The 72,089-nt window shown below is 31.7% G+C and overlaps 5 protein-coding genes across 15 annotated transcripts in view; 4 read left to right on the top strand and 1 right to left on the bottom strand.

Annotated features, from left to right (window-relative positions):
- The window catches only part of LOC121115746 (actinia tenebrosa protease inhibitors), a 3,271-nt gene extending 1,711 nt beyond the window's left edge, over positions 1 to 1,560 (top strand). For all 5 annotated transcript variants that reach the window (XM_071887839.1, XM_040709868.2, XM_040709869.2 and 2 more), the window contains 2 exons: positions 1 to 67; positions 124 to 1,560. The exon at positions 1 to 67 is cut by the window's left edge and continues 313 nt beyond it. In XM_071887839.1, the coding sequence (XP_071743940.1) occupies positions 1 to 67; positions 124 to 1,057 (1,001 nt within the window). In that variant the 3' untranslated portion in view covers positions 1,058 to 1,560. The remainder of the gene's footprint in view (positions 68 to 123) is intronic.
- A 20,041-nt stretch (positions 1,561 to 21,601) lies between these two features.
- On the top strand, positions 21,602 to 43,342 carry LOC121115743 (F-actin-monooxygenase mical1). Of its 4 annotated transcripts, XM_071887835.1 has the most exons (4): positions 21,602 to 21,827; positions 28,480 to 28,713; positions 41,073 to 41,727; positions 41,904 to 43,342. In XM_071887835.1, the coding sequence occupies exons 3-4, from the start codon at positions 41,358 to 41,360 to the stop codon at positions 43,268 to 43,270; spliced, it is 1,737 nt and encodes a 578-aa protein (XP_071743936.1). In that variant the 5' UTR covers positions 21,602 to 21,827; positions 28,480 to 28,713; positions 41,073 to 41,357; the 3' UTR covers positions 43,271 to 43,342. The 4 variants fall into 4 exon arrangements, with proteins under 4 accessions (XP_071743936.1, XP_071743938.1, XP_071743937.1 ...); XM_071887837.1 differs by lacking the exon at positions 28,480 to 28,713 and having other exon boundaries at positions 21,675 to 21,827; XM_071887836.1 differs by lacking the exons at positions 21,602 to 21,827; positions 28,480 to 28,713 and adding an exon at positions 40,795 to 40,978 and having other exon boundaries at positions 41,059 to 41,727.
- ND-13A (NADH dehydrogenase (ubiquinone) 13 kDa A subunit) lies at positions 38,174 to 56,552 on the top strand. Its single transcript, XM_071887838.1, has 3 exons — positions 38,174 to 38,183; positions 47,387 to 47,503; positions 54,967 to 56,552. Exons 2-3 carry the CDS (start codon positions 47,414 to 47,416, stop codon positions 55,255 to 55,257), a joined length of 381 nt encoding a protein of 126 aa, XP_071743939.1. The 5' UTR covers positions 38,174 to 38,183; positions 47,387 to 47,413; the 3' UTR covers positions 55,258 to 56,552.
- Ssrp (structure specific recognition protein) lies at positions 43,426 to 47,059 on the bottom strand. The gene is made up of 4 exons (XM_040709862.2): positions 45,935 to 47,059; positions 45,684 to 45,869; positions 44,049 to 45,614; positions 43,426 to 43,982 (listed from the first exon to the last, which is right to left on the bottom strand). The coding sequence occupies exons 1-4, from the start codon at positions 45,983 to 45,985 to the stop codon at positions 43,665 to 43,667; spliced, it is 2,121 nt and encodes a 706-aa protein (XP_040565796.1). The 5' UTR covers positions 45,986 to 47,059; the 3' UTR covers positions 43,426 to 43,664.
- A 12,762-nt stretch (positions 56,553 to 69,314) lies between the features above and the next one.
- Positions 69,315 to 71,454, top strand: LOC121115740 (uncharacterized). 4 transcript variants are annotated; one of them, XM_040709861.2, is made up of 3 exons: positions 69,315 to 70,972; positions 71,035 to 71,094; positions 71,162 to 71,454. In XM_040709861.2, the coding sequence occupies exon 1, from the start codon at positions 69,623 to 69,625 to the stop codon at positions 70,271 to 70,273; it is 651 nt and encodes a 216-aa protein (XP_040565795.1). In that variant the 5' UTR covers positions 69,315 to 69,622; the 3' UTR covers positions 70,274 to 70,972; positions 71,035 to 71,094; positions 71,162 to 71,454. The 4 variants fall into 4 exon arrangements, with proteins under 4 accessions (XP_040565795.1, XP_071743935.1, XP_071743933.1 ...); XM_071887834.1 differs by having other exon boundaries at positions 71,035 to 71,098; XM_071887832.1 differs by having other exon boundaries at positions 69,315 to 71,094.
- Positions 71,455 to 72,089: the final 635 nt, after the last annotated feature.

Genomic DNA, 72,089 nt, shown 5'->3' with positions numbered 1-72,089 from the left:
CGCCAGGAATTAGTTCACACAACGGAAAATGTAAACTGCCCAAGAACTGCAAAGGAACAAATTCTCAGTAATTATGAAAAAACTCTTTCAGCATAATTAATTAATATTCTAAATCTTTTACAGATGGTATTTTGCCGAGGAAGAGGGCACTTGTGTTATCCGCAATCTTTCCGAATGCGATTCTTCAACTACTCCTTTCGAATCTGTTGAAGATTGTAACTCTCAATGCATATCACCAACATATGCTGTGAATAAGAATCCCTGTACTCTAGCTCCTGACCCAGGACCATGTCGTGGCTCAATGGTCCGCTTTCACTATAATCACGAAAGTCGTTTATGTGACAAATTCATCTATGGAGGTTGTGTAGGGAATGAAAATAATTTTCGCACAGTGGAGAGTTGTCAGAAGAAATGTGATGTGCCACTACCAATTTCACTGGAAGATCCCCCGTGTTCTATTCCACCGTACCGAGGACCATGCCGAGGAAATATTCAGAGATGGTATTTTAACAACGTTAAGAAAATATGTGAAACATTCATCTTTGGAGGCTGCCTCTCCAATAAAAACAATTTTTTAAGCTTAGAGGACTGTAACGATAAATGCGACCAGAGGTCAGGATCACCTTCTACAGCCAACAAGTGCTTCCTCCCCATTGATGCAGGAAACTGCAAGGCTTCCATTCCCAGATATGGCTTTGATGTAGGCAGCAAAAAATGTATCGTCTTTAATTATTCAGGCTGTGATGGGAATAATAATCGATTTGAGAGTTTAGAAGATTGTAAGAGGAATTGCTCAGGAAGTTTTTTAGATACGGAAGGAGACAATCAGGATGATGACGAGGAAGAGAAGAAAGTAGGTGAAGAGATCACTTCTAAGACTTTAGTGGATTGTACATCAGATGCAGACTCAGGAAGTTGCAAAGGGATGTTCATGAGATATTATTTTGATGGCAAGCAATGTAGTACTTTCATATATGGAGGCTGTCTTGGAAATAATAACAACTACAAAAGTGCAGAAAAGTGCAAGGAAGCTTGTAGTGGACGACCTACTAAATAAACTGTAACTCCACGAATTTAAATTATACTGGGTTTAGAAAAAGTATTGATACCTACCTTGTATTAAATATTGAAATGCTTGTAATTGATCAGAATGAAGTTGTATTTAGAAAATTTTATTTTATAATTATTTATACTACGATAAAGAACATAATTTGTAAATTTCGGGTTTTATCAGCCTCAATGACAGCCTCCACTCCCCTTACGGAATCCCTTCAACGAACACATTGATGGCGTAATCCTTCCTCATGATCCTCCACTGCTGGTTGACAGAGTTCTCCAGACCATCAATAATATTTGGGTCACGGACTTTGAAAGCCTTCTTTTCAATTTACCAGCAAATGGAGTAATCCAATGGATTCAAACCCAGCCTCGGGGGGGATGTCCTTGGAAAGAAACTTCATGTTACCGCGCATCCACTCTAGTACAATTTTCGCAGTCTGGGGTGGAGACTGTATATTAGATGATTTATTAATTATAATTTTATAAAATTTTGAGTTCTGATTTACGTCGTTACCTTTATTGTATCTCGCCCCATTTCCATCAAAAAGACATAAATGAAGACCCAAAATCCGTGCGTAGTAAACCAATTCTTCGCAACTACGGAATAATTATAAAAACATTATTGGAGCTTGTTCACACCTTTAGAAGACTAAATTTGAATGGACCCACTTAACGTATATAACATTGATAATAGGGAAAGAAGCAGAAAAATCGACAGTTGACAACAAAATCCAGAGTAAAATTGGGTGTTAATGAGTTAACGCCGTTAATTATACTACGGGCTGCCTAGTGACCTCTTCAATAAAACCCCAGACACACCCAGTTGTGAAATCACGTTCTCTGTTTCATTCTATGATCTACTTGTTATCAAAAATATGTAATAAACAATAGTGATAGAACTGATCAAAGTACGAGCAGCAAATTTTCTGTTGTTGCTTTTCTTAAATTAACTTTTTGTAATCCTTACTTGCATGCCTAAGCATACAATTGTGTTTATGAAGGTATTTTCGTTTTCTTGTAAATTGAAAAAGGATTGGAGAGGAACAAAAATAAGTAACAGCTTATAATAGTATTCCTTCAGAATAAACAAGTTACCAACTAATACTTGTATTATTATTGTACACGCACCTATATATATATATATATGTTTTACAACTTTACTATTATGACTGAATAATTTGAATCCTTAAGAGAAATTAGAATCATACACATTTAGATCCCTCTGCAATCGTTTCCTCATTGTATTTTATCCAAAACAGAGTTTTAATTGTAAATAATGATGATATTCTATTGTAGTGAATGAATAAGCATTTTTGGCAGAAACTCAACTCATGATGCAAATATGTCTGTAGTAAAGATTTATAGAACAGTTCTTTTAATCTGCTAATTAACGTTAATTTAGTATTTATAAATATTAAGAATAAATGAATCATTTTTGCAAATTTGAAGGTTCTTGTTATTGACGTATATTTGTGTATCAAGATATCAACAAAAAATATTTTTGTCGTAATTCATATACGTAGAATAAAAAGCTTTAAAGAAGTTAAGCTTTTGAATTTAATTAGTCATTGTTTTTAATTAAAATTATCTCATAATTAAATTTTTGGAGAAAAACAAAGAGGAATTTTCTCATTGCTTCGGCATAAAACTTATTAGAATATGTAGCCCGTCAACAATATATTATTTATTTTCAAAAATGAGTCTGCATTAAAGTAAAATTCTAATAAATGAACTGACGTAGCTCAATGGATAACGCATTGGGGTGAAATTATTGTCTTGAACTCAATGTACGTAGGTTTGCACACCGGTCGTTCCTAGTGAAGGAAATTTACTTACTTATATGGATTCCAAAGGTCAACTAGAGTACATGTATTACTCAAACGTTTGCTTATACTTAATCGGTACAAATCCATCTTACCAATTAAAGGAATATTTTCGGAAATAACGAAAATTTATGGTCGCAAAAGTTCCCTGTAACAACCAAAGGGTTGCTCGAAAAAATCCAACGAGTTAAAAAAAAAACTATAACCTTTTAAAAACAGAAAAACATCTAAAGGGCAGTTCTTCTAAACATTGGCAATTATCTCTGCCTTCATCCCATTCTCCTCCAAACTGGTTTAATACAAATCACACTAATAGAGAATGAAACGACGTAGCTCAATGCACTCGAGGCGTTCCAGGAGAAGGAAATAGACATTATGTTTATGGACTTCAAAGAAGATTCCTAGATCAGAGGGCAATGATTTCCTGGAAGCGGCCAAAATCGTGCGAAGTCCTACTTTGTTGAAGAAAATAAACAAAAAAATTATGAAAAATCCCTCATAGCATCAACGTAGCGTCCTCTACAACTGTCAATCATCTCATTAATGATGACCTACGGAACTAAAGCTATGCACGTGGCAAGGGACAGCTTCTAAGCCGATGAAACCGGGAGAAAAGGGTTACCCAAACCAAGGTTTTGATAAAGCTAAAACAGAATCCTCCCGTGAAAGATATTGTCTCGTACTTCTCAGATAAGAAATGTTTCTGTCAAACCCAGAAACATAACTCGATGAACATTAGACAGGATAATAAAGCCCAAGTACCGGGGGCAAGTTAGGATTCTTGGTGTTGTTAGCAGTGAACGTCACATTATTCCGTGTTCATATTCAAGCATGGCCTGAACGTCAACACCAAGGTCGGAATCAGTGTTCTGCACACCAAAGTTTTCTCCTAGATCTGCAAAATCATCAAATAACGATTTTGGATCTGGCAGCAAGACGGGACGCACAGTCAGATCAAGAACACTCCATTTTCTTGATTCTGAGAATGTGATGTACGTCCCACCGAGTTTTTGGTCTCCTAACTCCCCAGAATTGAACATTTTAGACTGTTTCATCCTGGGCAATGTTGAAAAGGTTTCCAATTAAGGTCCCCAAAGATCTCTAAGAGCTGAGATAAGGAGGGAATTCCGGACTTTACCCAGATGGACGATCAAGAAGGTAGTTGGACTTTTCCGGGATGTAGTGCTCTTGTGGTCCGAACCAACATAAATTTTATTGATTGAATGTCAAATTTTTGTTCTATTGTTGATTTATGAATTTTTTTATAAAATCAGTTAAGAAATAAGGTTACAGCAGTGTTTTACTTCTTTTTCTTTTTTTCTCGACTTCCGAACGTTTAGATGAACCACTCATTAGAAGAATTATAATCAGCTACATTACAGGGCATATTCCCTTCAAGAAGCATCTTTTATGAACATAAGATTGGTGTAAGAAGTAGTATGCAGACAGTGTGGAGATACAGCAGTGACTCCAATTCATTTATGGGAAAGGTGTGATGTCCTGGAATGTATAAGGAAGGAAATATGAAAAACTCGGCATAACAAAAAAGAAATCTTAGTCTTCATGAATGACGTTAAAAAGGCGGGCGATTATAATGAATGCTGTTCTCTAAATCGATAATATTATTATTTTTTTAAAAACTAGTTTAGGGTCTAGTTTTGGTTTCATAATTTTTTAAATATTTTGTCATTCTATTGATATACTCGTAATGAATGATTCATTTTTAAGACAGAACTTTGAGCCCTCTTCACTTCACAATTTTGATGAAAGAAATTATATATTGGCCTACTTCAAGAATTGAATGTGAATGTAAAGATTTAGTTAAGAATCCATCAATTAATAAACTTGTAACAATATGGTTATTTTTAGTAAATAAATTGTTCGGGCTATTTTTTTAAACTCGGAAGCCTGAAAAGAATGATTATATAAACCATACATTACAGAGCTCATTAATCAAAGGATTTTTTCTATTGTTTATCAGCAGACTAAAAAAACGTATCTTTAGATTCTGCTGATCCATTTTTTTTGCATTCTGTAACCCTATCTCATAGATTTGTTTTTTCCTTGAAGGAATCCATGATTCAAATTCTGGAGGATCTATTACTAGGGCTGTAAATTGTAAGCATTTTAGACATGTAAAAAAAAAGAAACCGAAAATCAATATGGTAACTTTTACAATTTGAAAAATGTTTCGGAAGAGAGAAGTTTAGTTATCCTGACGTTTTATTAGATCAGCTGTGACAAGGGAGGAGGGGGAGAAGGAAATAAACAAGGACATTGGCAAGAATGACTCCATTTTCGATCCTCAATTCGACTTTGAGTCGACCCAGGACATACAATTATAACTTCTCTCCAAATTCTCAGTGTTACTCTCCGTTGTTAATGAGAACACACACTCGTGGATACACTGTGATTAGATGTTCTCTTCTCAAGAATAAAATGAATAATAGTATTAATAACAGCTTTAGAAAGGGAAAAAAAAAGTACAAATCTTGCATGCTAAAAAAGGCTTAAGATTTAGAACCCTAGGTATCAACTGCCTAATATCTACTCCCCAACTAACAACTATACTTCTTGTACTCCAGTCAAGAGTTTCCATGATAAAAGTTATTACTGAAAAATATATCATTATTTAATTGTTGATTTTTACACTCGTCATAAATAATAACTAACTGTCGTGATATTAGACTCCATATAAGGAAAATAAATAAGAATACTCTTAAAATGTCCACAAATCTAACACCCTTATATTTAGAAAAAAAAAAAACTGATGTAGGAGGGGAAATAACGGACAAACATGTAATTTGGACATGATAGCAATTACAATCATCCACTCATGTTATTACTTACTTGGTATTCATTATTTTGCTTTACAACATTACATCATTTTGAGCCTACTACACACATACGAGGGTGGTCTGAAAAGTTTCCGATCTCATTGTGAAGATTCAAACAATAGCAAATATATAAAGGATTGTTATGCTAAAATTTGATGCGTCTAAGTCAATCCAATTCGGAGTAATCCATCCTAAAACAAATAGTGTCTTGTGAATAATTATTTTGCAGAGAAAAACTCCAAGTACTATTTGGATGTGTTACAGAGATGGGAGCATAATATGGAAAGAGCGGATATAGTTGGCGTCCTTTTCACTTTTTAACATATTACTAAGCATGTAAAAAGTAATCTTAAAATCAGAGTTATTTCTCCAAAGTTTAGAACCATATACAATTTCCTTCGCCAACATCATAAATATTGTTAATGGTACTTCAGTTGTAATATCAATTCTAATGTCAACATTTTTTGAGCCCACTTGTTCCCTCGATGGGTTAAGTGCTGTTACCTTAGATCATTACGGATAGATATACAATCCTTATACAAGACATAAACAATTTTAAAAATTGTGATCATAGGCCTTGCAGATGATAATTTTTCAAGGTACAGTTTTAATTATGACCAATTTTTTTAATGACGTTACATTAAAAATGTGTGTCTCACAACGAATAAAAATTTCAAGAATGAGTATGAAAAGGCTACAGATCAAAGACTTGGATTTATACAAATCAATATAAAAATAAAAACTCAAGTGATACTCTTTTCGATTTCATAATTATTAGAAATTTGCTACTTAGAATACAGCTGGATGGAAACAGCTGAAAATATAATACATCATATCTTTTTTTCATTTAAAATAAAAATAAAGATAGCATAGTAAAAAAAATTAAAGCTATCTGAATTCAAATTGATAATTTGTTTTCCTCCACCCCTACTTTTATTTTCTTTTTTCCTGAGAGTCTTCAAGCGCCATAAAAAGACTTGATATTTTTCTCGACTCCTGGAAGTCTCCGAGAATTTGGGGCAAGGCGGATACATTTCCAAAAAATAAGTCATAATTTATTCAACCAATTTTCAACTTTAATTTCTTTAATCTGTTCTTCATCTTGTATAAAGAATGGATACATGCAAAAGGGCAAATCTTTTGAAAATTTGAGCACGATGAGTTTGCCCATCATTGAAAGATATGGGCATTTTTTGTAAAAACCCCGTTCAGAAAGATCTATAAAAGACTTCCACACGAGACTAAGGAAGGAATCATTCCTTCTGGTTTTTTTTAATGTGATTCCACATTTTGTACCACAGATTGTACCCATATTGCCCTGACCCAAAGTTCCCGGGAATGGAACCACTATTTTCAAGTATGATTTTCACGTATCAAGTAGTCTTGTAATAAAAGTACAATTTCCATTATTTGTAAAACTGATATCTTACAGAAGATACAATGAAAATATTAGTATAATATTATTATTAATTAGTTATTAGTATCAATATATTTGATAGTGTGTAGTAATACCTAGCATTGTAGAAAATATGACATCGATTTTTCTAGTTATCAATCTGAACAATGGCATTTATTTTCCATCCTGTTATCATAATTATTTAATTCTTGAAGAGATAACTTTGCAAATATATCTTAATGACCAGTGAGTATTATGCTCAGTACTCAATGACATGAATGACGAAGATTAACACAGATGATTTGTTGGAGAGCTCTAAGTGAAGGTCCCGGATGAACTCAAAGTAGAATGAGGATCAACAACTGAGTAATTTTAAAAATTCAACCGTATTAGCGAGGAACAAGTACTATGGTTTTGATAGTGATCTGTATAAATGAAAAGAGTATAAGCCGCTGGTATGTATAAAAAAAATAGACAAAAACCTAATGATAATAATATGTAAAATGTGAAGGGTAACCCCCACAATTTGACTATTATGTTTGGGAAAAGAGTAGGTGTGAGGAGCTATAAGATGAACAAAATTAAGACAAACACCACTCCGATATCGATCCTCATTTCTACTACGAGTCCAACTCGAACTTACAATTATAACTCTGCAACAAATCTGTCGTTCACGCAATAGGGATTACTTTATACTTAAATGTTATATATTCTCTCTTCAAGAACATACAAATAATGATAACAGCATTCGAAAATAGAAAACATATATATACATACATGAAGTTACTAGAAGAAATCCTGAGCTTCTTCCATTATGATATTGTTTTCATCGACGACGGTGATTCTGTAAGCAAGTATGTCATCTATTAAAGTTGCCAACATATACTTTTATTTTTAATATACACTATGGAGCCTGTAAATCTGAAGTATTTTCGATTTGCTACAAACAACCGTTTATCTAATGAAAAGGCATGATAACTAAGCTACTCTACTCTCAAACATTGTTCAAATACTCGTGGTTACCATGCTCAGTTTACATAAAATACCCCTAATATCTTCCAGGTTACCAACATTCATATTTATTTAAATGTACACTCTTAAAGATTTATGTATCTTCACATCCAAGTAACCCCCACTCAAAGAAGGACAGAAGGCGACTTAAAATAGTATAGGCAGACAATAATGATATTTTGATGAACTCTCACAACAAAAATATCAGCTTCACTAAAGAAAGAAAAAATGACTCCAAGTTTGTTACAGCGTTGCATTCATAGGAATATATGGACATTTTCAAGTAGACGTATGGACCAAAGTACCATACCATAATCAATTATAATTTCCATTCTAGGGATCCCTTGTAGAGGAAGGAAAAGGATCATGAATAAATTAATAAATAAATAACGTCATTTTACGTGAGGAAGAAAAATAATCTTTTGTCTTCAATTTATGTAAATTAAAAAAATATTCGTCTTTTTATAGAAAATAATTTTTAATACATCTTCACATTATGAATATATTTTTTTCTCTTCTTTCTAGCCCACATCCTTCTTCTCTTCCCGTAGATTTCACATTGATTGGAAGTAATTTATAGGTAGGTATATTGACTTATAAAATAAATAACAATATTTATTTTTTTCATCAGAGGGGTGCGCCTCTTTAAAACATCAGAGGATTCGAGGACAGAAAATGAGAGAGTAAATATTTGAGATGATTTCGTGGTTGCGATATTACTAGGGTTCTATAATCTAAAACTTTTTTAGAATGCAAATTGATAAATTAAACTATTGTATAGTCTATTTGTAATATCAAGTTAAAGAAGTATGGATAAAAAAATAAAAAAATACAACTAAAAAACCGATTAACTATTAAAAGAAGTATTAATAAAAAAATTTATTAGAAATTATACACAAAAAGTCATACCAAGTGATAAGTTATAGAAGTTATTGATATTAAATATTACAAACGGATTAAACAAAATATTAGCGACAAATTTAATTTCTATTTTTACAAAATATAATTACTGTTTGAATAATGTTTTGTAGGAAAGCAGCTTAACTGTCATGATGTTTGATTAGATCAGCTGCACTTAGCTATGAGATGATGAAAATGAACACTAGTCCCAATCCGTATCATACAAAGACATAGGTAAGAATTACATATGTATGGTAAATGTTTATATGTAATAAGAAAATTAGTGAAAAATTAAGTTATATAATATGATTTAGGATGTCAATACGTATAATATCTTGCTTGAAGAAATTTTTATTGGTAATTTATATGAGGTAAACTATTATTTATTAAAAACTACCGTGTATTTTCTAAATTTCTTATGGAAAATTCCCACTTAATTAAAGGGATCCCTCATGCTCAGAAACGTTGGCTTTAATCGAAAGATATTGCTCGCTTGGGTGATAATAGGATTATATCTATATTAATAAAGCAAAGTTTGTCTGCATGAATATATGAAAACAAGTCACTGGCTGTACGGTAAATAGTTTTCCATGATGTATATCAACTACATATTTTGATTGAAGAAATATCAATATAGTCGTATGAAATATTGCAGACGTGTACATATAGCATAAACACAGGGGCAATCTATGTTGCACTCCTTGATGTCAATCTTATTAAAGTATTTGATATAAGAAATAATCATGTAGACGTGTTCATGTGTAACAAAAGCATTATTTCTATTTGTTTTTGTCATTGGTCCCTGATATGTATATCTTATATATACAAAAATAAACTTTTGAACCTTCCTCCTCCTCTTTTTTTCACCCTAGCAACAGTTTTTATTCTTCATTCTACTATTAAAAATTAGAAGGGAAGGGGAGATTACATTAGCCAGTTAATTCGTTTTGGATGAACACATATGGGGATTCAATATGTTCAATAATTTTTCAGGTAGAAACATGAAGGGAAGATTGTATGAACTAGTTAAATCCTCCTGGATTGTTGCAATTCAAATAAACTTTTATTTTATAAAAGCCCTGTAATTCACCCAGTAATTCAAAAGAACAGTTATGAAAATTTAATCTATTCAATAAAGCCAAATTGTAACATTGTATAACAAATTGACTTGGGTAATATTTTGAAGTACCTATGGCCCATAAGCAATGTATATTACGTAGGATACTAAATTATTTGGAGGTAAAGTAATTTTAAAGTTGTTATGGAGTTGGTGCACTTTACTTTAGGCAATATAGGAGTAGGTTAGTTTATTGACATGGTGTTAAATAAGGTTTAATTTACAAAGGTTATTATCATAAACTTTTTATTTGTCATAAAAAAAACATCAACAAAAAAATCAAAAAGTAATCATAAATTTGGTTTAGATAAATACTGAGAGGATTGTTACATGGCTTTCTGTTGATTGCTTACTGTTACTGATTATTTGGTATCTTTGCCATTTGTTTGCTTATTTTCTAAGCATATGAAAGTATCGCCGTACACAATACCTGTTTACGATTAATTTTGACGAACATAACCTTTATTTTCAAACTCAGGAGGGTGATGATTAACATTATTAATTTGAATTTTTAAATTATTTGGCCACCAGCATTTTGTGTCCAAATGCGTCCCGCCCCATGACTAGTCATAGGACATAATTTATATACATTTAAGGGATATGTAAACATTTGAATAAAAAATATAAACGCTGTTATGTTGAAAGGAATTTTGTTTATTTTTGTTAGTGAGCCCTCTCAAGATAAAAGTACTCATTAGTCATCCCAACATATTTAATACTTTTTTCTCAAACTCTTATTATTATTCTTTCATTCTTGAGCAATAGAACACATCATATGAATTAATATAAGTATTGAGTAGTTAGATGTGAGTATGCCTCTATAAACGGAGAGTAACAATATGGATTTTTTGGAGAATTATCTTCATACGTGTAAATCCGGTGTGTTTTTTAGCTTGTCCGCGAATTTTTAATTAACAGTATAAAGAAGGAATTTTATTTCCCTTAGCAGTTGCCATTATTATTTAATTCGTGAGTAGTGAATATCGTTTCCTAAATTGATTCAATTATATTCAGAACCTGATTGAACGTTCGTGTGTACTCATAAAAGACGACGGAGCGTAACCCTGAGGATTTGTTGTGGAGTTTTAATTGAAGGTCTTGTTGGACTCAAAGTAGAATTAGGGATCGACATCGGAGTCATTCTAGCAAATGTCCTTGTTTAAATCTTTTTTTCCTTCCTCTCTTGTCACAGCTGATTGTAGCTGATCTAATGAAACGTCATGACCATTATTCTTTCTATCCTCCATAACATTCTTCAAATTGTTAGGGTTATCATGTTGATTTTTGGTTTCTTTTTTAACATGCCCATTGCACACTGGATTTTCCCTTTTGGTTATCTTTTATATTATTGAATCAAAATCTATCCATTAGCCGACACCTGCTTACTCCGTATAATACCGGGTACTACCTCTAGCGTGTTGATAAAACTAAATAATTCCTTAAAAAATAAGATATTTTTAAATTAAATATTGATACCCTGTCAAGTCAAGTTTCACCCTTTATATTTTCAATTTAAAATGACGTCATGACCTCATTTTCAAGCTAAGCACAAAAAATTTGTTTATTGAATTCCAGTGCTTATAAAAATAAACTAATTTCTCATCGTTTTCTATTTGACAATCAATATAAAATTTGCATGCGTCTATGAACTAGTTTCTTAAAGTGTTTATTAGAAATCTTTACGAGGAAATATAATATTTGAAATTATTTTTTTTTTTTTTTTTTTTTTGAACAGCTGGAGATGTTTTAAATCTTATCGAGAAATTTAATTTATTTTTGAATAGCTGTTGATATTTGATGTAATATGTAAAATATAATATTTGAAATTTTTTACTTGAAAAATGTAATACTTGAAATTTTTACTCGAAAAATGTAATACTTAAAATTTAATTGTTGAGTTTTTTTTTGGTTTTCAAATTATTCTTTTAAGGAATTTCACATATTGAACAAAAGTTGTGTCAAGCACTATTTTTAGATAATTTTTTTAAGTAAATGTCCTCACAAAACCTCATATTTTAATTTTACTCTTAAAAAATTAAAAAAGAAAAGTGAACTACTACAAAAGATCAACCCTGTACATGATATATAAATTTATTTTCAATAAATATCCCATTTACTCTCAGGCTTGAGTATTGACAAGCTACAAACTAAGGCTCATATTATTCAATTAAGGCTAAATGATAAGTTAGGAAAGCAATATTATGGGGGATAATTAATTAATTAATATAAAGCCTTGTTATTTTATTAGAGGAAATGTTATTCACTAAAAAGTATATATAGATACAAAAACAAAAAAGTTTACTCACCTACACAGAGTCAAAACATACCTACATTGTATAGGTAGTCTAAGATATTTCCCTTCCTCTTGGAAATGTTTAATTGGCTCCAGGACAAGGACACACTTTATTTAATAATCTAATGCTCATTCATTTTTAGGAAAAAAACTCTTCAATGAATCATTCTCTGCTTATGCGAAAAAACAACATCGACAATCATAAATTTTGCTAAATCCAGAGATGAGATAACTTTTCCTCCCGCCACATGTCGCTGTTATATCACACATGATGACATAACTCTGTCATTTTTCCTTTTTTTCTTCCCTTTGTCGAGTTCACTTTATTAATTAAAGTTAAAAAAAGTTAATCATTGGAGGTTGCGTAGTAAATTATTGAATAATCCGTTGTGCCCTCAGCCCCCCTTAGGAAATTAAAAAATATTATCGTAGATTTAAAAAAAAATGATGTCGCGTTGTTTTTGAAAGTTTGTTACTGAACAAAAATGTTTTCTTATCAATGAAAAGTATATTCATGGAGGTTGCGTAGTTAGTTCATTCACAGCACCATAGAGAAATAAATATGTATGTTGTAAATCTATTTCTCTGTGCAGGGTATTCAGAGCACCCCATCAAATAAAAGTATATTCTCGTAAGCAACTTAATTTGTATAAAAATTGATCAAGTGATCCATTGTTTGACTACTTGGCTTATAGTTTTGAAATGTACAGACTATATAGTGTACTTTTATTTTATTCTTTTTTTATTTTTTTACAAAAAGAGTTAAATGGATTCTTGTGATGCACAAGTTGACATTTATTCGACGGGTCAGATTGTGTATTTCACAATTATGCAACCCCAAGTTCTAACAAAAAGTAGCTCGTTCTTCACTTACTATTTAATTTTTTTTTTGTGGATGGTTGGATTTAAGAAGATTATCACTTATAGTGATAATTAATAATAAAAAGAAATTGAGAATACTGAGTGGTTCACTAAAATCTTAACACTTTGAATTTTAAATTTCAACAAAATATAATTTATTAATGAACAATTGAATTTTAACAGAATATATACTACTAGCTAAGGATTACCCAGCGTTGCTAGGGCTAAGGAGAGAGAGATCAATCACATTGAAAATGATCAAATTAATCAAGAAAATCAAAAAAATATTCAAAAAATACTTCTATATACTAATAATAATGGGCACGTTTACTAAAATCTACCATCACCACTTTCTCTATCTAATTATTCTTCCTTTTTTTTCTCCCTCTCTCTCTTTCTATACCAATGACTTTTTTCCCTGGACTCAACTAGATATTAAATATGCTGTAACATAGAAAAGTATAGATATAGGAAATTAATGAATTAGATACTACAAAAAAAATCTAATTTTAATTTGAATGAGTATGAATTAATGAAGTATCTAAAAATGAATTATACTAATTTATATGTTTTGAATATAAACTCAAGATATTTTTAACGACCCCTTCCACCACCTTGATATAAATAAAATCCAATTTTGGATATATATATATATATTAAAGTTTTATTTATATCATAATATTTAATTTAAATAAGTCAAGTAAGATAGACGTTTAAAATATATATCCATAATAACAAGCAAATTATTTCTATAATACCCTTAAGTCCACTTCCAATAAACATCCAATACACTTCACCTATTTAGATAAGAAAATATATAATCCTGGTAAAGGAATAACATGGTTTATTCTTACCTTTTAATTATCCAGTATAAAACTCCTTATTTTTCTTTTTTTTTTGTCTGATTATCAGAGGTTCAGAGATCTAATCTGTGTTTTCTCTTCAATCACTTTACTCGTACAGACACTTATAATGGATATAGCTCAATAATATGATCCAAAATGTGATCAAAAAATGTATGCTTTGAGAAATGCTGGGGCGTCGTTAAAAAATATCTTGGGTTTATATTCAAAACATATAAATTAGTATCATTCATTCTTAGCTACTCCATTGATTCATACTCATTCAAATTAAAATTATGAAAATAAAAATTTGTAGCATCTAATTCATTAATTTCCTATGTATATACTTTTTTATGTTACAACATATTTAATATCTAATATTTGATAAAAAGGTCTTTGTATAGAAAGAGAGAGAAAAAAAGGGAAGAATGATTTGAAAGAGAAAGTGGTGATGGTAGATTTTAGTAAACGTACCCATGATTATAACATAACATGAATGTTTCGTTGTTGTTGATAAATATCGTGATTATTCTAATTTTCTTGGATTATTTACAATATGTCAAAACAGTTAAGTAAGATAACCTCCAAAGTCTCAACATAATAAAAAAACTCTTATAATGTCGTAGTATCATGGATTTAAAAAAAATAATATTCTATAAACATTAAATAACATACCAACACATACAGGGCGGGTGTCCACGATAAATTGGAACTATCTTAAAATTCAACCTGCTTGATAAAAATGGAATTTGGAGTGTATTTGTTAATATGAAAAAGTTAGACATGATATTCAACAATAAATTTATTCAACATGTCCTCCCTCAGCAGCCACCATCTTCTCCATCCTGCCCCTAAAGGATTTGCATGCCCTGATGACTTCCGCGGAATCGACAGCATTCCACACCCTCGTAATGGAGCCCGGGAACTTTGTGGTGAAGACCGTAGGAACCTCATCTCTCTCCTTGGCATTGACCTGTCATTCTGGACGCTGTAGCTTCTGTCGACAGTCCAGTTCTTCTCGTCGGAGAAGAAGAAGATTCTTCCTCCACAGCTCTTCAGGTCATTGAGGAGACGCTTACCGTTAGTGAGCCTGGTGGCCTTCATGGATGCCGTGAGGATGTCACGGCATCCATGAAGGCCATTTGGTATGACTTGTACCCGAGGGCCTCATTCACAGCCTTGCAGACCAGCTGCTTGCTCACTCCACGGTTCTTGGCCAACCTGGACAAGGAAGTCCCCGGCAAAGCCTTGATGGACTTCTGGAGGCCTTCAAGGAAGCGGGGAGTGCGGATTCGGTCACTTTTCATGTTGTGGGCCTTGCGGCAGACCTTCCCCTCAACCTCCCAGGCATTGAAGATCCGGTACACCGTTGTTTTGGGGTAGTTAAGAAGCTTGTAGATAGCAGAGGGCTTGTGTCCCGCGCGAGCCAATTCGAGGATAGTAGTTCTCCTTGCTTGTTCCATGATGACTATTGTTTGTTGTCAAAACAATTGTGGTGGAAGTTATAGTGTATTGTTCACACAACCTTTTATATTAGTATGACTTAACCCCGAGTATCCACATTATGGATCTGGATGAAGTTTAAAGTAGTTCCAGTTTATCGTGGACACCCTGTATGCATCTAAAAAAAAATTCTAGATGAGAACTTCATTGTTTATTTACTTCCAGAAATTCAAAAATAGAAATTCGCCAAAAAAATTGCAAAAACCTTCCCATTAATTTTGAAAAAAAATAGTTAATAGCGTTTATTGGAATTGTGAAAGAAACACTCACATACCAATATTTTCTTCGTATTTGCAAAAACAAAAAAGTTATGAAGAATACTGGTGTCGAAAAAATAACACTCGATAAACGCTTCATTTTTGCAAATATTGCAAAAATTATGAAATAAAATGTTCTGGAAATTGAAAATACTCCGTTTCAGTTGTTGCGTCGGCACTTATTTGGCCAAAAAGATTAGTCTTGAGTCATTTTTTCATAAAAAACTGAAAATTGACGTTTTGATGAAAAAATGGATTAAAAAAAGAGAGAAAAAATCCAAAAAATTAAAAATTATTCAGAAAATGATAGATATTTCAGTTAAACATCAATTTTTATTTGGCATATTTATATGCAAACGAATGCCCAATAAATTTCTACAAACTTTATTCCATTGGAAGTTCATTTTTTTGCACCTGAATTAAACGAAATTGCAATTTTGAACGATTTTTTTTTAGCCCATAACTTTTTTGATTTTGAATAAATTTAGAAAACGTAGTAATTCGTATAGTTGTTTTCAAAACGCCAATCACTTATTGATAAATGATATTGTCTCCTTGAGCTGCAGAAAACAGTTTTAGGGTATTGAGCATAGCATAAGTCCCCCTTATATTGTCTTAGCCAGTGCCAGTTCAAAAGAGGGACCCATGCAAAATTTCAGCATCCTAGGTTCAATAGTGTGGGAACGTATAAAGGGGGCATTTACACACACACACACAAAAAAAATCTCTCTTTTATATATACCCATACAGATAAATAGATGTGTTTCTGGCTCTCTTAATCATTATTGTAGCCGCCCTTAGCGGCAATGACGGCTTCCAGGTAGTGGCGGAAGGCTTGGTATCTGGTACAGATCTAGTCCTCTCTCATGGCGTCCCACTTCTGGGCAACAGTGGTATTGAGAACCTTGGTATTTGGATAACGGACACCACAGGTCTTCCCTCGACATACACCCAAAAGGTGTAATCGATAGGGCTAGCATCAAGGCTGTATGGGGATTGGGGCAAAAGTGTCAAAAAAGAATTCAAAAGAACTTAAACGACTCATTAGAAAGAGCCTTGCAACGGAGGTGATAGTTTTCTTTCATTGCTGGTGTCAAAAGTGGCTTCTCGACCCTCAAAAATCTCTTTCCACCCACTTTTTTGATAGATCTCTGTACAGTCTGGTGTCAAACCCCGAGATCTCTTGCATAGACCCTCATGAACTTAAGGGATTGGCCTGGGCTGTATTTTTAAACTCTTCCTGGTCCAGTTTGGTCTTTTTAACAGAACCCTTCTTTCTCTCCAATGTTCCAGATTTGCTGACGGCGTAGACTGTGATCCTGAAGACGTTCGAATGGAAATTCGTCAATCACATTCAAGTATCATTTCTCAACTTGCTCAGGTTTTTTTATTTTATAAATAATTCTTTAAGCTTTAACAGTAGAGTCCGCTGCAGGGGGGTCTGGAGGGGCTGTAGAACAATTTTTCTTATAGGGCAATTTTCAAAATGAAATTTTCCTCACATCAGTGAACCCACCTTTAGTTATGTTAAACTATATTCAGAGGTTTATACAACATGTTCTAGAAAGCGGAAGCGGCCCTGTCTATTTGGTAATCTTAATAGGATTTTTTTTTACCCAGGCCTTTATCATTATTATTTAATTCTTGAAGACAGAACATCTAAATATAAAATAACAACTAGTGTGTGGGCTCTTGAAAGACAGAGAGTATCAATAAGGTTTGCTAGGGAGTTTTAAGTGTAAGACCTTGTCAGACTTCTAGTAGAATTAAGGATCGAAATAAGCGTTATTCCAGTCTATATGTAGTTGTTATTTTGGATTTGTGTTTATTCCCTTCCTCTTAATGCTGCTTGCAGCTGATGTAATCAAATGTCATGACAGATAAACTGCTTTCCTCCCAAACGTTCTTCCAATTGTCAGGATTATCATGTTTGTTTTGGCTTTCTTTTATTTCTACAGACTGACGGGAAATGTTTTTTACATTCCTGCCTATACAAATATTATATAAGATTATGTATTCCTGAAGCTGTCTAGCTAGTTGGGTTGTTATCATTTTGCACATATATTAGTCAAACTTTGAAGAGGGGCCTCTTCAATCCTTCATTGATTGTAAGTGATTAAATATTATCTATAATGCATTCACTACACGCGCATAATATGAATATTTATCATATGATTCCGATTAAATGGTGATGAGTTGTTGGATAAGTCATTCTATGCTATTGTTGTACCTACTGTCATGTTTAACAATAATATATACTTTCTTAAAATAAAGAAGACAATCAAATCTTGTAAAGCAATACATTTACAAAACCCAAATAAAATTATGTTTAATGAAAATACAAAACTATTTGTACTATCCACACATAAGCATAGATGTATAAAATAATAGGTGAAGTAAAAAGTTTTTCGCTTTATTTTCACAATAAGATTCACATAATTGGGATTATCCGACTTAAATGGTTCCGAACGGTTTACTGGCTAATTTTCAGTTTCTTGCAGGATGGAATAAGTGATCACTGTCCAGCTCAACGATTTCTATTATTTTATCGACATTTTCGACGTTCATATTATAAAAAACAGAATCGTTGGAACCACCGCTTTGCTGTTGCATTGGGTCCATAAACAGAAAAAAATTGACCGCTCCGCCTTCTCACCTTAGTTGTAGTGATACTCAAGAATGTATCCAATTTTGCCTTTTTTACTTCCATTTTGGAACACTGTAACACACAATTTGCAACACAAAACATTATATGAACTTTTTTTTAAGTGTACACTTAACCTTTAAATATACTTGAGCTTTTTTTATGTAATGTATTAATCGTGAGATATAGCTTACCCAATACATCTAGCAAAGAACGCTCAGAAATTTTAACTTAACCTAACATATCCAAGAAACTGGGCAGACTTTTTCTAGTCCGCAATCGGAAAAGGGGTTTTTATTTTCAAAAGCTGTTGCCTTTGAAATTTAATTCTTGAGAAGGGAAAATAAAAGTTTGTTTGAATAACAAGTACCTGTGCTCATAAAAAAGGTGAGTAACGGTTTGCTGTGGAGTTATAATTGTAAGTACTTGTTGGACTCAGAGTAGAATTGAGGATCGATATTGGAGTATTTCTAGATCTTATGTCCTTGCTATGTAGGGAGTAGGATTGGTATTTATTTTTCTTCTCTCATGGCTATTTACAGCTGATTTAATAAATCGTCATGCCACCTAAGCCGCTCCCTTCTCGTAAAACATCTTTCCAATTGTCAGGATTCTCAGGTTTATTTTCGTTTTCTTTTATTTTCACATACCTTTAGGATTCGTTTTATGTAACACAACACATACATATATTGTTTTGCAAATCGTGTGTATTTTTTATCCGGCTCATTTTTGTTTGTTTTTTATATTTGTTTTGTGGACTTGGTAATCTGAAGAATGAATTTCTTCTCCTTAGCTGTAGGCAATATTATTTAATATCTGAGTAGAAAACTTCGTTTCCTACTACATTCAATTATATATTGAAAACATGATTGAGCATTCGTGTTTACTCATAAAAGACCTTGAGGATTAAATGCAGAGTTATAATTGGAAGTCCTTCTTGGAATTAGAGTAAAATTGAGGATCGACATCACAGTAAATCTTGTCAATGTCCTTGTTTGTAGCTAATTTAATTAAACGTCATGACAGCTAAGCACCTCTCTTCCAAAACATTATTCAAATTGTTAGGGTTACCATGTTGATTTTCAGTTTCTTTCTTTTCTTTTTGATATGCCCAAAATACAAAGGATTTTCATCACTACACATAAATCATTCACTAAAATCTTCATCATACATAAACATAAACTACCGGTATGTAAGAAAAATAATGTGGTAACCTTGATAACTTGAATAATCTTTGAGAAGAGAGGAGCTTAGCTGTCATGACACTCAATTAGATTAATTGCAAGCAGCTATGAAACACCTAGGAAGAAAATGAACACACGTCCTTATCTAGTAAATGCGTCGATATGAATAATGAATATGTCAATCCACAATTCTACTCCGAGACTTACAACTCCCCAACAAATCCTCATTTTAACTTTCAGTTATTTATGAGCGCACGCTAATTATACTTTGATGTTTCCACCTTAAGAATAAAAAGAATAATGATAATACATACCTTTAGAAAATAAAGGCTGTAACAACACAAAAAGTTTAAGGTCTAATTACAATTAGAGTCCTTGAAGTTAATTTGTAATAAGTGTCCAAAAAGTGCTTGCATTGAGTTCGAGTTACATCTATATTGAAGCAGTGAACATATCCCCACTATTAAATAAAGAACTGTGCAACAGAAGGAAATGTAATAGTAAATAGACCAATCGATGGACTCATTTCAGACATAGGGGGGATTCTATAAAGATCTCATTATGATTAATTTCTTCATTGCTAACCATTTTTGAGCTATGAATAGTATATCCTTATTACTAAATAATGAATAGCTTAACAGTTGGGAAGAATTACTCGTAATTGTCTTACTACCAACGATTTACAGACCTTTTATTTTTTTTTAGGAAAGGTTTGGAGATTTGTTATTAATGTTCTAAACTAGGGTCTATTTTTTTCCAATTTACATTCTGTTAAGTAGTGAATTGAGGTCAAAGTTATTTCCTTGGGAGAGAAAGATTTTTCTACCCCTATCGACAACCCTTTTAGATTATTGTATACAAAATATTTAAGAAGGATCGCAAGGTAGTCTAAAACGCATGAAAAGGGTTATTATAACATATTTAATACAATCTGTGGAGATTTTTAACTGCACAGTAAACTTTTTATCATAATTGGTCCCCTCAGAAAGACAACTCAACGGGAGTCCCAAACGTTTACTATGGAGCTCCCAGAGTTTTTTGTCGGCTAAGGGCCCTAAGGTATCGGTGCTGGAATGTATTTGCAAGTAAACGGACCAACATATATAACGACGACGCCACCAGGAGAGATCTGCGAATTTTTCTTTGGGAAGGGGGCTTTTTTACAATGTTGACAAAATATAATATATTTTTATAAATACCAAATTTGAGACAAAAAAAAATTGATTTTTTTAGAGTAATTTGAAAGAATAACCTTTTTTATAAAAGACATATAATAAAATATTGAATATATTTTTGAAAAGGTTGACATTTAAAATTATTTATGCGAAATGGATTTCTGTTTATTGATATAACAATAACAATACATCGAAAGTGTGTGGGGGGGGGGGCAATAGCCCCTTTGGTTTCAGCACCACTACGCTGAGGGTATTATGAATACCCTCAGCTTTAAAAACTACACAACCTCTTTTTTATTTGAATTTACAAGTTGAACACTTTGAAGGGAAGGAAAAGTTGATAACGTTACGAGGGATAATGATTAAGTGACGTCATCTATGGTTCCTTGAAAGGGAGCACAGATGATGCTTGAACGACAAACTTTTAAGAAAAGAACAGATGAACGAAAAAGATGTGAAGGGATCCAAACCTGCTTTAAAGGTAACCAATTGTAGACCTTTTTAATTGTAGGAATTAGAGCCTTGAGCAATCATTTCCTTTTTCTCTGTAAATATAAGAGTACATGTGTACACAGATGTGCCCAAATATAAATTTGTTCAAAGTAACTTTTCTTTGAGAAGAAAATACCTTATTTTTTTATATACATACACATGAAATAATAAGACTGTGTGGGTACAACTAATTAAAATATAGTGGGTTACTACAATACCTCAATGAATACCTGCATTCATTTCTTATGTGTTTATATAAGTACATGCTTAGAATCAATTTAAAATCATCAATCTATCAAGTTCAATCATCAATCTACTCTTGGACTTTTCTTCAGCATCAAAATATACTCTGCAGATCATACTAAACCTTAGATATTGAGATAGAAAAGAAGGGTGAAGGCTTTCAACAATCCTGGAATTCCATGTTTCAATTGTAAGTACATATTGCACAAGTCAAAAACAAGGGGTTTCCGCAGTGTGTAATCTGGAGAGACTGTAGCCCCCAATATAAATTAATGAAATTGAAATTTATTTTTCGAAATTCTTATCCCAAAAATTTAATATTTGATTCTTTTTTTTAAATTCTATATCTCAAATTGAAGTTTTACACTTTTTTTTCCATAAGGTTGAATTTTTTGTGAATAACTTTTGATTTTTTGAATTTTTTACAAAAGTTTTATTTTGTGTGAATAACTGGATTTTTAGAAAAAAATTAACATTTGAAGTTTAACTTTTGAAATTTTTTGAAAAAAACTGTAATTTTCAAATATTTTTCCACAAATGTTATTTTTTGGATCAGGCCTTACAAAACGTCTAAAATATTAAATTCCAAAAGAGTTGGAAATAACTTTTTATGGCTTTCTAAATGAACTAGACTTACTGCCCTGTATTACTAAGAATGATTGAGCGTCAAAAAACAGACAAATTCATTTATAAGAAAGATTTGCTTTATCAATATAGAAATCTTTCTATTTAAGTATTAAGTAACTGGAAGTGAAGTTGCTCATGAATAGTGGAGACTAATACGAATGATTTATTTCAGAGTTATTTTCTACATTGATAAAACAAATCTTTTTTATTAATAATTATTATTGTCTGTTTGTTGAGGCTTAATAATTCTTCGTAATGCAGGGTAGTAAGTCTAGTTCATTTATTAATCCATAAAAAATTATCTCCAACTACTTTTGAAGTTACATTTTTCGAACAAATCTTGTGTCAGAATCTCAGGGTCTAAAGCAGTCGGCTAACAATATAGGTAGTTAAGTCGTTTGAAAGTAATTTATCCAAGCTTGTCTATTAATTATCTTAATGATAAATTAATGAGATCAAAAGTTGTGTTTTTTTAATATTTTAATCCATAATATCCTAGTTGAGGTTGTAGTACTCATTTTGGAATACTTTTTCGTCTATCTTCTCTTCAATTAATCTTTTTGAATTATTGGCTAAACTTTTAAATATTATAAATTTCATTATTGTAATGGAAAAAGGCTCAAATATAACTGTACTTTGTGAACATATGAAGAGAAAATATGAAGACAAAACATCTCATAAAAAACTAAAGTTACTGAAAAATAGTTTAACCAAATAAAAAACCCTAAAAATGTTCTACATGAAAAAATTGTAAGGATTTGGAACATATTTGGCAGTTACATATGTCATTTTTGAAGAAAAAAAATGCAAACCTTTTCTAAGTCATTCTAAAGAGAAGTTTATTTTTTCAAGGATAATGAAAATAGGAACAAAGATGATTGAGACAAAGAGAAAGGCAATGAGTAGTTGAATATTGAGAGCGAAAAAATAATTAAAATCAACGAGATCCCTGAATTTAGAACTTATGTTATGGACGTTCTGAATAAAGTTTGAAAAAGAACCCCTGTAAAAAGGACATAAATTTACAAAAGCAAATAGTTTGTAGTAATGAAAAGGAGCTCAACCTTCTTTTAGATCAAAATACTTGTTAGAGTTTATCTGCGGTAATGATAGGGCCCTTCCTAGTGTTAAGAAAGCCCTTTGAAATTAGAATTTCTAACGAGAGATTCCAATCTCTTCACATATGCGCAGGTGATTACTCACACTATAAATACACTTCTTAAACAGTCACGCATATCAGCCAAATTTTGAGAAAGACTTTTAAAAAAAAAAAAAAAAAACTTGAGAGACGTCAGTTTGAACTAATGTACCTCATTCATTATTTTCATGATTTTGAAAATTTGGCTAAAAAATGATGATTTTCATGTTTTCATTGATAAAACAAATGTTGTCATTCTTGTAATTGAGTTTGTGAGAAGACTTTTTTTAAAGTGAAAACGAGTCTTGTAACCAAGAAGTAATGGAAATTGTAGTTGGTCAAGAACAAATCTCAACTTCAAAAGTTCAAACTTATCGAGTAAAGCTAAAATGATTCTTAAATAAAAAACTGGTCCTAAAGTAAATGATAATTCATTCTTTACTGATAAAGTAGTTAAAAAAGCTACTGCTTTGTACGACCAAACTGTGGATTTGAATTAAACTAATGTCCTTGTACGTTTAAAAGAGGGACTTTTAGCTATTTCACCAATTTTTTTCAACGGAAAACTCAGTTTTTCAATTATTTGAATTTTTGTAACTAATTTTACAATCGACAAGGAGAGGATATTCTTCATACTTGGCTATTATTACGCACAAATGTATATAAAGGATATAAAAACTTAAATATAGCACTTATTTGCGTCAAAAATTTTCCAAATAAGCTCAGATAATTTTTTAAGCATTATTGATATTATCAACTCCAAAGGATTGATAATTTATCATCACTGCACACAGCCCTATATTTCATTAGACATATTTGAGTAAATTATAGGCCTTGACATTAAATTTTTGGGATGAGATAATTTTTAGGTACATATTTTAAAGCCTTTATTTGATTCAAAAGACTTATAAAGGACGCAAAATGTCCCTTATAAAATAATACAGAAATCTACCCTTTTTTCATCATTTTATTGTCACGATGTATTTTGACTGTTTTAAGTCCAATTTGCGAGACACCAAAATGGTTTATAAGAATAATTTGTTCATAGAAATTGAAGGTTATTTAAGAAAAAATGCAAATGTAATCCACTCTCTATTTTAAGACAAATCATTCTAGCTTGTTTTTGTGTTGGCAGTTCATATTTGTCAAATCAAGTATCTCTCCCTCTCAAAAGGAGACAAACTTGACAAATTTTCATTTTTTTTTAATGCTAAAGAAATGACAAATATCCGTTGCTTGCACATACTCGTTTATGCAAATATGTATGAGAAATATATTTTTAGATGTTATTAAGACATATAAACAATTATGTATATTATTTATTGTAATTTAAGTACAATGTGTACATTAAGACTTTCAGTTGTCTTTCAACTTTTTACGAATTTTGATTACGGCTAGTTAGGAAAAGTTGGAATTTGGTAAGTAAATAACCTATACAGAATTTCATTTTCCTACAATGTGATCTTTGCAGTAGCAAATATAGTTCAAACCTTGTAAGGAGACAAAAGTAATTTACTTCGTCAATCAAGATTAAAATACAGCACTAATCCTTATCTTAAATTAAATTATGATGATATTATTCTTACCCCTATAAAATATATTATTACAGTTTTTTTTCAGTTTTTTTTTTTCTAAATTGAAATCTAAATTTTTCTGTATAGAGCATAAAGGGAGAATACCTTCATAAAATTTAGTTCTTTCCTTTAAGAAAAGTGAAAAAAAAAAAAAAAAATGATCACTATACACTGATCATCAAATTTTCGTAACTTTTTATTTTTATAGATTAGAAAATGTTTATATCAAAGTTATTTAATGCAAAATATCTTAAAACGTATTATTAGACTCTATAATTATTATTCTAAGAATTTTGCATTTTTTCATAATTTGATCGAGATGTGCGACCTAAAGCTACCCTCTTAGGACAATAAAATTTTGCATAAGTAATTTCCATATAACTTTTGCACATTACTGTGTAATCAAATTTTTTTTTAAAGTTGAAACCAAACCACTCTAGTGTATATACACACAGTTATAACTATTAGCAATTCCTGGATGCATTTTTAATTAAGCAAAGCCCTTTCCTTGTATATGTTGTTCAAAATACATTTTTAATATATGATTTAGTCAGACACGTGAGTTCAAAAAGTCATACTCCCCAAAGGAATTTGAATTGATTTGTTATTGGCTTAGAAGCATAATTCATTTTGTAAGCTATAAAAGTATTTAGATATGTACAAACTATGACTGAGCCACCACTCCTTACTGTGAATCGTGGACTCAGAGGATTGATGATGGAGAGTTATTTTACCAACTAGATAATACATATTGTCCACCACACGAGGAATGCATAACAACATAGCAAACTATGGGAGTTAAAAGGTCAAGCAGATAACAGATGCATCAAAACATTCTCATTTTCTTTTTCTTCTTCATTATTAGGTATATTATCGTGTACAAGTTGTAACTTGTATAAGCAGATTGTAGAGGAAATAAAATAGTACTTATACTGCAAGTCAAAGTAGAGTTTCAAGTCTTGGCTCACAGATTTATGTCCTTGAAATTTAAATTATAAATGAAATATTAGTGGTAGTACCTAGTATTGCAGTGAGTTATTAGGCGTATATGACAGACAAACTTTGTTTTTTAATGAGATAGAAGATAACTAGTGATGAAAATCAAGTTTATTTTGGTCATGTTAAAAAAAAAAGAAACCGAAAATCAACATAGTAACTCTGAGAATTTTTTTTTTTTGAGGAGAGCAGCTTAGCTGTCATGACATGCTATTAAATAAGCTACAATCAGCTATGACGAGGGAGGAGGGGAAGAAGGAAATAAACAAGGGCATTAGCAAGAAATACTCAAATGCCGAGCCTCTACTCAAGTCCAACAGGGGCTTACAATTATAACTACTCAGGAGTTCAATAGTAATGATAACAGCTTAAAAGAGGGAAATTGATTCTTGAGATTACGAACTATAAAAATCGAATGGAATCGACGTAGCTCATAGACAATGCACTCGGGAGAAATTATTCTCTTAAACTCAAAGTGCATAAGTTCGCTCCCCCGGTCATTTCTAGAGAAAGAAATATACTTGCATATATGGACTTCAAACAATATTTTTAGGTTAGATGGAGTAAATATAATACTATAATGTTTACTTATACTTAACCAGAGCAACTCCATCTAACCAATTAAAGGATTTTTTTAACCGGGGAACTAAAAATTAGTGATGATTTTCATCACTAAAGATAAGACCTAAAGACATTCTTAGTGTTACTCTCTGTTTTTTCATGAGCACACGCACATGAAGTTCTCAATACTTATGATCTACTCCAGAATAAAATAAAGTAACAACAGATTAAGATTTTTTTGTTAATATGACTTAATGAGCCAAGGAGTACTTTAGCCCCTAGAATGATACCTGGTTGAGCTTTAGCTAGACAAAGTTGTTGCTAAACTTCGTTTAAACTCACCTTCATTATTTTATATAATGTACTTAATTTGTCATTCCTTTTTTAATATGAACATAAGCTACACACGCTCATTGTTATTTTTATCTTGAGTCAATTATCTATTCAGTTCTAAGTTACACTCAAAAATTAATATACGCGTATTCATATTGTATTAGTGGGATAACGTCTTAAGATAGAACGGAAATAAATTTTCTCGGATCTGGGTCAGGTCGTATCTTTAAATGTAAATATTCATGTAAATTTAGAGTACCCCAACTTTTGGATTCAGATCTTAAACGTTATTTAGACGGACAATTGTCCCGTCTTTTAAGAGTATTTTATACAAAGTTGGTAACTTAATATGGAAGCCGGATTAAATGTCATTTTACGGATTACTTGAAAGCCGAAACAATGATTAACCCAATTTTATTAGTATTGCAATTCTTTAGTGTAAATTGATTTATTAATTAATAATAAAATGATGAATTTAACTGTAATTATAATTTTTTCCCCATACTAAAGTTATTTTAAATGTAGAAGGTTCTTCTTCTCTGTTTTATATCATTACTGTGTGCTAACAATTATCTGTTGTATTGTTAGTAAGCTCAAACTGTATAAATATTGACAACCAATGGGTTGGAGATATAAATACATATGGTTTCAAAATAAATTTACTTAAAATAAAGACTCCTGTTGATATCCTTGAGATGAAACTCCACCTTAATTTTACGACATATCTTTATTTGCTATATTTTCGTCTTTTTTGAATTTGCTCATGAAAGATAATAATGTATCGACAAAAAAACTATGCATTGTTATAAAATAAAAATATGGAGAACACAGATAACTTATCAGAAGTTATATGTTGCTAGGATTGGAAATGAATTCATTTAAGGCCTTTAAGGGAGGCTTACTTTGTTCTTCCCTTCTATATAATCCTATGTAAAGATAAGCTAATACAATTACTGCTTTAAAAATTAGTTTATTTAATCTACAAATGCTAATTAAACAAAATGTGTCTGTTTGAATGGTTGCTGATTACTCATAAGAAATAACAATGTACGAATGAGTATGTGTAGCTATAGCTTAGCATGTCATGTTAAAAAAGAAAAGGAAAGGAACGAGCGTGTGTAACCAAAACTGTTGATAGAGTTATCTTCTATATTAATAAGGGAAATTCTGCCTGTTCTTCGCGCCTAATAACTACAACAAATCCCAGGTACTACCACTCGTATTATCAAAAATGTAGCTACATTATCAAATAACTGGGGGAAAAAAGTAACATACCAATTCAAATTTTCGATATATTTCGTGAATTTATTAAACATTAATTTATGTAACTATTGTTGGGCTTTGGACTTGGATAGGCCCTAAGACTGCGTTCCGAATCATTTTTTTCTCTCCTCCACCCTTCAGTCTTTTTTTCTAATCGGTCCAATCTTTTTCACCCATTCAACAGTCCTAGTGTTAATTAGTCGGTACTGCGGTGCTAGAACTGAAGAAAATAAAAACGAAAAACAGAATAAATGATAGCAATATCAATGAGTACAAATGCTAACTCATGGCTAGATAGACGCAAAATTAATTTAAGACCTTATTATGAATGATCACATTTATTATTGCAGCCATTGGAGAAACTTAAAATGCTGAAATGACGTAGTGATATAATACCAATAAGGATCGGCCCTGGACGGAGAAAATTAATCGGAATAGGATTGAGAGGACTGTAGTTTTTATAGTCTCTTTTACTGATCCAACACCGTGTTTAACACATCACGTCTCCACGTTGCTTACTTTAATTGACAGCTCATGGGTATTACTCTGGAATTGCAAGCACCCCCAAATGTTTTGATAGGAAAGTAAGAAGTTATCTTTTGTTATTGTGACAACGCTATATTAAAATTACACACTTATTAAGTACAACTTACGAGTAAAATAACGGATGTGGGCATTTGAACAGAAGACTTATCAATTTGTAAGTTACAATAAAAAAGTCAAAAATATTGCAGTATCCTCATCATAAATACTTTAAATTATTCATTTAGAATCATTAACAAAATATAACAAGAGTTAAAACCTTATATATACAGCAAATATCTAAAATAACTTATCTATAACTAATCGACAAATATGTTAGTATAAATTTCAAACTTTGTTATCTATATAAAAATGTTTAAAAATTTCATCATATTTTATTAAAATCCATAAATAAATGGATAAAAATATTGTTATAAGGCAGCAGATTTTTCAAATTTAGATTAGACATTTTTATTCTTAAATTAAATTTCATGAAAAAATTGTATATAACAATAAATTAATCAAATAGCCCTAAAATCTAATAATTCAATTAATAAAATACATCTTATCAGAATGACAAATTATTCATACAATCTACTTTTGTCATAAATCATATAGTCTGACAAGCCTTTCAATAAACAGCAATTATAGGGAGATGATATCAGAGCCGTCTACTGGCAATTATTTATTCTACTCTGGAACTTTTAACAACAGTGTAAACCGTGATACCTCTAGAGTTTCTCTTTATTTTCCTCTTATCAGTATTTTTAACGTTGATGGGTTGAATTCAAATTAGTTCTTACTAAGGTGTGAACAATTCTCTGTAATTATTATTGATTAGTAATTTTATTGTTTGGGAGAATTGGCTAACTACAAGCTGATTTTTGAAGAAAAAAATTCTGTTTGGAAAAGTTGCAAGATACAATCAATGTAGTAACTTGTCCACTATCTTGGAGCACCTGAAAGAATTATTTTATTAAAGGTCAATTTTTTTTACCGCCTCTCCTGACTGAAGGGGAATTATCACATCTATCGAATGTGCACATGTAACGAAGTGTTTACAACGGAAAATTTATTTCTAAGAGCTCTACATATTAAACTCAAACCTAAACAATTATCATACACAAAATGAAGAGGTTCTGTGATATAAATTTTTTCTTGTTTGTAGGAGAGAAAATACAACAAAATATTAATAGGTAAATACGTTCGAGTAACTGTCGGGCATTTAAAATTTAATTTATTTTAACAAATTTATTCTTGTAAAATCAGAGAACCTATTAACTTTAAAAAGAAAGAAGATTATAAATAGACAGTTTTTTTTTAAATATTGATCATTGGTCCGTTCCCAACTTATACATTAGGCCAGTTTGTTTTTCAAATTTTTGGAATTTCGATTACGGCTAGTTTGCAAAAGTTAGGATTTGGTATGGAAGTAACTTATGTGAAATTTTGATGTCATCTTTAGGTAGCTCATCTAGTTCAAAGTTTGAAAGAAGACAAAAGTAATTTTCTTCGTCAATCAAGATTAAAATACAGCACTAATCCTTATCTTAAATTAAATTATGATAATATTATTCTAACCTATAAAATATATTATTAGATTTTTTTTTTTTTTTTTTTTTTTTCAAAAGCTACCCTATTATAGCTAAGCAAAATGAAAAAAGATATTTTATTCAAAATAACAAAAATGTATTCTTAATATCTATATTCATTAAGTAAAGAATTTTTGCATTTTTCATAATTTGATCGAGATGTGCGACCTAAAGATGTCCTCATAGAACAGTTCAATTTTGCAAAGGTAATTTTTTTACTGAATGACATGTTTTCCGCATTACTCGACAAAAATTAAAATCAAACCGCTCTATTTTACATGTTGAGACGCCAGATGGACGATAGATATGTGCATTCACCTAAAGCATTCCGCAAGACCTTACCTTTATGGTGTCATGCAATTTTTACTCGGAAAAAAATAAGAAAAAGGTTTATAATCAGTTAGTATGCTAATTCTTCCAAACCACAAAACTATTATTCAATAATTGTTGAGAATTGTTCATAATAGCAATGACTAATTCAAATTCAATCAATCAACGTTGATAACACTGATAAGTGAAAAATAAGGAAAAAAATGTCAACTGACAACAAAATACAGATTAAATTTTTGTATTAGTGGGGGCATGACTAAAAATAGGATATATTCACATTTGAAACCAAACACAATGTTTGTACCCTAAAATAGATACTTTATGTATCTTGAGCTAGATATTAAACAATTCAAAAAGAACCAGGGCTTGTACGATGTTAGCGGATTCTTAATTGAGTCTCTTCATATTGATGGAAACCAGTTTCTTCAGGGTAGTCACTTGATGATAATTAAAAAAATCATGTACTACAGAAGTATCTCTTGACCTTTTCAGAACTTAAATAATTGGATATGCACAAAGTACGTACGCAGGTAGAAAGGGGAGGGGTTTTGAAATCGCGACCACAAGATGTAATTAAGTACACATTGTTAATAGCACCACAATTCATTAACACTCACTCAATCTAAAAATGAATAATAATGGGACATATTTTTATAATGGGAAGACGATAATACTGTAATTTTTCCCAACAAAAATTACATACCAAACAATAACGTGAGTCCAAATATGTTTAATGTAAAAGTGGACAATTTTAAACCTATCAGTATTCAAGCTGATAATTAGTGATGAAAATCGTGTGTATAATGGACATGTTAAAAAAAGAAACCAAAAATTAACATGCTAACCCTGTCAATTTGAAGAATTTTTTACAAAAAAAACCAGCTACAATCAACTGTGAGAAGGGAGGAGGGGGAGAAGGAAATAAATTTTGAATAATAATTACAACTGCTAAGGAAAAGAAAATTCATTCTCCAGATGGTCAATTCCAAAAAGTGGCCCAACTAAAAAAACACACACGATTTACATCGCTAGAAATAATTTTTACAGATCTGTAGTATCTTTCCTTTAAGAATTTACAGGATCTTAAGTAGTTAATAGTCACATAAATGGAGAGGTTGTGTGTAGTTGATAATTTTGTTGCGATTTTTTATCTTTAACATATAATTACATAATGGGTGATAATAACTATTTAACCTAATATTCTTTGATAATTAATTAATAAAAGTATAATCGTAAAAAACCTTTTTTTTGACTCTTTATAGAAAACTAAAATACTTCATTTGACATTTTCTATCATAAAGATTATCATTACTTTAATATTATTGATTGATTTTTAAGATGATGGCATATTCTTGGTTAATAAAAAGATATTACTCATAGATAGCTTGAAAAGTAAGACGGCTTTGAAGGGGTTCTTTTGAAGTTTTCCAATCTAAAGGTGTGTATTTCTTATTGATGTGAAATTGAAAACTAATTATTAATGCCTTAAATGATTAATTTATAAACCTCTAAAGAATAAAAATAGTTTTTTTCTCACTTTTACTCATTTTGAAGATATTTTCTCAACTTCAGAACGAGATACATAAAAACTGTATACCTTTGAAATTGTCTTTTGATATTTTAGCAATTTATCCAAGTACACCTTGGCTGGAGCTGTATATCATGGAGAGTTCGATCCGTTTGACAGTTTACTTTAGTATGCATCCTTTTCTCTGGAGTTGTTGTATTCCAAGAGCCTTTAAATCCAACATTGGTGGATCAAAAGGGATGTCAGACTGAACGCTTGGCCACCACAAGCTAGTTATCCATTTGGTAATTTTTCTGACATCTGTTTCTTAAAGAAGAGGATAAATAGTATATTTTGTATATATGTTTGAGATAATCTTTACTTCTATTGTTGATATTGAAAATGAATCTGAATTTTCCATTGAATAAATCAATATTTAATGTTTACATCAAACATAAATTAGGCCAAAAAAGGTGTAAATTTTTCACCCCACAACCTTTAAATTTGATCAAATTTAAATTATAAACATCGGGGAAATAGTTTTTATTCTGGACTTCTTTTTTTATTAGTTTGTATTGGGGTCGTGATTATTAACTTTTACCTTAAATTCCATGATAAAATGATAAGAAATAGATATTTTTGCCTGTCTTTGAGATTCTTCTATTTGAATTAGAGATGGAATATCGTTTATTGTAATACTAGTGGTATTAAATGGTTATTAAGCGTCGACGAACGTACAAATTTAGCTTTTATAACATAAAAGATAAATCCCCAACAAATCCTTGGGGTCGCACTCCGTTTGTATGAGCAAACTACTATGAGCGTAGCTACTCACTCAATACTTAGACGTTCTCTCCTTGATAATAAAAAATTAATAATAATCATTTGATAATCATCAAAATTTAATATGATTTGATAAATAAGGGAGCACTGTAGCTTGTTGCTAAATCTCATCTAAAGTCACATTCATCTTTTTAAATTTTTCACAAAGTACTTTTTTTTTCTTTTTTAATATGAGTTGAACTAAACGCCCACGAGATTTCATTCATTTTATACAGTGTACCATGTATTTTATACACATTTGCTTTCTATCGACTGTATTGGTATATAATTTACATCAGGGAGAACTATGTACAAATCACTTTGTTATTAATTTTGAATACATATAAGCTTTGCTTTATTAATATAGATTTGTTCTAGGAGCCTCAAACACACAACTTGAGAAATTAATAAAACGAATCTAGCAATATTTAGAAGGGAAAGAAGAGGAGCTGTTCACTTTGAGAGAATGAAGAATTATTCATAAATTTTAATAATACGGGGGGGGCACTTAATTCACTCATTGAAGAATTCCTTCGAAGATTTCCTTTTAAAAAAATCTACATTTTTTAATCTTAAATGTTGAATATTTTGATAAATGAAACCTATTAAAAGTTTTAAGTTTTGAATATTTAAAAAATACTAATGTACCTACTATTTAAAGCATGGAAAAGTATGATAAACTCTTAGTTTATCATTATTTGAAGATTTGATATCTTAGCATATAGTTTCAGTTAAGCTTTGACTTTTTTCTGACTTTTTTCTTAATGGGTTAACACAAACCCAATTTTCAAATGAAAATATATATTTATAAACCCGTTGCCTCGGTCATGTCGTCCTGTTAGAGTCTCAAGGCCTATACATAAAAATTATAATTAGAGATGGGATTTGTGTAAGAGGGCGAGAAATATGGTACTACTTAATTTAGATACCTTTTAATATTAGTTGTCTTTTATATGATTTAGGGGGGTGGGGGAGGTTCGGAGAGAAAATAAATTTCTTCTATAAAGAGGAGAATCTTCAACAAATAAAATAGCATTAGTGTAGGGAAAATATGATCATTATATCTAAATTTATATATGTTTTATTATACTTTTTTAAATCAATTTTCACCAAAGATAGGCAATAATTCTTCTGTTAGAGAGAGATGTTAAGACCCCCACAACTTACTAAATAAAGAACAAAGAAGAAGAAAGAGCACACCATCAACCGTTTTTCCTTTTCTAATCCACTTGGTGAGAGAGAACGTGCTGGCCATATATGAGGTTTCATTTTCGAACAATGTTTAACTTTTTTTTACACTGCATGTTGCAGGAGGGAGGGGAACGGGGGTAGCCGTCTTAAGAGAGTTCTCAATCAAGAACAAGACATTGTCCATTTCTCCCTAAATATTCATAATTCCTCCCCTGTAGGAAACCTCTGACCTAGACGGAATCTTTGGTAAACCACGGGTCATTTGACAGACCTTTGCATTAAAATAATTTAATTAGTGAATTAAAATTAGTTAAATAGGATTAGCAAATCCATACACCTACAAAATTAGTAGGATTAGTGATATTTTGTGTTTAGTGGACTAACGAAAAATTAGCGAATGTCACCTCTGTAAACTATATATGGCAATCAGAGTTGGGACTTGAGACTTATCCCTAAACGTGGACTCAAGTCCATATTTTGAAGCCATACCATCAGAATATAGGGGGTCGAATCAAAAAAAGAAATCGGTGAAAAATTGTACATTCTTCTTTTCTTTTCTTGTTTTTTGTTTTTTTCGGATATTTTCGGACATACGGATTTCCAATGAAATATTGGATTCGTAAACAAATATAAACTTTATTGAAATTTTTTTAAGGATTCGTTTGCATATAAATTCGACACATAAAAATTGATGTTCAATTGAAATGTCTGACATATTCTGAATAATTTTTCAATTTTCTTCACTTTTTTCTTTTTTAATTTTTAGGAAGAAATGCCACAAAACTATGCATTTTGGGCATCATACTCTTCAATATATATTATTAAAAATTATTTAATTTTCAATTTGCAGAATATTTTATTACATAATTTTTGCAATATTTTCCAAAATGAACCAGTTATCGAGGCTTATTTTGTTGAGGACTGTATTCTTCATAACTTTTTTTATTAATTTTGTAAATACAAAAAAAAAAGTTTTGTTTCCCCCTTCACAATGCTAAATAATGTTATTAAGAACTTTTTTCCCAAGATTACTGCAAAAGGATTTTTTTACGATTTTCTTGGTGAATTTCAATCTGGCAATTTTTGAAAAAAATAAAAGATGGACTTCTCACCGAGACAAATTTTTTCATTCATATATGTTGGTATCTTATTAGAAGTTATTCTTTTAAATTCATAATAATACATGTCATAATATTTTATACAGGTGCTATATTATAATGCTTGCTTTGGATTTTTTGCTAGATGAAGCATCTGTATTAAAATTAATTATTAAATCATTAAATCCCGTTACAAAAGTGGTGTTACATAGTGTAATGCTTTTGTTATATCCCATGTATATACACACATATTTTGGGGAAAGCCACTTAATAAATTTTCGAATATAAAATCTGCAATTTCAAGGAAAAACACAACAAGTACATTGTTTATACTTTATATAAATCCCTATTATATATATATGCAAGACTTTGGCCAATCAAAATAAAGTACTAATAATGCCTTGTTTAGAGTCAATCATTTCTCTTTGTTATTATAATTATATCGACAGCTCTTTATATTAGGTTGGGGAAAAAGTAATTTCATATTTCCCACCTTTTTTTTCTTGTTAATCATTGGTCACATTGGAGCATACGATAAGGCGTTGTAAAGGATTTGAGTGTATACTACAAACGCTTTTTGGACAGTATTACACTTGGCCAGTTCCGTCGTGAGTTATTGTGCGTTGAGTATGGAGATCTCAAAGGAAGAAATTCGCCATATTTTAGAATGTAAATTTGAAATGTATACGGGGTGGATACTCTTTCGGTTCGTGTTACACAACAGTGGTTTGAGCATTTTTTTTTATTTGTTTCCCTCAATTCTAGACAAGTGACTACCACTTGTGCCTGTCTATGGCCAACAAGCTTGGGGATACAAAATTGGATTCAATAGAGGCCTGTGAAAATTGATTGTCCGAGTTTTTTTTCAATAGGGACATGAACTGTTACGAGAAGGGCATTATGAAGTTGGATTCTTGTTGGCAACAAGTTATTGATCAGAATGGACATACTTAGTATAAATCGGATGATTGTAACACTTTTTATAAAGCATTGAAATAAAGTTGAAAATACGAAATTACTTTTCCCTCAACCTATCATATAGATGCTGCTCGTCAAAAGCATAAAGACTAGAAATGTCAATTATTTTTAATAAATTCCAAGAAAGCAAGCAAATTCTACAAGAATTATACAAATATACTCCTGCCAAAAAAACAAAAAAAAATAATAAAGAAGGGGAAGACTTTTCTAATAACTTATAAGCTTGTATTTATTTCCGTAAATTTAAGGAGAAAATAAGCACTACTTCCTTACGTTGTAGGCAATAATAGATACTCCTGAGTCAAACAACATTCCGTGAGCCTCTAGATATTGATATGTAAGCCCCATGACTCATGTGGCCATCCCATTTTTAGAACAACAAAGATATGCTGATAATTACCTCATCGAGGTTACGTTATTATTACTGTTGGATTCGAGTATTTGTCGAACTCCCCACTCGAAATATTATTTGAAAAAATGGACTAAATTCGATTGATCATAACCCAAAATATTCTAGTATAAATTAATATAATTGAAAAATTGAAATTATATCGAAAATAAGAAATATTATGAAGCATTAGGAAGAATAAAATTTACAGGGTCCCTAAAAGTCATGGAGAGTAAGAGATTAAGTCCCCTATGAGACAAAAAATTACTGTAAAGCCAAATGTACTTTTAAAAGTGTGATAGGGATCAAAAGGAACTTTGTAATAATTCTACGGGGTTAGAAGACCCAGTAGAGTGAAGGAAGAACAATTACAGAGAACAAAAGAGTGATTAGGTAATGAAGGGCAAAAACCTGCATTAGAGTGGATTTATCTACCCTTAATCCACCCAAAAGCCAGATAACAAATTTGTCCCCTATACCGGGGATGACTGATAACAAGTTAGTAATAACAGTTCCACCTCAAAAGGACATTTGCCCTCAAGGCAAAACTTAGTCAAAGAAAGCACTTACTATTTAAGGATCAAAATTGAAGATCTTGCTATTCAGACTGATAGAAGAGTAGTAAAGCCCCAACGTGTGTGTAGATAAAGACATATAAAAAGCAAGGGGTGGGCTGTAGCCCTCCCCCAAAAAAAAAAAAAAAAAAAAATTTTTTGCTTTTTAATGTAAAAGTTTTTTGTGAAGATGAAAAAATTTTACCAGGAAATAGCTGTCAAAATTTTTTTTTTTTACATTTCTTTTCTTTAAAAAAAAGTTCATTCGAGCAAAATATGCTGTAGAACAATAAATTTAAATTTTTGATTTTTTTTTTCAAAAAATTAAATATTTGAATTTTTTTTTTTCCAAAAAATTTCATTTTTGGAATTTTTTTTACAACCAAATTTCTTTCTGTGAATACCTATGGATTTTTGAAAAAAATATTTAAGACCAAGCCCCTCCCCAAAAAAAAAAATATATATATATAATCCTGCGGTCGCCCTTGAAAACAATCTTGCCGTATTTCTATGAATGGCTCAGATCCCTCAACCATAGTTAACATCTCGCATAATGTTGTGATGCGGCTGAGATGTGAATAACTGTACAATATGGCAACCTAACTTAATTTAATTAATGCTTTTTGCGATTATATAGTTACAACTTTTTGAAGTAATTTCGGACTATTTTAATTACATACATTATTTGATTAATAATTGACTCCCTTTATTAAAGTAGTGAAAATGACTTTATTATTGTGATTATATTTTAGCAATTCAATGATAAAATATGTTTCGTTACCCAATGTCTTTAGCTGTGCTCAACTTGACTCAATGTTCGAAACCATGTACTAGATTCTACTCGAACTCAATGGTTATGTATAACGCAAATCCAACACTAGCTATGTCATACTATAGAAATGCAAGTGTTTATATGATAACAAACGTTGTTGTACAGTTTTCATCCCTTATAAGACAATAATAGCATCAATGCAATATTACATTATTTGCACACGTATTTATTACGTGTCCCGGTTTCATTTGGATGAGAGACGAGGGTTATTGTTTATGTAAATCAAGCAAAGCAAATAAATATTCATTTTCTGTATGTATGAATGTAGGACTTGTAAGCATCTAATAGTGAATATTTAATACTTCCATATTTGAAAGTTTCTCTACTTTTCATAATATCCGTATCTTTTTAAGTAATAAGAGCAATATTTGCATCTCCGTGAGTACTCAACGTAGTACATTTACATATATTCAGAGGTAGGAAAAGTCATTATACTTCAATTTTAAGTCGAGTCTCAAGTCCTTGAATATTTTTATCGATTCCCGTCATGTTGAAGTACATGAATATTCTGATAGAGTCCTCAGAATTCTTTCAAACTCATTTCAAGTCCATAATTATAACATATAAAGTCTATATTAGTATCAAGCACCAGGCCTATTTTAGGGAGGCTTGAGCGCACATATATGCGTATATGAAACAGATTTGACTAAAATTTGGTATTTGGTACATCCTTAATAGTTACCTTCTTTTTTGTTATTTTTGAAAATTTACCCATTGGAAGATAGAACACTTTTTTAAATAAAGTGTAGGTTGGAATAATCATAATGTTATTAATAAAAATCATGCCTCCATTAAAATAGTAATTTTTGTATATAAATTCTATTTTACTATAAAAGGGTATGTTCAGTAATAAAAATTCGATGTATTTTTTTAGCTGGCCCGTTAATTTTTAATTGGTAGTATAAAGAAGGATTTTTCTTTTCCTTAGCAGTCGTAATTATTATTTAATTTCATAGTAGTGAGCATCCTTTCCTAAATAGATTCATTTAAATTAAAAATCTTATTGAATATTCGTGTGTGCACGTAAAAGATGGGACGTCCCTTAGGATTTGTAGCAGAGTTATAATTGTAAATCCTGGTTGGACTCAGAGTAGAATTGGGGATCGACATTGGAGTAATTCTACATATTCTATATATGTCCACTTGTATTCTATAATGAATTATATTATAAAAGTTTCAAAGGCACGAGAGCAAGTTCCCAAATGCCTTCCCCCTAAAGAAAGCGACCTTGGTTCCGAATCATGACCTAATAAATGTTGGAGTTAGCCCCCAAGAGTTCCAACTTTTAAAAGTTTTGAATACCTTGTTTTTATAAAAGACAAATTTTAGTTGACATTTTTTTATTCAAGAATTTTTTCAACTATCTTTTACAGAAAAATATTATAATTTTTGCCTATATTATACTAAATTTTCCGACTGGCATTTCCATCATAACGGGCCTGTACATTGCATACATTATTCTTTTCAAAAATTTATTTTTTAATTTTACCTCTTTAGCATAAGTCTGAGGTAGAAAGGGGTTGAACGCAAAACAAACCCTTAAGTTCCTTGGCCTTTAATCGCTTAAACCACTATGCCAGTGATATGTGGTTTCCATTTGCTTCCACCGGATTGACCGCATTTGAAAATATTAACATCTACATGGAAACAGGACAACTATACCCCCCCCCTCAACCCTTTAAACTCCGTACAAGACCTTTTACACCATAGTATCTCACTCTCCGAGCCATCTACAACCCCCCTCTGCCCTCATCTAGGAGGAACAATAATGTATTGAAGAATTAATTAAATTGTAAATATTGAATAAGAACCTGCCATTTTATTTTTTTAATAAAATGTTATTAAACCCACCGATGAGGGTGCTCGACCAGCTTTATGTTTTAAGAGAATGTTGAGGACTAGGAAAACTTATTTGACTCTTCGTAGCATGAATTGGAAAGAAATTTTAGGGGTGTGAAGTGATGACGTCAACAAAAGTCCGATACATCAGTAATACCACGATCATTAAGTTAATTTAATAATTAACTTTAATTGTATGGTTGTTAAAAGATTGAATGTTTGGTCGTATTGGCCTTTCCCGAAAATGATAATAATGGATTTCTTTAAGGTGCCATGAACAAAGTATGTTCGAAAGGTTCTGGTATTTTTTACCCATCTCTTCCATGTTTGCATTTGATCCACATAATGTACCTACCTCATTTAGCATGTGTTCACAAATTTCAATGCCCCCCTCCCCTTCTACTTGAGTACACACTTTTTACATAGCCTTTATAGCAGGACTAACTAACTCAAGGCCTATGGGCAGGATGTGACCCACAAAATAATTATATATTTCTCTATACTTCTTTTGTTTTACAGTTACAACAATTTGATATAAATTACAATGCGTATATGACCCTCGATTAAAAAAAAGTTAGACATCTCTGACCTATAGTTGCTTCTTATGGTATGAAATGGCTTTGGTTACTCCTCCTATTGTGCAAAATAGTCATAAATGGGCAAATCAAAGTACTTGTGCAACGTAGTGCACCGTTTAAGGTTCTGCAAAGTTAATCAGGTCATGAAAATGTCTTTCATAAAAATCCCTGAGTTAGTTGCTACTAAAGGACTAATTGCTACCACCCAATAAAATATACCTAGGGTCCCCGCAGTGATGAAAATATTGAGAATCACTGGTGCAGAAGGATCCACAACTTTATAAATGTTATTATTTTAAGACCGTCCCGATAAAAATAAATGTGTATGATAAATAATTAATTGATACATTTTTACGTTTAATAGAATTAATTATAATCAAAGATAAGAGATAAAAAGCGAAGATAAAGTTCTTTTGAATAAATGAACTGCAATATAAGTGTTTTTTCCATCACATTAGGATGAGTGCCATTCAATAATATATGCAGTTTATTAAAAATTCTTTAGAAGCAAGGTTATTAAGTGGGATTTAAAAAAAGTTGTTTATAACAATTGAATAAATGAGCCAATATTCTGTTTTACAATCACGCAATAAATTATTAATTAATGAGTAATGAAGCAGTAAGTTTGTCATCTCTGGTTAATAGAATGATATAATTTTAATACCTCGTGAATATTTTAATTCGTCTTTTTAATCATAGTTAAATCATTTTAGATAACAATGGGCAGGATACTACGCCTTTTGACTAAAAGTGACACACACTCTCCTCGGATAATTAATATTATGTACATATAATGTAAAATAGAATTCCAAGTTTCTTAAGAAACTTATAAGAAAGTAGTAAGCTCACCAACTTCAAACAGTACATACATATGTATATAAGCAACATATACATGAAACAAACAAGCAAGCAGACATGCACTCGGAAAAGTTTATTTAAAAAGCATAACATCTACTAGACTTAACTTTCATTAAAGAACGAAAAGACACAGAGACAGGATGCCTCCTCTCTGGACTCCTCGACGCTCAGAGCAAGCTTCATCAGGGCCACCTCCACCGAAAGAAGCAATCGAATTATTTATCTCATTTTATGAAGGAACCAATTTCCAGGATACCTTAGAGTCATTTGTGAAGCTATGTGAAATCCTTAATTTTCCCTTTGGGGGACCTTTCTCAGTGTTTTACCCAAAGTTGAAGCGGGCTTTAAAGGATCATTTGCCTTATAAATACAAAGAAATTTGGAAGATTTTGGATAAAAAAGCAGCACAAAAACCGTACGGTGCGAATAGTGTTTGTGAAAATAAAAAAACTCTTGTTGTGGGATGTGGACCCTGTGGTCTTCGAACTGCAGTTGAGACTCAATTATTAGGTAAGAAGAACTTTAAAATGCTTTAAATTCAAGTTACACATATATTTTTCGAGTCATTATTATTTTATTTTTTTACATGCATGTTATGCTCTACTTTCTAAACCCTCATTTCGATGACCTCAATTTTACAATTGAGTAATTTACTAATATAAACACTTTTATTATTATATTTCTAGGATCACAAACTGTAATTCTGGAGCGACGTGGGAACTTCTCCCGTAATAATGTGTTAAAAATATGGAAATTTTTAATAGATGATTTAAAAATGCTTGGAGCCAAAAAACTTTTTGGTTCTTTTTGCTCGGGAGCCATTAATCACATTGGCATAAGAACTCTACAATTGCTCCTTTCAAAAATCATATTAATGATGGGTGTCAAAGTCCTAGTTTGTACATTTGATGACCTTATTGAGCCTACAGATTCTTCTCGTTGGAAAGCCAAAGTCACACCAAGTGGTGAATTTATGGATAACTTTGAGTTTGACTTTTTGATCATTGCGAGCGGAAAGAAGGTAGCCATTGAGGGTTTTAATCGGAGGTCCCTAGATGCCAAGTTGTCCATTGCTATTACTGCCAATTTTCAAAATAAAGGAACCTCGGAGGAAAAAGCAACACGCCAAATCTCTGGAATCAGCAGGCAGTACGATCAACAATTTTTCAAAGCAATGGTTGATGAGTTTGGGATATCATTAGAAAATCTGGTTTATTATCGAGGAGAAACACATTATTTTGTTATGACTGCTCTCAAAAAATCATTATTGGATAAGGGAGTTCTCATTCAGGATGAAGATGATCGAAAATTGTTGCTTGCACCAACCAATGTGAATAAAGAAGCCTTGTACGCTTGTGCAAAAGATGCTGCTCTTTTTGCCACAAAATCCTTTTCAAAAGTCTTGCCCCATACTGACTTTCAACTCAATAGTAGAGGTCAGCCAGACGTTGCAATCTTTGATTTTACAAATCTCTACTCAGCTAAAAATTCCTGCAAAATACGTGTATCCAATGGATGCACCTTACTTATGTCCATTGTTGGAGATTCTCTCCTAGAGCCTTTTTGGCCTGAGGGCACAGGCTGTGCTCGAGGTTTCTTATCATGTATGGATGCAGCATGGATGTTTCGTCAATGGTGTGTCGCTAGGAAGAATCCTATGGATATTTTGGCTGAAAGAGAAAATATTTACAAGATGTTAACCCAGACGTCAGATGGAGGACAGGGAGGTAATCTCAAACCAAACTATAAGTCCTACACCACTGATCCCAAAACACGTTACAGAATGGTCCCAAAAACGAATGATGATATGAAACAAAAGATTATCACCTTGTATGAGACAGACAACTCAGAGGAGTATCAGTATCTGAGCGATATGTTTTTGAAAGGTAAATACTTTGAGGAGGATAAACATAAAGGATTCCTTCAGAGAGTACGCCATGCTCTCAAAGAAAAGAAGACCCTCAGTTTCACAACTACATCTAGAGTTATTAGCAAGTTCAAAAAGAAAAAGAGAAATCCACCCGCCGCTGAGGCCGCAACGGAATTGTCTTAGCCGCTCATATAATATAAATTTTAACACCATCAATCCATTTTTAAAACAAATATACATACTGAGTTAATATCACGATCCATGTACGCAATGTTCTATAAAAAATGGTAGTATTTCGATTTGAGTAACTGAGTAAAATTAACTATTTCACCAAAAAATGAGTATTCGTTTGTTAACATGTATTTTATGCAAATTCAAAAGAATCGGTCATATACATATAAATAATCTTTTATTGTTAAAATACCTTCAAAGGGGTTAGGCATATAAAAAAACTAAGAGAAATTATACAGACAAAACATACTTAAGTATGCTCCGAATCACAATAATGACATTAGTAAACTGATCTGAGCTATAAGTTTACCGTCTTACAAATATCTGAAAGAAAGAAAGCCAACATTTAATCGCTATTTTCAGACTTCATTTCTTCATCCGAAGAACTCTTGGATACATTCTTCCCATCTTTGGATTTCTTTTTCTTTTTTCGATTATCATTATCTGAAGAATCGGTAGAATCTTCGATAAATTCTTTACTTTTGAAGGATCCAGTTTGAGGAACAGATATAGCTGGTTTTTTAGGTGACTTTTTGCTTGATGAGGATGATGATTTAGATGATTTACTCTTGGATGTGGCCTCTTGGTAGGTGCTACTACTCTTCCATTTCCTCATATCTTCGTCATATCTTTTTTTATCTTCAGCTGCTTTCGCATCCCAGTCCTATATTTACAGATATATAAATAAAGAATAATGAAGTTAATTATAATGTAAGCAGCTGTCATTTACCGTTTTGTCTTTAAGATCCTTCCATAGTTCTCCAGCCTTTTTACCGAATTCAGTAATGCTCAGCCCTGGAAAATCTGATTTAATTTTCTCTCGATTTTCATTCATCCAAAGGAAATAAGCAGATTGATTTCTTTTGGGTTGTCCGGGTAATTTAGTTTTCTTTTTCCTTTGTCCACTGGATCCTCCACCTTCTTTCTTCTTGGATGAAACAGGCTTTTTACTTTTTTCACTCTCTTTTTCAACCCGCCTTAGTTCCTTCTTTTTGCGTTTTTCCTCACGTTTAGCATCCGCTTCAGGTCCTGTTCCTTCAACGTCACTCTCCTCAGTAGAGGTCGTTGAAGGTTCAGAGTCATACTCTTCTTTAGCACTAAGAGCTTCTAAGGCATCTGGATTAAAGTCTGTATCGTCTGAGGACAGCTCGGAAGAAAGTTCATTGGCAGATGCAATGACGTTGTGCAAGTGATGATCCACTTTACGATCATCTCCCCAATCAATTCCAGATTTATTTGTTTTTCCTGATACTTTAAGGTTTAGATTCTTTGATTTCAAATAGTCATAGAGCTTTTGATATTCGCCTTTTTCAATGGAAGAGAATGTGTAGACAATATCATTGTTTTTGAGGTTGACAGATACATCAAATGAGCGCGTGGAACCTCCCGAACGCTCAAATGTAACACCACGAACTTCATCATAACGAAGAAAAATAGGAGGCTTATACACAAACATAAATCCACGCTCGAGAGGATAAATAAAACCAGAGACTGCTCTGTGGGAACATGAAATAACAGGTGTTCCAGAATGTCCCAGAAATGAGCCCGGCATAGTAATCTTCTTGTTGATTAAGGCTTTAAGAATGGTTCCTAAAACCTCATAGGTTAGACCTTTCACTTCTTTTGGAAGTTTTCCATCAAATCTATCCTTGAGCTCCTCTTCCGTGAAAGGGAGCTCTACCTCTTCCTCCTCATCTTCGTGAAAGTTAAGAACAAGGTAATGATAGCGTGTTTGACCTTGTTTGATAGGGGGATCCAATTTAACAACGAAGTAGCGTTGCCGTTGATCCTTGTGCGGCAGAAGGAACATGCGTGTGATCGTCGTCATTGATATTTTATAATCAAAGGTCTTTCCATGAAGATGAAGAAATGTATTATAGATTTTAACGTCATAGCGACCACGAGGAGAGAGACAATGTACGTTTTGAAGAATGGCAATGGCAGAGCCAGATGAGTCCACCACACTTGCATTCTTCATTACTTGTTCCTTAAAGTTTTCGATGGCATCTTCTCCCGCATTCTCAGAGGTAGGGATATGAAAACGAAGTTCACTCAAATTGACGGCAGCATCTTCATTCAAATTGAATTCCAGTGTCACTTCATTACGTCCAGTAATGCATTGATTCACATATTGAAGAGGGATTTCAAAGGCATCCCCCTTTCCGCCCACTTCGAATCCTAAAACAGATCCGTCGAAGTTCACCGTTCCCCAATTCCATCCCTTCACAGAGAGCTCACGATTCAACATGTCCTTTTTGCAGGTTTGAGAAAAGAAATTGGCCAAACGCTCTCGTTCCTAAAAAAGTATAAGTAGACAAAGACTGAAAATGAATCCGCTCTTCACTCAAATCCCATCCTCACTTACTCCATCCTTGAATCCAGCAAACCGATGCAGATTCCCATCCTTATCGAACAGACGAATGCCCCAGCCACCAGCCATACGTTGCCAATTCACAAGTTCAATACTCTCCATGGGGATCGTCTCCATTTTACCCTTCTCCGCATATTTAAACGTGATTTTCTCATCCGTCAACTTGAGTCGCCCTTCCGCCTAAACAATCAAAGGAATTACAACATTACTACAATATGGAGACAAGGACTCGGGAACTAACTCACCATTCGACCGCGAGATTCGATCTTCACATCCCCATATTCCAAAAAGTCCATATTTTAGTTTACAGGAAAACCGGACAATGGACCTGTTGAGCTCGAGTATTCCAAGTGTATAATGCCAATGGAAACACAAACACAAGGCCGGACTTAAAATAACAAGTCAACAAGGAGGGAAATAAAAAAAGAAAATAGAGCGCAAAATGTTCAGGCACACCAACTGCTGTATGGTGGCAAACTCGGCCTCCGGCCCAATTATATCAACTTCATATTGAGTCATGTAGCATTGAAAAAAAACATAACTTAAAAAAGAGTTTGAAAAAACTCAGATTTGTCAAGATTTTGCTATAATCTGGTTATTTTTTTGAGGCCCTTCCTTTCTGTAATAGAGCATTTCCATGTGACGTCAGCATTATTTACATATAGAAAGAAATTTCTCTATGATTATTCATGTCGGCCTAAACAACCAAATTTTATAACAATGAAAAGCCTGTTTTCATTAATAATATTACAGACAATAGTGATCAACCAATGAATTCTTAGATTTAAATCTAAGAATTCATTGGATTAACATTTTATAGCTGATGTTGATGTCAAAATGGGAGCAATAAATAAATGACCTTAAAGTCTATAAAAATATTATCCCCCTTTTGCCTAGTTTTATTATATATCTGACCCTAAAATGAATTCAAAATGTATATGTTTACCTCGTAATCGTTACAGAATCTTATTTTCGTGTTTCATTTGAAAGATTTTTGTCTATAGCTATCCTATTTTTCTCGTCGCTAATCAGAAATAAAAAAAATAATACAAATCTAGCCATTTTTAGTTCGTATAAGTTTTACTAAAGCTAAATATTTAGTGTCTGTAATTGATATTTATATTAATTGCAAGTATTTTTTTTATTCTTAATGCCATTTGAAGAAGTTTCATAAGGATTTATTGGAAATTTGTACATTTTATGTAATTACGTAATAAGAATATCAATTTTGAACCCCCAAAATGGCGTCTTTTTTAATTATGATGCAATTTATGACGTCAGTGAAAACGATTTACAAAACACTTATTATGCGCTAAAATGACAAAATGGTAGTTCTTAGCCGTCTCGGACAGATATATCTGCCGAACAAATGAGCTGTACTATTGGAAATATTGGTCCATTGGATTATTTGCCTCAAATATTATACATGAATATCATCAGAATATAAGCTAACTTCATTGCAGGTTTAAGGCCACTAGAAAAATAGCCACTTTCTTGGCTATTGACTAATACTCTGTGAAAAGTGATGAAATAGCTACTGGCTACGTACGTGATCTGAAGCTGAATTGAAAGAAAATAAAGTAAACTGCTAGGAATCAGCTGTTGTGTTTCTTCTTCTCTCCCAAGGCTAATAAATGTTAGATAGCGTAAATACTAAATACTAATTATTAATTTTTTTATTAATACAAATTCTGCAGGAAATTGGTTGACATTTCCACTGTGCTATGATGTTAAACCTCATGAGACAAACTCTCAGCTCGACTCCAAAGTGGGCTTCAGCTCTGAATCCTACTAGATCCCTTTCATCCACAGCTGTAAGTTGGACTTCATTTTGTTTAAAAAAATGTTCCTTTCTGTTCAAGAGGGAAATTAAATTATAATTCGTGAATGGATGGAAACACAAATTATTTCATATTTAAAGTAAATGATGAGTCATTCAAGGCTAATCTCTAGATGTATACGATATTAAATTTGATGAGAGATGGAACATCTCATGGGCAATCGATATTGCATTGTTCATATGAGCCCAGGCTAATTTTATTTTAAAAAGTCAGAAAACGAATGCAATGATTTATTTGTTAACGTTGCTTTGTTCTATTCTTACTCATTCTATTTATACATAATTTCTGATTCTTGAATGTATTTGTAATTTCTAAAGAAATTGTACGAAATTTTTTTATTCATAAATGTATTCCTACCTAGATATAAATAATTAATGTATTTTATTATCTCATCATTCAATCCATTATGTATAATAGAATGCTTCATAGCAAGACATACATAAACATTTAATTACTTTTGAGTTTTGACACAAACTAACTTTGTATTATAAACATTTCATCTTAATGATGTAGTATCCTAAATCAACTTTTTCCAAATGCAAAGCTTGGATTGGACATAAGACATGCAATTATCTGTGTTATGTTAAAAAAACTATAACATAGATTCGTTCACAATAAATGATATTAAGGACTGTAGATTTGGAGCAAAAGTGTAACTAATGTAATATATTGTTTTGACATATCAACATCGATTAAGGTTTTCGATAATTTTTCTCTTTCAACATTTATCAAATATTGGGAATTAGAAAAGTACCTACATATTATGCTCTACAATTATTTCATTTTTAACAAATTGTGTTTGTGATTTGTTACACTTTTACTTTGGTTTCACGATAGTAGAGTGGGTCTAAGTTTAGTATTATTGAAATATAGGATAAATTTAGTAAAAAAAAATTTTTTTGGTAAAAAATGGAGAAATGTTTGAGGTTGCACGTTGCTTTTGAAGCTTCTAAATTTTTTAATTTTTACAGAAAGAAAATTGTTCATATATGCCCAAGCAGAGCCGTTTATAATAATTAACTATTTTATATGAATAAACCATCTTAAAAGTTTTAATATAGTTTGACTCTAAAATGATTATAATTACTTATAAAAAATGACAAATGATGTGTTGTTGTATCGCATATAGTGCGTTTTTTCTTTTTAACTTTTTTGCTTAATAGAAAATATAAGATCTAAAAAAAATTAGAAATAAAAAAACACATAATATTGCTATTAAATTATATACTTTTGGTAAACATTTATGAAAACTTCTTCTACGAGTGGGACGTAATATATTAATTGAAGGGAAACGAAACGATAATAGGGTATTATTTAGGGTACCTTTGACTTTCTTGAGTAGTAATTCTCTAAGAGTAATACAGTTTAGCCGTCCTGGGCCAATGTGATATTTTAGGTGGATGTCAAAAGGGATATATGTTGCCCGTCTACAAATAAGCAACCCAGAATTATTTTTCTCAAAATTGAGCTTGGATTACTTTTGTAGGTTGTTAAACAAATTATCGTCAGTTTCTATAATTGAGTTAATTTAATTATTCTATTAGAGGCGCAGCAAATTACACTTAAAGTAAGAAAAATTCAGCATCACAATGAAATTATATACAATTAGAAAGATTTTATGCATTTAAATGAGTCATATCGAGACAATAATTTAGGGGCGTCCGTAGGAGAAAATTTTTTTAGGGAGGGGGGTTTGGTTTTGTAATTTTTTTGAAAAAATTTCAAAAATTCAATGTCAAATATTAAATTTTTTGAAAAGAAATATCGAAAATCCACAGCTTATTTTGGAAAAATTTTGGAGAAAAAATTTAAAATATTAAATTTTCTAGTACAAAGAATAAATTCCTTAATTTTAGGGAGGTCTACAGCCCCTCCAGACCACTCCCTGAGGATGCCCCTGTAATTAAGTATCATATATCAAATGAAACCTTAACTATAGTTAACATTCTTTGGTATCTCAACTCATCTCAAAAGTTTGAATAAAAATCCTATAATTGAAGGAATTATGTCCAAAAAAGATTGGACTTAAATTATACTTTTTCTTGATTTTTGTTCATGATCGTTTTTGTGTTAACTCAGCACATATTCAATAAAAATATTCACTATGAAAAAAGTAAAGATCTTATGTAATTTTTTGATCTGTACAAAAATATACTACTGTTTGTTTGTTTGTTTGTTTGGAGGATTCCTAATAGACATAAATATTGAAACTCATATTTTAATTAATTATGTTGAAGTTGAATGGAGTTTATGTTTTTGCCTCTGTATGTTAGTCTATAGGATTTTGTACAAACTTGGTATTAAGGTTATATATGGTCACAGTAAGAGGCCATTAAATTTTGAGAGTAAACAAAACGTAAAAAATGCATAATTGACCATAACATTGCTACAATTTGATTTTAAGTAGAGGTTTTGCACTTTACTGGATGTACACTCTTGTTATATTTGAAATGATTTTGTAATAATTTCCTAATTTCAATCAACCTTATTCTTGACCATTCTCTTTTATGAGAAGATTTTAATTTCTTTAAGTAATAGGTTCTAACCGTGCGCCTCGGCTTTCCGAAGTTAGTTTTGTTTTTTAATATTCATTAAAAGCTCTTATAAAACAAATACTGCGTATTTTGACACAAATTACATAAATTTAGAAATAAAGGTAGTTTCAATTTCTATTCTACCTATTTATTTTACCATATGTTTAACAGATGGAATATCGACTTAAGGTTATTTTGATAAAAAAAAATTGTTTACACCTATGACTCAGGCCTATTTGTAATTTTCCCTACCAAATTATTTAACTATTACGTAGAACTTTTATTTGTCATAAATTTTGTTAATAGTTATTTATTTGATTTGATAAAACATAGCTTTCGATACTACATACATATTTATAAATATATTTTCAAGTACAGGAGAACCTTGATTGTCGGGTGTCTTTTTATACAAATGTTTTGCAAAGCGAGAAAACATTTTTGGTATTTCACGGGCAAATTGTATAAGTTTGTCCACTGGTCATAGTTTATCTTTCTCTCTCAAAATTGGATACAGTGAAGGCGGATAGTTGAAATGCAATTATTGCCACGTTTTATAACAAGGAAATAAATCGCTAAGTGCAACGAAGCGACGCATCGCAAAACGAAGAATATATTATTGGAATAAGAAGAAAGGGAACTCGACTCTATCGATCACAATTGCTCGAATAAGATTATGTACTTGAGATGTGATCACCTTTGGCCTCGGATCGACTAAAAGTTCCTCTCCTTACAAACTTACAACCTCCTCCATTTAATGAGACCTTCCAATTTTCATGATCCTCCAATGTGTTAATTTTATATATATATACAACAAAGTCGAGATCCCCCTCCTCCTACTCCAATAATATATTCTTCCCTAAACGAAGTTGTTTCCTTATTATTTAAAGGTTGTAATAACTGAATTTAAACTATCGGCTGTCTCTGATTTCGAGATAGAAAGAGAAAATAGGACTGCGGACAAACTTATACTATGTACCCCATATTAAATTAAATTGTGCTAATAAAAGCCTAGGATGTTGATCCACTTTGGTTCTTGGTAGACCATGTAATGTGTATCCTCATCCAAGGCTCAGTTATTAGTAGAACAATTTTATTAAATTTTGTATCATTGGAAAAAACAGATTCTGCCATTTAAAAAAAGGATATATATCATTTTGTCATCTTTTTTACATGAAGTGATTGCCTTCTACGCCGGGAGTTCAGTCCAATCGATCCTTGACTTTTCCGCAGGGGGATGCTTAGGTCTGTCACGATAACACATTTTTGTGTGCAATTAATTTTACAATAAATTATTGCGATAATCGATAATATTGCCGTTTTGACACAATTTTCAACTTGTTAAAATTTAATAATGCAAGTACACCCTTTCGAAGATCAATAAACTTTTACTTTTAAAGAAACCTGGAACTGGATATCTGGAAGACATTTAAAATATCCAGAATTAATGAACAAAACATCCAAAAAAAAAATAAGAAAAATTATTTTAACCAAAAATGCTCTTGAATAAAACCAAACACAACCAAAAACAATAAATACAATTTAAACACTAAATAAAAAAGATGTAAACCAGATTGCACTTCAACAAATAATAAGCATTAGGCTCAGACATACAGGCAAAACTGCCAATTAGTACCTTTGTGTAAAAAAAGTGCAAACTAATAACAAAAAATATGACTGAAAGCGGATACTTCAACAGGTCATATGCAAATCTATAGCTTCTTTTCTTGCAGATTCCGGGCAAGAAATACCAACACCGGATTAAAAACTTTGGATATCCAGTTACTTTGAAGCGTGCAGATGAAATTTATTGCAGCCGGCAAAAAAATATCGCTCATTTTTATTTATTGCGCAATTAATCGATTTATTGCATATCGCGAAAATGCCTTTGGATGTTACTGACTGAAATTTGTCGAAAAGACAACGGGTTTTATTTTGTCAAAAAAATGAATAAATTTATGTTGTCAAATTTTGTATTTATTTTTTGTCACAAATTGTAATTGAAAATATTCACAGTCCTAAAATGTATCTTTTCGATTCTAAATTTTTTTTTTTTGTCAATATTGTCAAAAAGCTTAACACAGTTTTAAAAAATCCTAGTAACTACCTTGTGAGCTTTGGTGTTAGAATACCTCCTAGAGCTAGTCTCCCATCACTCCTCATGACACACATATTATGCATAATGATTGCTGGAGAGGACAACCCCTTCATGTAATAAAAAAAGTTGAAAAAAATTATCAAATTATTAAAAAATATACAATTTTCATATAGGCGGTAATCTGTTCTTTCTAATAAAACTCAATTTACGTAACTACACAAATCAATGAAAGTAAATTGTATATAAAAATAGAATGAATACTCGGCAGAGCGCATACTTCGCCCTAACATCATTTTTATTATGAGTTATACATCAGAATTTGTTTCAAAGTTATGGTCAATTATGTGTTTTTAGCGTTTTGTGTTATCTATATTTCTCAACATTTCATGGCCTCATACTGTTAACATATACACTACAAAGTTTTACCAAAATCGGTTTCTAACTTTTTCCGTAATCCTGCTTTCGAACAGACACGACAAATTAACGGAGGCGATTACATCAACTTCGTTGATGAAGGTAATAAAACTGAATAGGATTTTTAGATGAATATTTTAGTTCTGGAAAAAGATAAACTATTGATTTGGAATACGAGAAAGCTTCTGGAATTGATTAAACCAGAGTTGGACTTAGTCACTCCTAGTGTTGTGTCGGTCCTTATTTATTTGGTCCAGTCCAGTCTTAGGTAAGGTTCTATCGGTCCTTGGAATTTTTCAGAAAAATATCAATGGTTTATTAAGCCAAATAAGATATATTAAATATGTATTAAGATTATTGCACATATCTTGCAATTAAATTTTTCTTCATTATTATCCTAATACGATATAATATGAACATATTATGTTGCTACTTAATTATATAATGGAATAATTTATAAAAAAAAACGAAAACACCCTCATCGACGTCAAGAGGGATCAATTTTACCTTCTTTAAAGACCGCCAAGTAGGACTGGACTGAATGGGACCGAACTGGACTATACCCCGATCCTCGGTCCTAAATATGAACACAACATATGTTGGAGTGACTTACTCCAACCTATCTGGTTGCAGTTTACCCTGCACTTTCATTAATTGAAAGAAAAAAAATGAAATTTTTACTTTCTAAAAAGTGGGGCATTGAAGAAAAAAAAATATATGCTGTGTACAAATTGCTATGTCTAAACAAGTTGCAACTTGTCTAACCAAATGTACAATTTACAATTTTTTTCTCTTGAAATGTATTATTTAATTTCAACATTGGTCATTTTAATTAGCAACTTTACATTAATACTATCATTTCATTTTGATCTATTCACATTACATGGTTATTATGTATTTATGAATAACATAACTGTGGGCATTTGAACTTTATAATGTACCACAGAATACTTATATTTAGTCATTTGTAGACAAAAATTACACCATTAATATAGCAATCATTAATGGAATATTCAATTATTGCCCCAAGTACTATAAATCCTTCATTTAAAATCATTCTTCTCATTTTTTTGTTGCGACCTGTAGAATTTGCTTATAAAAGTTCAAACTTGTATAGAGAATGTATATACAAGGCCCTGCATTTTATTTTCTATAAAAATATACTTCTAAATTATATTCAAATTTTTGAAAAAAAAGCCGTACATTTATCTTTTCCTCAGGCCCGTCCTGAACTATTATGAGTATACCTACCCAGATTTCGGCCATGTCCAATCTGTTTCGCGTAGGAAGATCAGCCTCAGATTAAACTCTTCAATAGAGGTCCTACTGTATTTGAGTATATTTAAATTTGTTATCAACACAAAACCTTTTATATAATATGTACATCTGTTCCTGTTTGTGACTATTTTTATAAAACATGTATTATCAATTATTGCGTAGTTTCTATTACCTTTTTGTTTGTACTTTGAGTGTTCTTTTGGAGTACAAGATATGCTATCATGTCATCATTATTTATTCTTGAGACATATTTTTTTTTATCTACGTCTCCAATGAAGATGATATTATTCTTAATTCGACATAATATTTAAACGTAATAGTACTTTGTATGCGTTAACCGTCACTTGTTGACCTTGGAATATAATTATTAATGATTGTTTCTGTTTGACGAACTTATTTGTAACTTATTAATCTTTAATTACTCATGGCTATTAATCAAATCATATAGCTACTATTGATTGTGATGGATCATTTTTTGTAAAAAAAAATAATTTCAATAAGTTTGATATGAAATATATATGCAGGTAAAGTTGAATTGATTTTCATTTATGTTAAGTAAATACTAGGTGCCCTGTATTCATTTTACACAAGATGTAGGTGACATAAAAGTCCTTAATTATTGTCGTTTTGAAAAAAATCATGAGTCATTGTACATTCCTTGCTCTTTGTCTCTTATATAGAGAAAATTGGCTCATCGTTACAAAAACAGGCTGAAATACTTGTGCTCTTAAGTGAGTCAGGAATACAGACGTATTCTCAATCAAATTATCTTATATTTCTATAAATACATTATTTTGATCAATCCTATGGAGGTGCTGCAAATTGGTAGAAAACATTCTCTGAACAGTTATACAAATAGAATGAGATCTATTCTATTTGAAATATCATATCAAAGCTAAGCAAAGTATTATATATTAAATGAAAGCCATTGGCTATAGATGATATTCCTGGGTATCTCAATCCATCCTATATTTAGAATATAAAGCCCATATTTGACGGAAATAAGTCATATAAGTAATATAGATATGACATTTTCTGGGTTTCGGTTTAAGGTTGCTTTTGCATTGATGCATCAAAATTATATAAATATATCATATCTACTTTTTTATTTGTAGATTTTAAGAGACACTTCTTCTGGATCGAAGGAAACACATACTGGACAGCAATGGGATGAATCAGACTTTCGTAATTTTCGTTTTCTTAATACGGAGAAGGAAATTAATGAAAAATTCGCCATAGATCTTGTTTCTAAAGTACCCCCAATTGAAGTAACTGAGAGAATTGTTGCCTGTGATGGTGGGGGCGGCCCATTGGGGCATCCTAGAGTTTTTATCAACTTGGATGATGGAGAGCCTTCAGCTTGTATCTACTGTCAACTTCGTTATGTTTTGAAGTCCTCTCACTAAGCAAAATGATAAATATATTTTATGTTTTAATTTTCATATTCATTAGTTAAATACACTCAGTGATATCCATAATAATTATTAGTTAAGTATTAATAGTTCATCATTAAATAAAGAAAGTGCAGATTATATTATCTAAGGTATTAAGTTGTAGGTACTAAGTCTTTGTTGTTCAACTTTTACTTTTTATGTTATCAAATATATATTGTGTATAGGTCTATTTATTTTTGTTTTGAAGAAACAAAGAAGATACTTTTTCTTTTTATAAATCAAAACGTTAAAGAACCAACCATTCCTGACTTGGTCATAATTAGTTGCACATCCCTAGCGAAAATTCCTAGTTTAATAACTTAAAATAAATAGAAAATGTTCTACGATTTTTAATAATAAATAATAGTATTTAAGAATTGCGATCCATCGACCATCTTCTTCCATGTATTACGACATAGCTGCATAGAATGCAGGCCCCCAGCACACTCTCCTTATCTTAACGGGAGTACAATATATGATTTGTTGCTATGTGTGAAGATTTTGTTACTTATGACTCAGTAATAATTAATCTAATCCCTTTTGTTGTTAGTGTTGAAGAGACACAATTTTAAGTATTGAATCATTAAAGAAAGTTAAAGTACTAAACTGTATTCTATACGCCTTATCACTAATGATTAAAAACCTCTTATTCCTAAAATACTGTTGTCAAAATATTATGGAGTAATACGATCATCTTCAATGGTTACTTAGAAACATGTACGGTTATAAATCCGGTGACGACTTGGCAATCTAGGACTACTAAATTGGGTAGAATATTTCTACTTTTTATAATAGAAAAATTGTTCTACGGAATGAAGAAATTTGACTTCACATTCAAATTGAGGAAATATTATTTTCTCAGATACATTTACTTCCATCAACAATTTGGCTTACAAACTAACGAAACAGATTCACAACTTGATATGAAAAGACAGACGAAGGGTAATTAAGATCTATTTTTGAGAGTTTTTAAGTTATTATATATTATCATTCACGATCATCAATAAATAACCGAAAAGTATACATGAGAAACTTTACAAGGTATAATGTGATAAATAATAATATTATTACATAATGAACGACGTTTCGATCCAATTTGAATTTTTTTGTAGAATCCTATCATTCACAAAGGATTTTTGTATTTTATTGTTTTACAAAAAAAAGTATTTTTGAAGAGGATTTGTGTATTTAATCTATACATATTATATCGAGACCAGGGAAAAACGGTAACAAACTTTGAATACCAATGGAATGTAGCTAAAAAAGTAGATTGATTATATTATTATCAAGATATAATAAGATTAACTCAGAAGATGAAGTTACCTTAAGAAATAAAAGACTAGCTTTACGACGTAGAAGAGCCGATGCCCGATACTACGTCTTCTTTTTATTACACTCCATATTATGTAGTTTGGTTAAGAGTTTCCGTTCATGGCCTCCAGGATTGTGATGATTGGTATTTAAAGCTGCCTCTTTTTTTACTCCTTTGTTTACCCGAATGCCCACTATACATAACCTTGTCATGCTCAAAGTTGTAGCGATCAAAATCATCCATATGGTCCTCTGACATAGTTAAATTGTATTTGAATTAACTTAATAAGAACTTCTTCCAAGAAACGTAATAGCTCCGTACCTTGCTGATAGAACTGAAACAATGTCTACTTATCCGATCAAAAGTTCTTCTTATACCCTTTGAATATTGCGCATTTGTTCGTCTACATCGGACACTCGTTGTTATTGACGTATAGATTTCTTAACAACTTCTGCTATGCTCCTGCCTCGGCTCTCTCATATTATGATATTAAAAAGGGGAAAATATGTACTTTATCGCTTAATATGAAGGTATCATCACGGGAAATTATATCTAATACTGTAGTGACAATGTATATACCCTGTCCTTCGTCAAACCATACACTAAAACCAACCTCTAAATGGCTCGAAAATCGAGAAATATGGATATAATAATACTTTATATATTTCGTAATTTTGATATAGCTTGCATACCCTTTGTGCTCTGCTATAGATGAAAACAAAAGAATCGCACGCTTTCTTTCTTCGGATCCTTCCTTAGCTTCCTTTATCTCCACATTCAATCATAGAGAGTACAATAATACTCCAAACAGTCCGGATAATTGATTCTTCAGGTATACCGGATTGTTTGAATTAGGAACTCTCAAAACTAACGAATTAAAATTTTATTATTTTTGTATGAAAATGCTGGATTACTAAAAGGGTCTTGAAATCAATTAAATCCATTGAGCTATTTACGATTCCCAGTCAAATCTTGAGTCTTTCAGCTGCTGGAGTTCAAGTCGAGTAACGAGCCTTTCTATTTCGAGGTTGAATTCGCATTTTAATCATGTGACTTGGGTCAGAGGACTCGTGAGTTCGAGTCCCTTGCAATTATTGCCATTCAATCATCATTAATATTGAAATACAATAACTTAAAGAGATAAATGGCGTATAATTATCTATCAATTTGAAATAGAATGTTGTTAGACTTAAACGTCTAGTCGATATTAATCATGTCTGAATCGTTTCACTTTTTGTCCGAGTCGCAATTATTACGACACAGATATACGTCTTTTATGAGTTTGGTATAAAATATCACCGAGTGGGATCCAGATCAGAACTCAATAAGGTCACTTAAAGACCAAATTTTGGTAGGACTCTGGAGCAAAAAACTGCAACATAGTCTCAAGTGATTAAACCCCAACAATTTATTGCAATTTCCGTATAAATAGAGACAAAGGCAATTGTTCTTCGAGAATTATCTATTTGATATGGGATTCCTCATATTGATGTCGAAGTTATGAGAAGAATATTGACTATAACTGAAGTTCTCCCTGTTGTTGCAATTTGCCAAGGTGTATTAAACGGTTGAAAAATATCCGAATTCAACAGATATCGACATCATTAAAAGGTTATAACTTATAAGAAATATCAATTATTGGAACTGCGGGCTAGTTAGAAATCGTTTTGATTTAACTCGGTATTTTCAAGGACTAGGAAAACATAGATAAAAATAAAAACAATACTACTCCCAAAAAAAACCATTTATTGTATTATCTGTCGTTGCTCGGGCTAAGGAGGGAGCAGGAAATTACATTGACAATGGTCAAAATAATTGAAAATTTATTCTGAAAATACTAAATATGCGTAGTAATATAGTTAGTGTTGTGTCACTACTTATTTAGGACCCCAGTCCGGTCCCATCCAGTCTAGTCCAATTTCACTTGTTGGTCCTGAAAGAATGTAAAATTGATCCCTCGTAACGTCAATGAGGGTGTTTTCCTTTTTTATTATTCCATAATATCGGGCCGTGCAGAATTATTTACCGATTTTTGTTCAGAACATACCGCGGACAATAATGACATTTGAATGACTTGAGAAACAATTTATTCATACATTTTTAGAATAATAAAATAGTTTGTGATCAAATTTAATAAATGTAGCAACCATTTGACTCAATGACACTGGTCAGGCGACGTCTGAAGCTGCCACAGACTTGCTGGATGTAATCGGTGTCCATGGAGGCCCAGGCCTTGTTGACAGCAGCCTTTAAGGCATTTATGTTCTTGTGTCGTTTTTTGCAGGCATTGGTCTCCACGTGCGCCTAGATAGGGAAGTCTAGTGGGTTCAGATCTGGGCTCTGAGGGGGACAGTAGTCCTTGGCCAAAAGTTCATGTTGCCCTTGAGCCACTCCTGAGCTTTCTTGGAAGCGTGGGCGGGTGCTCCATCTTGTTGAAAAATCCAAGGAGAGTTGCCGACTATGGATTTGATCCACGGAAGGACATTGGATGCCAGAATCTTCACATAATCCTCCGCAGTTAATCTGAGCTAGTGGGGAACCATACCGTCTTCATGGCCTTCCCGTTGGATCTCCAAACATCTCCAAAGCTCACAACAAGGTCATTTTGCCTGTTGAAAACAGGATCAATGTCGACGTTCCCATCTTTCTGGCCATCTCGGCAATGGACCTGTTGGGAGTCCTCTTGAACACTGCCTTTACTTGCCTTGTTGAGACAGTGGGCTTCCTGCCAGCCCCAGGGGAATGCTTGAGATCACCCCCAGCCTCCAAGCACTTGGAAACGTTGTAAATTGTCTTCAACGAGACCCCAACCTGTTCCTTAATGTTGTTATGAGGCACTCCCGCTCGGAAGAGGACTGCAATTTCGATCCTCTTTGTTTCCTGATTGGACATGGTCTCACGTGTGGAAGTTGTTACGCTCTCACAGGAAGGATTTTTGTTTATTTTAACAGTAAAAATACGAAACAATAAGATTGGTTGCCACAAAACCTCTTAAAAAGTATATTTACATCATCGATAGATAATTTTGCACGGCCCGGTATAATATGTTCGTATTATATTAATATTTTTGCTAAGATATGTCCAATAATCTTAATAAATACTTCATATATCTTATTTGGCTTAATAATCCATTAATATTTTTATGAAAAATTCAAGGACCAGTCCCAATGATAGACACTACTAAGGACCGATCCTAAGACTGGACTGAAGCAAATAAATAAGGAGCGACACAATACTTAATAATTTTAATATAAATTTACGTTGCTTTCAAGAAAGGTACAGAAAATTCTAATTCAGATTGGCAAGAATTACTCCGATGTCGATCCTTAATTCTACTCTGAGTACAACGTGGACTTATAATTATAACACTGCAACAAATCCTTAAGGAAAGTTCCTTCTTTTATGAGTACACACGAATGTTCAATCACGTTTTGAATCTAATTGAATGAAGTACGTAAAGAAGTTGACTACTCAGTAATTAAATAATAATGACAACAGCATAGAAAAATAAATCTCGCTGTTCAGATTACTAATTCCAAAAAAGTGGGCCAGCAAAAAAATCCACACAATTTAAATTACTACTAATATCACACCATCTCATTTTAACATCTTTGTGAAGATCTTTTCATGGTCTATGGACTCTTGGCATTATAATTCTACAAACACTATTTATGTATTATGTCGCGAAATAATCCTTGATCCTAGATATAATAATCATAATGAATATATTCATATGTTCATAAAAAGTAAATGATCGATCTTCTTCTTTTGTTCAGGTCCAATTCATTTACTTTGTAACTAACAAATAATTATTTATACATTCTTCAACTCCCCATTACTTCTAAAATGGAGAAATAAACTTCGATCTTACAAAGAATTAGCATGGTGTTTTCTTTTCCTCGTGGTCCATGAATGACCTCAATTGTAAAAATATATTCCTCTACACAGTTTCTTTAAAAAAAAACAAAGAAATTAAATGATTTCGAAAGTGTTTTTTGATTGTGAGCAAGCGAACACATTCTTGATTTCTATTCTTTTTAAATATTAGGTACGTAAATCGAGATTCTGGGTACCTCAAATGCAGGTTTTTTACTATCAGTTGACTAATCAAATGTTTATAACGTTATTGATAAACTATATTTTATTAATTGTTTATTAGGTAGGGTAGAACTCGAGCAGAAATATATTTTATAACAACAGGCTTCTTTTATATCGAAGCATTTCTTAATAATTAGTAATCCTTGTGACAAATTTCAATAGGAATTATAATATATGATGTTGTATGTTTTTATTTAAAGATTTGATTTCAGTCAAGAACTGCTTTAGCTAACCGAATATATTTGCAGAAGATTCAACTAATCTTATTCAAGAAATTAGGTACTATAAATAAATATAGAAAAAAATTCCCTAAAAGGTTGAGAGATTCAAGATATTATTTTCCGATTTCTAAGTGTGTAGATTGTGGCCATAGAGAAAATAATTTATAGCTGGAGTACTATGGTAATCTCTAGTACTCCCTGCTTAGAGTAGAAATAGAAGTCTATCGTACTTGATTATAGCTCAGACATACAAAATCTATTTTAATCAGGGCCAGAGGAGGGGGACACTCCCTTATGCATTATTAAAGTCAGAAACAATGGGAATATCAGTCAAAAAATATGGATTATTTATGTAATTTAAATGTCACCCTTAAAAATTTATTTATTTCATAATTTAGTCGAAAAAATAAAGCAATAGGGCATGAGATACATAGCTCACAATACACATGTTTCGTATAAAGGGGGCCTTAGCTAAAAAATTATTAGTGTAGAGAGGGCTTAGCATAGTAAAGATTGGGAAACAATGGCTTAAGAAATATTATAGTTCTCATATTATAGGGTCCCGACAAACTTAGTAGTGGACCTGGATCTATAATCTACCCCCACCCCTTCCCTCTTTCATTACCACCGTCTGGTGTCTAAAACCCCTTTTTCAGATCTACAATAAGCCCTTAGCTTTTTGGAACTCGGATACAACTGTATCACCCTGGCGAAATAAAAAATCATTGGAAAACGCTGCAACTGCACAAAAAAAAAAAAAAAAAAAAACTCAGAAAATTGATTTACTGATTAAAGCTCGTCTATTTTTTATAATACATATTTTTATTTATATATTCTATATAGGAACAAAAATACAGGAATCGAGACCGATAAGCAATATATTGCAGTCTCGGTCTCGTCGCGACTTTGTCGGTTCTGGTTCTAGCTCCTCAAGAACCGGAAGCGCTACACCGATAAGGGTATCATCTTATCTATTATACGTAATTTGTTTACTTGTTAATAGGAATACAAAACATTCAGTTAATTCGTTTAATAAATGAAACGACAAATTTATTTTTCCTCATAAGATCTCCATTTTAAGTTACCACAAATGACGAAATTTTATCATTTTTTCCCGTCATATATACAATTTTTTATTTCTTTGTTAAAAAATCCATCATGTTAATGTTCAATTAAAAAGGCATTTCATGGAGGCTACGTTGTTAAAAACTAACTACCGCTGACGGTATAATAAGTCATGAATAACTCTATAAGTTACAGAGTAATTTATGATACTGTCTATGCTCCTAGCAGACACAAATTTATCACATGATCATCTTTTTGTCACTTGGGGTTAACTTTGGTTCTGGGATAAAATATGTTATTGGTAGAGTTGATATCTTTGTAAGGAAAAAAGAGCAAATGTAGAAGGCTGGAGCGAGACATATGGTACTATTGAATTAAGACCTTTGTTAATATCAGCTGCCTGTTATATGATTATGTAGGGACACCAAAACGACCGATTAAATAAAGAAAAAAGAGCATGTGCAACTACCGTTTTTTCTTTTCTAATTTTTAAGGGTAGTTTGTTGATTAAAAACTTCCCAACTCTACTTATAAGTGAGGGTGCTATTTTTGTACTGAAAAAACCTAAGTTAAGAAGTTAAAAAAAAACCCCGGTTTTTTGGATGTTCTCTTTCTTCTTTTTTGTCCAATATTTAAAAGCTTGTCGCGGTATTAACTTCTCCTTCTTAACAAAGAATCATCCCCTATCTTTGTTGTAAATTATACTAAAGATGTATGATAAAATAAATATATATAAATTTAAATATGATTATAATATTTTCCTGCACTTATGCTATTTTAAATATAGAAGGTTCTTCTCTTTATAGCAGTAATTAATTTTCTTCACATAAAATCATATAACAGGAAGCTGATATTAACAAGGGTTTTAATTTCAGTAGTCAGGGACGTCTGCAGGGGGGTTGAAGGGGATGTGACCCTCCCAAAATGAAAAAAATCACTTCAACGGGAAAAAATTAGCCCGCCCAAAATCAATTAAAGGAATTGTTTTCTAAGAAAACAGGTCTTAAGAAAAAAAATTGAAAACAAAATTCGATTTATCTTTATAAAAAAAGGTGCCCTACAAAAAAAAAAAAAAAAAACCGGAGGACCATATGTTTTAGCGCCCATCTTCTCATTGCACTTTCTTTTCAAAAATGGCATCCTTAGTCCTTGAAGAACAATAAAAAAGGAGCTAAGAAATGAACAACGTTCATAGATTTTTCCCGTTAATCGATCTTTTCTTTCTGTTATGGTGATCAAAAATGAACGGAAAACATAAACAACACCCATTATCTGCTCAATCTTTAAGTCTGTTTTGGCGATATTGGTTTTATAATGAGCACATATTATCAACATCAATATTTACTAGTAAAGCAAACTGCATGACAACCACACGCCTCAAATTATGAATATTATCGTGACGTCATCGGGGACGTCTCTAAGTGATTTTTTTGGGCTTTGTTGTTGTGTTTTTTGACAAATTTTGACAGTGTTTAACATTTATTTTTTATAAAAGACAAAAAAAAATTGAAAAATTTTAGATTTAAATTTTTTTGATAGGTATAAAATTTGAAGGAATTAACTTTTCATTAAAAAAAAATCACAAATTGATAAAAAAATTCTGAAAACGTGACATTTTTTAAGGAAAACAATTTTTTTATATTTCGAACAATGGACCCTATTGTTTCGGTACCGTAACTCTGGTTTTCCCCTTTCTAGAATCTGGCATCAAAGAACTATATAGATGAAAATCAAAGTAAATGACAAATTAATAAAAACATTTCAGTATTTGAAAAATGAATTATTTATTACTTTATCTTGATTACAATTAATAAAAAATGTATATAACTACCAAAAAATCGAGTAAAATGAAGGACCTTACTTAGAAGCTTATATCTTTTTTTTTTCTTCAAGTGCTTTATATCCTAGCTGAAGTGATAGAATAGACCTTATATTTCAATTTAAAAAAATTGAATTCACAAACAACAATTTTGATTCATTTTGGTCCAAGTTAGTTTTTAATATTTATTAAGAAATTTAAATATAATAAACTGGTTAGGTTGCGTGAATATAGTTTACAATAACATTCAAAATAATTGATAGTTATAAACTAAAAAGCGAATTATTTTTTTCGCCTGGAATATAATGGTAATTTTTATCCACTTTTGAAAGGTGCCCGGACTGAGAAAAGTTTGAGAAACGCTATACTATTATATAAAATGTTTGTAATCAAATTGTCAGGATATAATTATAACACTGTCCAACAGCGAAAATGGAAAAAAAAAAAGTATATACTCCAGTTAATAGAATTTGATCCCCTGATTCCAAATATGGTCTTATTTTTTCTCTCATAGCCTTGTGGCCTTCAGAAAGAGGCCATACGTTTTTTTGTTATTTTTGGCTATTTTTAAGGTTCAAAGCTATTTTAAGCTCTTGTGTTGTAGATGGGGATAAATTATGTTAACATATTTTAAAGCTGAATGTTAAAATATTCTATAACTATTTTTAAAATGTCTGCATCATACTTTTAACTCGAGTTATCTTTGTTTAAAGTGGAAAATAGGTGATTTTTGTTGAAAGGCTCATTGATCAAGACGAATAGATTCAAAAACCTGTAAAAGTAATGCATTTGATAGCTGAAAGTATGAACTTTAAGTAAAAATAAGAATCACTCCAAAAACGCTTCCACATATAATTTAAGGTCTTCTTCCTTTACGTCAACTTGAAGTCTTTTGTAATTAATTATGAAATTATGGGATTTGAGTTATTAATATGAGATAATTGTTGTTTCTTATAACAATGAATTCAAACCATTTGATATGTTCTATTTTAAAATATATTAAAATTGAATTAAATTTTACGATACTGAATGCAAAAATACATAACAAATGACTTCAATTGGGGGGGAAGACTAATTTTAAATCTTAAATTATATGTAGAAGATACATTTATGCTTTAATAAATGTATGAGGGCGAAACTTCCCTGGGCGAAAATGCCCGGGGGGTAACATCCTAGAACCCAAATATTTGTGTGAGTATTATTATTGTATTCTGCATTTTTTTTTTAAATTACATTAAAAGAAAGCGGGAATTCATCATTCAGAGCGAGATGATAAAATCATAATAAGAAATCAATTATTCTATTTTGCTTTTTTTACATATAAATATTATTAAATATTTTGATTAATATAGCTTTTAATAATGTACTTTTCCTGAAAGCAACCCTTTAAAAATTACAATCACCTTAGTGCAGAACTGTTATTGATTTTTTTTCCATCCTGGTTGACACTATTAGAACTTGTCTCCAATGACTCAAGTCCTATAAAAGGAGCAGGGCCAAGTATTTATAATGATCTAAATGAAGAATAAAATAAGTCATAAAAAAACGGGTTATTTTTTATGATCTATTTCGGAACGCTCCAAGATGAAATGTATAAAGAAGTGCTAGATTTGAGACAACATTTTTGAGTTAGGTCGAATTCAAATTATTGAGTTCAGTATTGAGTCAAGTTCGTGTTAGGACAATATACTAATTTTTCAATTGTTAAAAATTTTACATCGTATATAATGTGGTCTATCTTTTTTAACAAAGGCTATGTACAAAGTATGTACGCAATTTTCCCCCATATTAGTTTTTGGTACACATTTCTAAAAAAACCTTTCCTTACTCAAAGCCCCTTCCCTGCGTACGTACTTTGTACATAAAGCTTACTACGTATTCCCATACACGTTGATACATAAAATATGTCTTGCCCATATGTAAAAATAAAAGAAACCGAAAATGAACATAGTATCCTGAAATGTTTAAAAATATTTGAAAGGAGACCAGCTTAGCTGTCATGAGCCATGACTCATGACTCAAATTATATAAGGTCGACCTATAAAATGACCATCCAGAGGACCAATTAATATTGCAGTTGTGGATCTGTAGTTTTATCCAATGCAAGAAAAATATCATTTTCTCCAAGTTCTTCCTTAATATTGTACATCACTACTTGACTTTGAGATTCCATTGACTTGATAATGACTAAGCGAGACGGAACGGCTTTTCCAGTATATAGTTCTATGAATTTTACAAAATTGGGATACCTAACTATATTGAGTGGGACATTGCAAGATACAAGCATCTTGGTCATATCATTTACATGTATGGTCATGACCATACATGTAAATCCAGTGTGTTTTTTAGCTGGCCTGTTGATTTGGGATTGGTAGCAAGGCATATAGAAATTCAAGGTATTTTCATTACGTTGTTTTGTCAAATGTTTGGATCCATCACACCTTTCTTTTTCTCTTTACACAAACGTCAGAATAAACTTCCGAGCAAGCCTTCAAGGTGGTTCTCCATCTTTTATTAGCAACCGCACTAGTTATTAAATTATACTTCAATGTTATGTCAGCAAGAAATAGATAATAATGATAAAAGCTTTTGCTCAGATTGCCTACTCTCGCTTTCTAAGACATAATTAATACCGAATTATCATTGATGAAAATCTGTTGAATTTTTTAGCTGCCCCGTTTTTTTAGAATTGGTAATTTGAAGAAGGAATTATCTTTTCTGCAGCAGTTTTCATTATTATTTAATTCCTGATTAGTGGACATCCTTTCCTAAATAGATTAAATTATATTCAAAACCTGATTGAACGTTCGTGTAGGCTGATAAAAGATGCTCATTCTACACTGGATTTTGTATTGTTATAAATTATACAGTATAGACCTATGCCCACAAATCTACTCTTCTTTTGATGAGATTGGAGCATCTATACATTTTTAATCTCCTTTAATTGAGTGATTCAAGAAATTTGATTAATCATTTGCCGAATGTGTCGAGTTTAAGTACAGTTGAATTTTCAAAAAAAATATTTTTTAGAGAGTTCCAGTAATTACCAAAAAAATAAAATCGGTTTCAGTCAATTCTAGTTTTTTTTTTTTTCAAGTTTGAGTAATAGTCGAATCCAACAAAAGAGTAATTTTCTGGACCAAAGAGGATAGTTAGTTGCGCTATGGTCTATGTCATTGGTTTGCAAATTGTGGTTAGGTGAACACGAGCTCCTTTTCTGGCATATGTGTTTAATAAAAAAAAGGATCATCTTCAAACTTTGGTCAAAATGGTGGTACATCGCGAGTTTGATATTTCCTCAGGGTGTAAACAGTCTAAAAAGTCTAAGAACCCCTGATATAATATGTAGTATAATATGTCCTAGAAAGCGTCCTGTAATAGATCTTCAGGGTTACTCTTTGTCTTTTATGAGCACACGCAAATGTTCAATCCGATTTCGTATATACAAACGATTTATTGTATGAAGTAGAAAATGAAGTTCGCTCCTCAGGAATTAAATAATAAAGACAAAAAAAAAGGCAGGGCTAAAAAATTCACCCTATTTTCATATCTAGAAGGGAACATCTAAGTCTAAAATAATAACTAGTACATCTACTCATGAAAGACGATTTGCACGGGAGTTGTAAGTGTAAGTCCTTGATGGACTAGGAGAAGATTGCATTAATTAATTTTAGCCTAATTATGTCCTTGCTATGTAAAGACTGGGATTTATGTTTATTTCCTTCCTCTCATGGCTTCTTGCAGCTGATCTAATAAGAAATCATGACAGCTGTGCTGCTCTTCTCCCAAACATTCTTCAAATTCTCAGTATTGTTACGTTCATTTTCGATTTTTTTTATTTTTACATACCGACAGGTGACAGGACATATTTTATAAAGTACTGCATCTGAGATATATGGAACATTATTATATGTCCAGACTCGGCATATCATTATTCATCGGAAGCAAAAAAAGAGAAACATGTTCCTTAAAAGGAAGATGATTGACTTAGACCTTGTATTCATTTGTCATCATGTGTGAAGACAATAAAATCATAAGGTTATTGAGTTTAAATAAGAAGTTGACATCTGCGCAGAAGATTTCTAAGGTCACATACAGAGGTAATGTCATACATATTAACAGTTCCAGGGGAATTTTAGTGTTAAACATACAAAATGAATGTATCTAACATAATATTTCACTATTCCACGCGCTTTGTCTAAAGACTATGTATGTACCTCAAAGGTTCATAGTTCAATGAATCTTTCTGCTGCTACATAACTAGCTCCATATGTATCCACACATTGCTCTTTTTCAATTGAATTAAGGGTCAAATGGATCTCCTGATTCTTCTTGACTAAACATTTATCAGTGGTAGAGGAGATCGGGAACAGTTCCAATGCGTTTTGTTTTTGGCTCAATATCTGGTGCGACATAGACTCGCCACATTTTAACCTACATTTTATGTTTGCTATTATTTTAATGCGACTCGTCAAATATTGCAACTGTTCCTGTAGACAGAATGGTTGCCATGCATTATTATACCGCCCCTTTCTGTAAAAAAACATGTTATCTTATGCAATGTTTTACTACAAAGATAACATGTTCTTATAGAGAGAAGCGGTGCAGTAGATTATAAATAATAAGATTTATATTACAGGCTATAGATCACTGATCAGTATTTTAGATCGGATAAATTAAATCTCAGAACCTTTTCAGGTACCTGCTTTGGGTAACAATCATGCTTGATGGGAAGTGTAAACATACAAAATACTAAGCGAATAGTATACAATGCGAGGAAACTTCTCACTGAGTGAGTTTGTAAAAACTATTACAACTGATAGCAAAATAATCAATAATTCAAATGATATCCGTTACTGAAGGAAACAATGAAAAACTGACAGCATAATATTACAAAAAGATTTATCTTTAAACAGTTTTTATCTAATACATCAAAGAAAAGTTGACAAAAATTATCGATTTTTTGCCACAATAATCTGCACTATTTTATACAAAGCTGATGTCAATTTTAAGGCTGTAGCTTTTATGATGTTAGAGAGAAAGGGGCTGGTGCGAGGGTCTACCTTATATTATATTACATAATTTGCGATATAATATAATTGTATCAACATGAAATATATGAACCCAAACAAAATTATAATATATAATTTATCTTTCATTTAATTAAATAAATTAGTATTAGTAATATATAACACGTAAAGGGAATATTGTTTGAAAGATGGGATTGGAAACTGATTGTAATAGTATTCGTATAATAATATGTACTAATGAAAACCCCTACCAAATAAAAACTATATTAAAAAGATTGGATTATTTATGTATTTTTCTTTTGCTAGCATACACAGAGTGCAAAGACGTAGAAGTGTAGCTGTATAAAGTAGAAAAAATGAGCTTCCTAGGGGGTACACAGCGGCATATATTCGTCGTTGAATAAGCTGGGGAATGAATAAATATAATATGGTGTACTCTCTACAGGGGGAAAAATAATAAAAAATTTTTTTATGAGAAACAGAGCTGGAGCAGCTCGACAACTGATGAGCAGAAAAAAGGAGGAAGAATATAATAAAAAAAAGGGAAAGAAAGAAAGAAGACGAAATATAGACTGAGAGAGAGAGAGTGAGCTAGAATGGAAAAGTGTGTACGGTGTGTGGGTTCATTCAGTTGTACAAGGAGTGTGACGCAATGAGTGTTAGTTTGTACAAGAGGTAGTTCCGTATCACGTGACCTTTGCTACAATTGAGCGGAAATCGATCGTTCTATTACAGTACTGCATACAGAAGACTACTAGGTCTTGTCTTGTCTCTCCTTTTGTTGAACAATATAATGGAACCCGGGAATAATGGCGTGGCCTTTCCGCCACATTTACTGTTAGCTCCGGGGCAAGTGCCACTAGGAGTCGTTCCTACTGCTCCAGTAAACGCTCGTGATGGAAGTGCAATCCCTGAAGAGCTCCTGGTGGGTGAGATCGCGGGGTCCCTCAAATGCGAGTACTGCCCCTACAGAGTATCTAAAAAGGACCGAATGCGTCGCCATGTAAACACGGTGCATTACAAAGAGCGCCCCTTTCGGTGTCATCTCTGCGACTCCACTTTTGGGCGCAAAGACAAAATCAAAAGACACTTGGAAACGGTCCATTCCGCGGAGCGCCCATACAAATGTGAATTCTGTGCACACACTTCTGGCCGAAAGGACAAAATCAAAGAGCATGTGCAAAGTGTACATTTCAAGTCGCGCCCTCCCAAAAGCCACAAAAAGAAGAGTTCCGCCGCTGCCGCCGTTAACAACTCCCTTCCTCAGCACCCACCCACTTCCACTCACCATCACCAACATCCTCTACAACCTCCCAATCCCATTCAACTCCCCCCTCAAGTCACTTCACAAGGCATCCCCCCTCAATATGTACAAGCTATCCTACAGACGCAGAGTCCCCTCATTCCACAAACATCTCTCATTACTAAACCAGAATACGCATAAGATCTTAAACCCTAAGAGACTACTCAATACAACTACAACCACTACTACGTATACCTCGCGCACTTCTAATCGGAACTCTTAATTAACGTCGAAGTGAATCGAGCTCCCCAGCATTCTTCTTATTTTTTTTTTGTCTCCCCCACCCCACCCTTATAATACTTAAAAGCAAGCAAGCAAGCTATTATTGTGCCATACATACACTTTGGTTAACACGATTATGAATACTGTAGGAGTGGCAATCTGAATATCTATCTATATATATATTTTTAAATCATTTTATGTGTTATGATGTATAAACTATGTATTTCGGAAACTGTGAAAAGGAGTGATTGTTTTTAAAACGAAGAGTTTACAGCCTTAACGAATGACGACGACGAATACTACTATTTCTTCTTCTTCATCCTTACATGTGTAGATCTTCCAACAAATGAGCACTGGAATGAAATAAACTGATCTCTTTACAAAAAAATAATTAAATATGATAGTGATCTTGATTTTTTAAGGTTATGAATTGACTATACATGCAAATATATCTCTTATATATAAATAATTCTCTCTCTAGCTATTTTACTATATTTTCTGCTGTCATGAGATACTACTCATCTTTTAAAATAATATATAATTACGTTGTAAACTGCATAAATCGTGTTTTTTTGTAGTTTCTTGTAAATATTGGTTTTTAAATTAATTTATTCTATGGTAAGAAAAAAGTTTGTTGATGTATTTTATTACAAAAAAAAACCATAAACATAATGTTTCAGTGCCTTCATTATCAATATGCAACATCGACTACTCATTATGGCAATGATTTAAGAAAACTGGTAAGTAAGTAACTTCATAAAAAATCAAATTTCTAATGCTAAATATTAAATTACTTTTTGCATCTAGAGGTTCCAATGTTTGGGAAATGTCATTTTTGGAAGGATTTTTGTGGCCAGAAGCGACCTTGACTTTTGCGGAGGCATATGCGAAACGAACTAACTCTGGGTAGGAATAAGGATACTAATTACTGAGGTCTGGCCGGTTTTAGCGTGAGCATATATAGAGGTGCACAGCTCTTATATTTCTTTCCTTTTTGAAAATTTGAATAAAATGAATTATGAATAATTTTTTTTTCTTCAATGGCCTTCTATTAGAAAATAAATTTCTCATTTTTCTCAAATGTTTTTTTTGAAACAAAATATATTTAATTTTTTTCTTTAATCAAGTGCAAAGTGCGTGGTCCACTGCAGTCGCAAAGGATGCAGTGGCCTAAGGTGTGCCAGCAATTATGTCAAAATGTTATGAATATTCATTCATAACATTCATGTATAGAATCAGTAGACCGAGTTGACAAAATTGCGTTTACCAATAGCTACAAGGAGCTTTAATATACAGCTATTCATTAACTAAGCCCATTTGTTCCTCTCGTTTTTTTATATTTCGAGTGACATTTATTGCGAGTATAATAAAGTCATTAAATAAGTATTTATCATGATCTAAAATTTATAAATAGGGCGTTTGTCGGCTTTCTTAGTCATTGAACACATCAAATGTCTGTCAAAAATATAATTCGGATTTGCTATATACGGCTAATGTCTTCAACTAGTTATCCAAGTCATTTTGATTCAATATATTACCACCTGACGTTGAGATCGTTCAGGATTAAATGACTTCATTGATTGATTAGTTTTATTAAACGTATGAGTATGATATCCATGCGTCTAATGATGCTTCATTTCATGTATGAGCCGATTTTACACAACGGTGAGATCCTTGTGAATCTGGAGCCATTTCATTCAACCTATCTTTCATGCAAGTATGTAGTGATGGTTTC

The sequence above is a fragment of the Lepeophtheirus salmonis genome, chromosome 4, assembly GCF_016086655.4.
Source record: "Lepeophtheirus salmonis chromosome 4, UVic_Lsal_1.4, whole genome shotgun sequence".
NCBI lineage: Eukaryota > Metazoa > Arthropoda > Copepoda > Siphonostomatoida > Caligidae > Lepeophtheirus > Lepeophtheirus salmonis.
The sequence above is the reverse complement of the archived record's forward strand: the minus strand, read 5'-3'. Positions and strand labels throughout refer to the sequence as shown.

Coding starts and splice junctions, on each gene's coding strand:
- LOC121115743 (XM_071887835.1), top strand. CDS start 41,358: ATGCCTCCTCTCTGGACTCCTCGACGCTCAGAGCAAGCTTCATCAGGG. Junction 41,728..41,903: donor AGTTGAGACTCAATTATTAG/GTAAGAAGAACT, acceptor TTATATTTCTAG/GATCACAAACTGTAATTCTG.
- Ssrp (XM_040709862.2), bottom strand. CDS start 45,985: ATGGACTTTTTGGAATATGGGGATGTGAAGATCGAATCTCGCGGTCGA. Junction 45,615..45,683: donor TTGCTGGATTCAAGGATGGA/GTAAGTGAGGAT, acceptor ATACTTTTTTAG/GAACGAGAGCGTTTGGCCAA. Junction 43,983..44,048: donor AGGATCTTAAAGACAAAACG/GTAAATGACAGC, acceptor CTGTAAATATAG/GACTGGGATGCGAAAGCAGC.
- ND-13A (XM_071887838.1), top strand. CDS start 47,414: ATGATGTTAAACCTCATGAGACAAACTCTCAGCTCGACTCCAAAGTGG. Junction 47,504..54,966: donor GATCCCTTTCATCCACAGCT/GTAAGTTGGACT, acceptor TTTTATTTGTAG/ATTTTAAGAGACACTTCTTC.
- LOC121115740 (XM_040709861.2), top strand. CDS start 69,623: ATGGAACCCGGGAATAATGGCGTGGCCTTTCCGCCACATTTACTGTTA.